This window comes from Tauraco erythrolophus, chromosome 6 (assembly GCF_009769465.1).
Source record: "Tauraco erythrolophus isolate bTauEry1 chromosome 6, bTauEry1.pri, whole genome shotgun sequence".
In the NCBI taxonomy this organism is placed as follows: Eukaryota; Metazoa; Chordata; class Aves; order Musophagiformes; family Musophagidae; genus Tauraco; species Tauraco erythrolophus.
In genome coordinates this window covers 29,187,715-29,255,460 of record NC_141470.1, presented here as the reverse complement: position 1 = coordinate 29,255,460, position 67,746 = coordinate 29,187,715, and the positions used below count along the sequence as shown (strand labels likewise).

General features: G+C 53.5%; 4 protein-coding genes across 5 annotated transcripts in view; 2 read left to right on the top strand and 2 right to left on the bottom strand.

The window, feature by feature from the left end:
* The window catches only part of CRY2 (cryptochrome circadian regulator 2), a 21,513-nt gene extending 3,862 nt beyond the window's left edge, over positions 1-17,651 (top strand). Inside the window, exons 3-12 of the mRNA XM_086612756.1 lie at positions 2,868-3,010; positions 10,125-10,309; positions 11,642-11,730; positions 12,797-12,937; positions 13,436-13,747; positions 14,816-14,967; positions 15,104-15,306; positions 15,784-15,873; positions 16,395-16,536; positions 17,023-17,651. Coding sequence (XP_086468882.1) covers positions 2,868-3,010; positions 10,125-10,309; positions 11,642-11,730; positions 12,797-12,937; positions 13,436-13,747; positions 14,816-14,967; positions 15,104-15,306; positions 15,784-15,873; positions 16,395-16,534 — 1,455 coding nt within the window. The 3' untranslated portion in view covers positions 16,535-16,536; positions 17,023-17,651. The remainder of the gene's footprint in view (positions 1-2,867; positions 3,011-10,124; positions 10,310-11,641; positions 11,731-12,796; positions 12,938-13,435; positions 13,748-14,815; positions 14,968-15,103; positions 15,307-15,783; positions 15,874-16,394; positions 16,537-17,022) is intronic.
* Positions 17,652-25,703: 8,052 nt separating this feature from the next.
* On the top strand, positions 25,704-48,863 carry MAPK8IP1 (mitogen-activated protein kinase 8 interacting protein 1). 2 transcript variants are annotated; one of them, XM_086613424.1, is made up of 13 exons: positions 25,704-25,789; positions 32,950-33,055; positions 34,238-34,246; positions 39,711-39,926; positions 43,672-43,753; positions 43,973-44,848; positions 45,512-45,587; positions 46,018-46,190; positions 46,475-46,584; positions 46,722-46,841; positions 47,814-47,884; positions 48,246-48,344; positions 48,791-48,863. In XM_086613424.1, exons 1-13 carry the CDS (start codon positions 25,704-25,706, stop codon positions 48,861-48,863), a joined length of 2,097 nt encoding a protein of 698 aa, XP_086469550.1. The 2 variants fall into 2 exon arrangements, with proteins under 2 accessions (XP_086469550.1, XP_086469549.1); XM_086613423.1 differs by lacking the exon at positions 34,238-34,246 and having other exon boundaries at positions 39,693-39,926.
* A 1,292-nt stretch (positions 48,864-50,155) lies between these two features.
* Positions 50,156-50,771, bottom strand: FREY1 (Frey regulator of sperm-oocyte fusion 1). Its single transcript, XM_086614158.1, has 3 exons — positions 50,704-50,771; positions 50,414-50,487; positions 50,156-50,292 (listed from the first exon to the last, which is right to left on the bottom strand). Exons 1-3 carry the CDS (start codon positions 50,769-50,771, stop codon positions 50,156-50,158), a joined length of 279 nt encoding a protein of 92 aa, XP_086470284.1.
* Positions 50,772-52,318: 1,547 nt separating this feature from the next.
* On the bottom strand, positions 52,319-58,528 carry PEX16 (peroxisomal biogenesis factor 16). Its single transcript, XM_086613598.1, has 11 exons — positions 58,378-58,528; positions 58,179-58,214; positions 57,815-57,891; positions 56,401-56,534; positions 55,991-56,097; positions 55,410-55,490; positions 54,811-54,963; positions 54,380-54,452; positions 53,957-54,076; positions 53,680-53,744; positions 52,319-52,534 (listed from the first exon to the last, which is right to left on the bottom strand). Exons 1-11 carry the CDS (start codon positions 58,526-58,528, stop codon positions 52,476-52,478), a joined length of 1,056 nt encoding a protein of 351 aa, XP_086469724.1. The 3' UTR covers positions 52,319-52,475.
* Between the last annotated feature and the right edge of the window lie 9,218 nt (positions 58,529-67,746).

The window sequence follows — 67,746 nt, the reverse complement described above, 5'->3', positions numbered from 1 at the left end:
GGTTGACAAGAACACCTCCTTGAATATCAAGGTTCCTCAAGCAGTATCATTCTTCTCTGTCCTGCTCTAAGATTGTGTTCCCCATTGCCTTTGAAGCTTTTTGGCGGTGTCTTTGGTAGAGTGGCAAAGCTAAAGAAAAAAAACATAGTTCACAATAGTTTTACAAGCTGGGTTTGTCATGTGGACTATACCTTGCATATGATTGACAGAACTAGTGCCCCCAAAGCCTGCTATAGACTAGACGCTGAGAAGGAGGGATGAACTTGAATCTATACCCTCCTGCTGAAAATGGTTCTGATATGTATTTTCTGGAGGAGGGCAGTACTGGGGAGGGAATCAGACTATGCAGGTCAGAAGGGGCACTGATGCTTACTTTGGCTTCTGCATCTTAACACGTGGCACAAACTATGTACCGTTTTTAGTCTTTTCAGTGTCTGGGTTGGTTTTATCTTTGATCTGCAGGTAAGTTCTGTCCAGTAGTGGTCCATGCCCTCCTTATTTTAGTTTAAGTTATTCACAGGATGATTAAACTTTGTTGGAAGAAAATGCCCACTTTGGTCAAAAACCAAAAAGTAATCGTCAGAGTCTGAGGTTTGGAGAGATGGTTGTGGAATCAGCCAGACTTGCTTTTTGCTGCAGTCTGTTTTGCCTGGGCAGGTGACTTCATGAATATCTTAGATTTGCTGTAGCAGAGCTGAAAAGAATGGGGTGGGGAGATTATGCTGTTAATCGGTAATTGTATGGCTTTCATGGGAATTTGGGCCTCTCCAGAGTTGCTGCACTGAACAGTGAATTAGCAGCAACTCATGCCTTGCTTTCGGCTGCTGTGGAGAGGGGGAGTTATGTCACATGTGGTAATGCAACCTTAGACCTAATATAATTTTCTGCTTTTGCTGCCAGTGGCTGAGCTATGTTGTCGATAACAGGCGCTGGAAAGACACTATAGTGCCTGGATATCACGAGCAGCAGTGTACTGGTTAGCTCTCTGTTAACCTTTGCAGAGGTTTTTTGTCTCCCTTCCTCTGAACAAATATCTGTAATTTTACCTCTTCTGTCACAGAAAAGTGTGTCGTTTGTTCACTGCACATTGCTTACAGTCCCTTGGTGGGTGTGTTTTTTCCCTACAGTTTTTCTTTGCTATAGGCTAGATACTAAGAGACAAGTCGGTCATGACTTTTCTTTTGTGTATCTGCAGCAATTTGTTGCAATACAGTTTACTGTTTCCTGGTTGGTTGTGCTCTGCTTCCTGTGTGCTATTGTAGCACATGGAGTGGTGGGCTTCTCAAAACTGTAAGAAGTACCTGAATTTGAAGTTTTGTATTCTTACTTAAAATCTCATGTTAGCCTTAAATGTTTTGTGGGTTTTTTTCATTCCTTTCTTTCAAGGCAGTAATGTATCTTTCTTCAAAACCAAAGGCATCTTTTCCAAGCCTTCCAGCTGATACTGTCTGTCTTATAAAAGAAAGAAAAGTTTAAAAAGAAGCTGTTTAATCACGTAGGAGCAGGGCAGGTCCTGGAACGTGTCTGTTTGACCCTTGCTCTGAATTATGGATGCTGACATGTTCTTATTTTCAAAAAGGCGTGGAGAATTTCTCCAAGATGTACATTCAGTTATACATAACTGTTTCAGTTCTCTGTCCTTGCTAATATTAATTTTAGGATTGAATCTGAAAGTTGAGAAAAGAGTGGGGCTTGTACAGTTGTTTTCTGCTTCTAAATTCCCTTCCCTGTCTTTGGCATTATTTTTTAATGGTCTTTAGTCAACTAATCACATTCATTCTTTGTGCTTTGTTTCTGTTTCTGCTTCCAAAGTGGAAAAGACCGTCCTGTGTATACAAGGGTGACTTAGACTGTCTCACTTGGATAATGTGGTTCACATCTTAGTTGTGTGAAGGGGTTTTTAAGTGTCTTTATAAATTTCTGGCTGTGTTTGACTAAAGTATTTGCTAAACAAATCTGTGGGCTGCTGCTGTGCTTGATGGATGTCTCAGGAGGGTCGCTGTGGAAACCATTAAACCTCTTCTCATAGGATTCATTTTCTGAGGAAAACTAGGCCATAGTCTTTGAGAGCAAACTGTGCTCTAGAAAAGCCTGGAAGAGGCTGAATGCTATTTCATAAGGCCTGTTCCATGTAATCAGTGAGGGATCTATTAAAGGTGTGAAGATACAGAATAGGGGCATGGCTCAGCCAGGGTAAAATAAATCCCCAAAGACAGGACTTTAATTTAAATCTGAACTGCAGTGTCATACTCTAGTGTGCTGACCAAACAGGTTCACTCAGTTGCCATCCTTTGTCTTGCATTTCCCACTACCCTGTTTTTTGCTGTTTGGGTTGGACATTGGTCATCTATTACTTGATGGCTTTAAAGAGACATTGGAAAAATTTAGAGTGTATTGTTTGTTTTTACTTAATGATAGGCTCTGCATAAAAATCTGGGTTTTTTTGAGTGGAACTTGTATTGAAAGAATCCTCCGAAATGCTTTCTCTGCAAATGCTGGAACAGGATGGTGGAGTTACTTTTAGACAGCATGTGCAACAAAGCAAGATGTTGTTAGTCTTTAGACATTGCACTGTATCTGAAGAACATTAGTAGAGGAGAACTCAAACCTCCCCTTACATGTTTTAAACTTAACATTTGGGAATTTTAAACCTAACATGTAGGAATTTGCACAGCAAATGCGGTGTTTGCTAGAACTGATAAAACTGTTGATTTTTTTGTTATCTTGACTCCAGACTGCTCTTTCTCACCAGCACCCTCTCTAAGTTTCCAGGATGTAACACTGGCCAAGAATTCCGACATCCTCATTCATAGTTGTGCTGGTTAGAGTGTTCTGTTTGACAGCTGTGTATACTCTGTTTCTTGCAGGAATGGGGAGTCACTCGTCTCACCTTTGAATATGACTCGGAGCCGTTTGGTAAGGAGAGAGATGCAGCTATCGTCAAACTGGCCAAGGAGGCTGGTGTGGAGGTGGTGATCGAGAACTCCCACACCCTCTATGACCTGGACAGGTACAGAGAGAGCAAGGGCAGAGGTGCTGCCTGGGCTAGGCTGGGATTGTCGGGTCTGGGAAGGCTTCAGTCTGCTCTGTTATGTTGATCGTTATACGTTGATCAGTCTCCTGTGTGAGCCTAGAAGGTGTTAACAGGATTACTCTGTGCACTCGCACTTTTGATTAGAGCACGTCAAAGTGCTGACAGTGACGTGAATGTACAGAAAGGTGTTGCCTCAAGCTTATTAAACCCTGTACTTGACAGTCATTTAGGTTGCTCAGCTGTGTCCTATTGATTGCTCCCCTTGAGCATGTCCTCACTGCGTGGACTGCTTTTTTTGCTTCATTGTAATAAAGATAGTTGAGCTGTTGTCTCAAACAGGTTATGAAGGCAGGACTTTTAACTGATGGATGTACCAGGACAGCTGGAAGAAGTAGAACAAGGTAGATTGGTGCAAACTTACCTTTCTAAAACCTGAATGCCTTGTCTTTGTTGTGTATTTGCTATGGGGGAGCCTTGCCTTTATGTTGAATTTTTTATATACGTAATCTCCATATATATATGATCTCCTTACACAGTCTTTCAGCTAAGACCCTAAGGTATGCCTGACTTAAACCATCTTTCAGTACTATTCTTATAGGTTGTCTTTTTTTTTTTTTTTCCGGATGACTTGTGCCAGTAATGCTGAATGTAGATTTCCTCCTATACATCTTTAGCGTCCATCATTTCCTATGGGAAGGAGCTTTACAGTTTAGCACATGTTAAATGTGTTCTAATGTGTGGAAATGTTTGTCTTTAGAGTGAGGAGGATTCTTCCTGAACCTGTCTGGTGAGCAGACACTGCTTTCTAATTTTTGCATTAGAAGACCATGAATGCTTATTACATCTTCACCCCTTCAATGTTAATGGCCCCTCACGTCCTCCTTCATGTCATCTTTGTCTTTTCCAAGATGGAGAGTCCTAGTTTACTTAAGTTTTCAAGTGGAATCTGTTCCGTATCTCTTCTAAGTTTTGTCACCTTTCTTTGTACTTCTGGGTATTTCCAGAGATGGAGAGCAGCAGTGAAAACTGTAGCTAGTGTTCAAAATGTAGGAGCGACACAGATTTGTATAGTGCTATAATGTTTCCTGTCTTCTCCTAATAGCCACTAGCATTCTTTCTGCTTTCTCTGACTGCTGCTAAACAGTCTCCGATCTTCCTTCCAGAATGGTCATAGGTATTTGAGAGGCTGCTACTGTATAAGTAAGTTTAAGATTGCATAGCCATACATATGGAGAAACAACATGACCAACACTGCATTTAATTTGATATTTTTGTCAGCTGGTCATGCGGTGTATAGGGAAATTTTTAAGTTGCTTTTCCTTTTTAGCTATCCCAGGTAGCTTATTGTGTCAGTAAACTTTATCATCATCCTCTTTTTTGCCCCTTCCCAGATATTTTATTAATAGTGTTGAGCAGCACAAGCCCTAGCTCAGCTCTGTGTAGGATTTCTCCTCCTGTTGGAAAAATGGATTCCTACTCTATCCTGTATCTCAAAGAATCTTCTGTCTGCAAGGACCTTTTCCTTTATCCCGATTTATCATGTTTTCTATAAAAAATTTCAATGAGGGATCTAGTCAGATGGCTTCTGAAAACCCAGGTAGAGTATATCAACTGAATCTCCCTTGTCCCAGGCTCAAATGTCACTAATAAATAGATTTTGAGACACAACTTCTCTTTACCAAGGCCAAATTAACCCTGCAGCATATTGCATATACCCATGCATTCACTGATTCCGTTAGTATTTTCTACCCGTCTGCCTAATGCACATCTCAGACTCTCTATTCTGTCATCCCTGTGATGCCCTTGAAATGCTTTTTAAATTTGGAGTTATATTTGCTTTTTTTTCCTCATAGTATTCAAACAGTTTTAAGGCAAGTGTTACATGCAGCACCTATTAGTTTGGGTACTTCTTGATGTCCTTTACAGCTCCTGGGAATGCTTGCTGGTCCTGGCAAGCTGCTGCTGTTCAAGCATAGCTTTGTTTTGTGGTGTCTCTTCCTGACCTTCCAGTCTGTGACATCTGATAACATATTCTTAAACAGATTCAGAGCAGCAACTTCCCTGAATACCTCCATAGTGAATACACATGCAAAAATAAATGCATGGATTTTTGCAGTGGTGTTACAGTCTCTGTTTTTTTTAATGACTTGATCACCTCTTGGCCCTATAAATATCCTGGAGTGTCTGTAAAGGGACTGTTTAAAAATTTGTTTTTACCATTTATACTTTTTTTTTTAGAAGGTTTCTCAAACTTTCATTTGGATTGGGAGGTGCAAGGAGGCTGCTTTGTGGCTTTTAATTTAACTTACCAGTTTGGTTTTTTCTATCTTTATTTGGCCTTCATTTTTATGAGGCCTTCTGTTGTCTTTGATGCTATTCTTTAATTGACTTTTGTGATCTTTCTGAAATCTTTTTTGATGGTTTGTGTGCATTTGTTGATTTTTATTTTTTTTTACCCAACATCATCTTCAAATAATCTCTGTGTTGCCTGTCAGTGTTTTACGACTCAGCTCATTGTCTTTGCTTAGCACACTTCCTTATTTTATGCAGTTCTCTTCTTGAAATAAAGCCATTATGGTATTCTTGCCCCTGGAAGGATGTTAGGTTAATGCATGCCAAAGTCACGGTTATAGCAGGCAAGCAATTACTAACATTTTGAGCTATACCTTAGCGCCGCCTAAGACACTGGTCATGAATTGCCTTTCCTTGTGGGTTCTTGATTAACTGTTCCATGGAGCAGTCATTTATGGCAGCTAGAAAATTGATTTTTGGCAGGCGGCAGGGTATGACAGCTGTGTGGAGGCAGTTGAAGTCTCCAGTTATTCTGACATTTCCTGGTTCTTGGCACCTCCAGTTATTCTGACATTTCCTGGTTCTTGGCATCTCTGAGATTTCTCAGCAGGTGGTAATACAGTTTTAATATTGTATTTCTCCTGGAAGCCTCTCTCAGAGTATATCACCCTCCAGTTGTGTTCCCCAGTCTTGTAACTCATGGTGTGTGTTGTCCCTCTGCTCAGCCTAGTGTTTTGCCTGCATAATTAGTAACCTGGCAGTAGTGTCCTACTTCTCATCTTTCTTTAATTGAGTTTCCAACAAGATTGTCAGGACTGGTTTTAAGCAATTTAGACTAACCTTTCACTTCTACACAAATAATTTCAGCAGTCCTTCTCTTGTCCCCAGTAGTGTATTCCTGGTACCACACCACCAGCTCCTTTTAAACATTTACAACGTCTGCTCAGCTAACTTGTGAATTTGACCAGTTTTACCCAGTAGGAAGATTACAGTATGCTCCTTGTTGGCTCTGCCAGCATAACTGTGTGATTATCAGAGCATCTTTCCCCTCCTCTCCCCCAAAACAAGGAGAGGGCTATAGAAAATCAACATCAGTGCTGGAAAATGCCGTTAAGAAAATCTAGGAATTCCCAGTCAAGATTAGCGATGCTCAGATTGTAGAAGTCAGGCAGAAAAGATAATCTCTTGGGTATCAGCTTAGCCTGCTCAAAGCCTTTACGTGACAATTATTCTGTCTGACAGCTTCCAGCTGACAGATTGTTTTGTCCCTTCTCTGGATCTGCCTGTTTTCTCCTCCTTAGGATTTAAATCCCCTGTAGTCTGCTTGCTTGACTGTCAGCATTGTGCTCTTTGTAATCCCGAGGAGGCCTGAATTATTCAGGGGAGTGGTTTACGTCAGAAAAGAATGCTGTGAGTTTGTACATTTGTAGCATACATCAGGAACAGCTTTTCCTCAAATATTCTAGCCTAAGGCTCAAATGGCAGTTAAATGTGCTTTAATAGGAGTATGTACTAACTTAAAGGAACCAGGCACTGGGGAAGGGTGCATTCCTTGGTGGTTCTGCAATTCATAATTACATTGTGCCAAAAAGTGGTTTGTTTCCATCTACAAAGGTTAAATCAAACTTCTGCCTGCCAGATCTCGTTATCCTCATCCACTTGCCTGGTACTCTGGTGTGAGGTGTTTTCCCCCTGACAGGGGGAATACTTCGCCTGTCATCAAGTCACTTCTTCGTATTTCATCTGGTCATGTGTGTGATTCTGCGGAAGTTGAATTGTTCATCCTTTGTCCAGCGTCTGTTGTGTGGAATATCTGTTGGTTATCTCTCCATCTCCTCTTTGAATCTGTAGAAATACCCCTTATCTTACATACACGTAGCCCTACACGAGCTCTCTGGAGCAAGGATTTAGATCAGAGCAATTGCATAAGCTGGCGAGGCTAACGAAATAGTCTGCGTGAATTGGTAGTGGGGTGTGTTGTCGAGCAGCCGGCTTGCCGAGTGCTGGCAGCCAGCTCTTCGTCTTGCGAGGAAGCAGGGGGGAGCACGCTCAGTCCCTCGCCAGAACCAGGCCGTGTGGCTTTCAAGCAAGCAGAGGTGTCAGGTTTTTGAGGCAAGCAGCTTTCCCTAGCCCGGTAGCCGTCCTGCTGGGACACTGCTGTGCAGATGTGAGTCAGAAGCTGATACCTGTGAGGGCGTGCGTCCAAAGTCTGCATACACTCTGCTGTCACAGGTGACTGACTGTAGGATACCTTATAAACCTAGCAGTGCCAGAACTATGTCTGGTCAGGTTTTGGTTGCCTGCTTTCTTGACGTAAAGCGTGACTGAGAGTCAAAAAGACCCTCATAACTTCTGGCATTAAGGTACTGCTGTCAGGTTATTGCTAGTCTGGTAGCACAGCCATTTTCAGGTGTACTTACTAACACTGGAAAGGTTAGGTTTTGTATGACAGATAGAGCGATTCTGCTTTTCTCTGTTCCACTTCAAGAAAACTAGAAGAATAACTACCACGTGTAGTCTGACAGTTGCAGATGAGACGGGAGTATTAAATCCTGGGGAGAATCCTCCCTTTTTCTGTCACTGGGGGAAGTTCTGCCCAGATTAACAGGACAGTAGGAGGAAGGAAAGGACGCCTGCTTGGGGCTCTTCCTGTGCAAATCTTTGTACAGAAGGCTGAACAGCACTACAGTACCCAGTGTGTATCGTATAATATCCAATATTGTGCAATACCCGATATTGGATATTTCTTTTCCCTGGCAGTTTTGTGAAAGGTTCAAGTTTTGTTGCATAATGTCACTGTCAGGTGCTGTGAAATGTGCAACTTGTCCTGGTCCTATCTCTGAAAGATTTGTGTCCCAGATCCAGTAACTGTCTCATTAGGAATTTAGGAGCTGTACTAGGTAACTTCACTCGTATTCCCTTTCTTGAGGATGGCAAATATAGACACTGGCATCCACCTGCAGGTCACAGCGATTTGCTCCAAGCAGCTGTCTGTTCACAAAAGTTTTAGCTGTGGATCTGGGACGTGGCATAACAGTGTGGATCTCAGAGTGAGCTGGCAGCATCAGCAGATGTGTGGCAGAGGACTGAAAGAAGAGGCAGCGTTTAAAGTGTCTTCCCCACCCCCATCCCAAGCACCTCAGGCAAACACGATGCAGCTTTGTCACGTTTTCTCTTCCAAGCTCTGAACTGCTCTGGAAACCAGCGAGGCTCACCGGAGTGCTGTTAACTGGAAGCACCGTGCTGCTCTTCCAGTGACAGTGCTCATTTTCTGGGGATCTCTGTGAACTGGCAGTCCTGTTTGGGGGCCCCAGTGCTCAGAGCAAGCCGCAGGGAAGATCGTGGTGGGTAGTATTCCTGAGAGTGCCTGATCTTTTACTACTTCTGAGGTGGTACGCACCGACGGATAGCCGAAAAGCATGTGTGTGAAAGCAGCGGAGGTGCTTTCTGTTACGAGGGTACGTGACAGAATAGGTTGCCCGTAAGGTTCCCCACAATCCGCTTGCTTGGAGGGGCGCCGGAGTGCCGTGCCCACACTAATCAAGTGTACAGCCTCGCACTGAAAACGAACAGTGTTTTGTGCTCTGTGCACATCTCCATTGCCCTCCCTCCTGTTCCGTAGTCTCTTTTCTCCCAATGTTTACAACTGCCAAGCGGAAAAACCGGCGCAAACTGCAGGAGGCTATATTTGTAACCTTCGCAGCTGTGCTGCCCGTTTTAAAAGCCCCCCTCCCCCGGCCGGCAGTGGGCAGGAGGCCCGGGCGGCGCGGCGGGGGCTGCGGGGAAGCTGGGTCAGTGCGGAGCACACGTGAGGACGGGCTGCGGGCCGCGAAGGCCCGCGCCGGCGTGTCGCTCCTCCTCGCTACACGTGCGGCTTGGGCGGGGGGAAGGGAAGGCACATGGCGTCCGCCGAAACACTCGGCTTTAAGCCCAGCCCCTTGCATAAGCTGTTGACTGTCATGGGTGGGGAAGGCTGCTCTGCTGCAGCTACTGTGCGAGCTGTGGGGTTGGCCGCCTCAACTTTATGTAATGCTGGCCATCCCTGTGCTGTGTGCCTTCCTGTTAACTCCTTCCTCTCCTTGCAGGAGAGGGAGTTAAAGTGGCATCTTTCACCTTAGGGAAGCTTACCTTGGCCCAGGAGCTTCTCAAAGCCCTCTGTCCCTGGAAAAATAAGACTGAGTGGCCCCAGCAAGCTGTGGATGCTTAGTGAGGTAGAGGAATGGGGAACTGTGGCTGCCTTTTCCATAGCATGATCTGACACAGGTGAATAGCATGAGACAGGTCCTCTTGTGACCTTATGGTGTGGAGGAGGTAGGTGAGGAAGAGAATAGTGACGCAGATTGGGATTTGTCTCATCAGAGACTTCTTGTGTCAGGGAGGAAGTAAGGTCAGAATCTAAGTATCTCTATGTGTCTGTGGAACAGATGCAGGTCTGTGACTTATCATCTCAGGGAGATGGAGTAATCAGATTGCAGTTTCATACAGGGGTCTGATAAGGAGCTCTGGGAGAGAGATATGATGCTAAGCCTGATTCAGCTGGAGTTTTTTTGTTGTTTTTTCCATGGAGATGAATTAGTATCTGGGGTTTTGTTTTCTGGTGTGTTTTGGGGTTGTTTGTTTGTTTTTTAATATCCCTTTGAGAGATGCATCAAGTGGAAGCTAGGTCTATAAGGATTTCTGTATCAAACGTGAAAGGTTATCCTGAGCAGAGATAGCAGGATGCAGTTAGGCTCTTATTTCCTTGTGTCTTCTGTGGTATCGGAGCTGTGTTGTTTCACCTTGCTTAATTTGTCTACAGAATAATTGAGCTGAATGGCCACAAGCCACCCCTCACCTACAAGCGCTTCCAGGCCATCATTAGCCGTATGGAGCTCCCAAAGAAGCCGGTGAGCACCGTAATAAGCCAGCAGATGGAGACGTGTAAAGTGGACATCCAGGAGAACCACGACGATGTGTATGGGGTGCCATCCCTGGAAGAGCTGGGTATGTGTCAAGAGTGAAGGCAAGGGTTAAGTGCTAGCTGAAAGGCGATCTAGTGAAACTTGCAGATGGCTGGCATGTGCCCAGGACAACTCCAATGTTTTCATCTGACCTGAGCTGCCTCTACCAATAGAAGCAGCCTAACCGTTTTCAGCAAGTGCTGGACCTCATGAGAACAGGCTGCTGTCCCTTGCTTTACTGTTGATGCACAGTGTCCCCTTTAGCATTGCTCTACATCTGTCCTTTTGTTCTCTGCTACACTGAGCATATAACCACTGTATCAGTGTCTCATGTCCTCGTCAGCTGCTTTCCTCCTACTGCTGTCTCTGACATGTTGTGTAACAGACCTGAAGAGGCAAACTAACTGTGTACCAGGCTCAGATCATTTCATTCAGTTATTGCCAAGCAGCACCAATTTGAGAGCTTTGCAAGACAAAAGATATTACAGAAACTTCTTTTGCTCATCCTGCTATGCCTTATGGTCCTGTATTTTTCTTGGAGAAGGAGGATGAATAGACAGCAGAGGCATGAGGAATGCAAGGCCTACATCAGGGAAGTGAATCTAAATGCAAGGGAAGAAAGGATTAATGCAGAATACTGTCTCTGCGTGTGTGACTGGAGGCTCGATATCAGCTTTATAGGAGTATCACCTTGTATCTTAATGCACAGTTTCAGCAGTAACGTAAAAGCAGTGGGCTTCACAACAGGAGTATCTTAAGGATTGCAGTCCTGGGTATATCTGCTCCCTTTATTGTCTGGCCTAGTGTGAGACTGCCTGCAACCTTACACTGCTCTGCTTGCTGCAGAGGCTCCTCTGCCAGCCTGGAGCAGTGCAGAGCAACTGCATTATTGCTTCCCCTTTTGCATTGGTTCTTCAGCACCAATTCAGGGCCTTCAGCAGCAGCAGCTTTCAGCAGAATAGGAGCCTCACCAGGAGCAGACAGGCTATTTAGTGAGCTGCTGGTATCCATGGCAAGGTATTTTGTAAGGCAGGGCTGTGGAGCAGATGTTCCTTTGCCAGCTGCTCTGGCCTTTGGAGCAGGGCCCTGTGGGAAGTGCTGACACACAAGAGAGAGTGCTTTCATATGAGCCATGGGAAGAGTCCCCAGAAGGCTGCCTGAAGCATTGAAGGGAGAAGCCCCTGTAGTGCAGTGTCATGAGCAGGCTCTCCCCATGTTCCATGTGATTTGCCTGCTGTAGAAGGAGCAGAGCAGCAAGTGAGCCATGTTAGGCAACTGCAGTGTGTATGTAGTGTCTTGCTGTTATTAATGCTTCATCCCATCTATATGCTTTGTCTCGGCATGGCTTCAAATCTTACGAAGTTCTTTCCTGCAGGCTTTCCTACAGATGGTCTTGCCCCTGCAGTTTGGCAAGGAGGGGAAACGGAAGCCTTGGCACGGCTGGATAAACACTTGGAAAGAAAGGTAACCCCTGCTATTTAAGTGGCGATTCCTGCAGGCTGTGCCTCTAAATGAGAAATGTCGAGCATTGGCCATTGCTGTGTTTCTCTGCTCTTCCTAACAATGGTCGCAGCATTCGCCTCTGGAAGAGGTGTTTGGTATTATTGGAACACTCTTGTGATCATGGGTTGTGTGTGGAGCAGAGAGCTCCTAGGCTTCCTCAGACCCAAAGCAATTGAGCTGTGTATTAACTATGCTGCTGTTTGAAGCAATAGGATTCTTATCCTTGTTTCTACCCCTCCATTTCCTTTAAAGGAGTGCAAACTTGGAAAATCTCCTGTAAGTTGCTCAGTCCCTGCTGCAGACTGCACACCATCTCTTTTTTCTTTAGCTGGGGTATTGGTGCAAGTATGTGCTCATAAAGGAATGCCTTCCCCTTGTACATTGGCCTGTTAGAATGTTGTCTCACTGACTAGCATTGCTTGAGCCTGTGGCTGAAATAGCCATTTTTTTTTCTATGGGTGCATATGTTCATTGTAGTGCATAAGGCAAACAATTTCAAAGTAATGAAAGATGACCCAGCTGCAGAGATATGACAGTTTTAAATAGTTTGTACCTGTTCAATGCTGGATGGCCGTGTGCAGTTGTAGAGCTCAAAGCATAAATTCTAGTGCTGAAGGGGGAATAAACTGTCAATGTAAAACTCCACAAAAAGGTCTGAATTTCCCCAGATTTTCTTGTTAGGTGTGTGAAATGAGATAGACATACCTGGACAAAAACGATGGCGTTAGCATATGCCCCTAGGAGCTCTCAAGGTTGTTAGCTCCTGCATGCAAAGCAAATTCAGTCCTTTTCTTGGCCCAGATGACTAAGAGGTTTAAATCCTGGAGCAAATGTTTTGCATTTCTTGAGTGGGATGTGGGTGTTGGTATTGCCTACTTGAGGTCTCTCCCAGCAGTGACTGGAAGTAAATAGAAGAGACTCTGCTGTCAGAGTCCTGAGTGGCCTCACCACCTGCACAGAGGTCTGCCCTTAATAGCGTCCCACAAATTTGTGGTGTTTTTGGCTCATTTCTCCTGAATATGTCTAGGCATGGGTTGCAAATTACGAAAGACCAAGGATGAACGCCAATTCATTGCTGGCCAGCCCTACAGGACTCAGTCCCTACCTGCGTTTTGGCTGCTTGTCCTGCCGCTTGTTTTACTATCGTCTCTGGGAGCTGTATAAGAAGGTAAGACAAAAAGCTCATCTAGAGAGCCAGCTGGTTTTGAGCATAGCATGGTGCTGGTGCCCAGACAGTGTGCCAGAACAGCTGCAAAAGTTACCATTGCCTCCCTTGTGTTCGACTGTTAAGCTAAGCTTGTTGCTACTACAGAAGAGGCTCTTGGGTGAGGAAAAGTGATTCTCCTGTATGTAGTGGAGCAGACCTTAAACCTGCTGATATGCTGTTCGTCAGCCTGGAGTCTTGTGTCCTGAGCCGTGCAGAGCTTTTTTTCTGTTAGTTTTGGCTCATTCGAGTCTCTTGTTCAAGCACTGATTGAGCTAAAAGCAGTGCTTTAACTTCACCACCTGGAGTTTGTGGTAAAGGATGATCTGGAATTGAGCTCCTTTGTGATAGTTGTCAGTAACTGACTTGGGAATTGTGTGCAATTGAATGGGTGGCCCTACAGCTCAACATAATGAGCTAGTCCACCCCTGCTTGTGGATACCCTTGTCTCCTCCTCCACAGGTGAAGCGGAACAGCACGCCCCCCCTCTCTCTGTACGGACAGCTTCTGTGGCGGGAGTTTTTCTACACAGCAGCCACAAACAACCCGAAGTTTGATCGGATGGAGGGGAACCCCATCTGCATCCAGATCCCCTGGGACAGGAACCCTGAAGCCTTGGCAAAGTGGGCAGAGGGCAAGACAGGCTTCCCTTGGATTGATGCAATCATGACCCAACTGAGACAGGAAGGGTGGATCCACCATCTGGCCAGGCATGCGGTGGCCTGCTTCCTGACCAGGGGGGACCTCTGGATCAGCTGGGAGTCAGGAGTCAGGGTGAGTCTGGCATTTCCAGAGGCTTGCAGGAAGCCATAAGGAAAGCGATCTCCCTGGCACTCGCTGCAAGGATGGGCACACAGGTATGGCTTTTGCGTCGCATGTAAAAGTTGCGTGGAAGAGAGGATTTGCTAGCGGGCTCTCGGCCTGCCAACGGCCTGACTTCTTTTTGCCTTCTACCATGAGGCTCTGACAGTATCAAGAGTCTCCAGTAAATGTTAGTGGGACCCACTGGTAAATATGGACTGGGGTTTTGGGGGCTTTTTTATTTTTTTTGTAAAAGTCCTCTCAGTCCGCCTGTTTTCTTTGCAAGTTCAGTGTCACCTTATAACCGGACCTTTTTCCTCATTGTATAATCCGTCACCGTGCCCGTCAGGGAACACTCCATGACTGTGAGATCTGAGTCTAGAGTCTCTCAAGGAAAGAGGTAAAAGACCCTCCTCTTGGGCCATCTGAAGGGACAGACAGCTTGAACCTATCCCGTGAACATACTGTCCTATGCAAGAAGTGGAGGCAGGGGCATCTTGCCCCAAAGCTGACAAAGCAGAGCGTAGCTGAAAGCGCGTCATAGGGTCAGATGCTAAAAGTGCAGCGTCTCTGCGTAGATGTGAGTGAGTTAGCGCTGAAACCTGTCTGCCTCTCCGTGGCAGTGTGCTCTGGGACTTTCAGAGGGGTTCTTCCTTCTTGCTTTGGTGCTTGTTCTTCTGTGCATCATCTGCCTGCTTCCCATAGTTGGTGCTTTGCATTTGTTATGCCTCCCAGGTTAGGATCAATACTGAAAGCTTGCTGCAATGCTAGGTAGTGATTTAGTCTGCAGCTGCATGAGAGATAAGCCAGCGCTTTATCAGTGTGAGCAGACAGTGCTTCCCTACGTGAAAGTGTCAGGTACTGAGATATATTGACCAGCCAGCTGGCTTCAACCAGCAGATCGCCTCTTTGCTGCTGCTTTGGTTCCTAGGAGCTGTTCTCACAGCTCAGTGCCTGCCCTTTGAAATAGCATCTTGGATCCTCCTGCCACGAAGTCCTGCCTGGGGAAGCTCTCACTGCCTTTTCCTCCAATTGCTGCAGGTGTTTGACGAACTGTTGCTGGACGCAGATTTCAGCGTAAATGCAGGCAGCTGGATGTGGCTTTCATGCAGTGCATTCTTCCAGCAGTTCTTCCACTGTTACTGCCCTGTGGGCTTTGGACGTCGCACAGACCCCAGTGGTGACTACGTTAAGTAAGTGATGTGACTGGAGCTTCTTTCGTGCTTGGTCTGTGAGCTGACTTTGCCTCAATAGTTCAGTAGCTGACAGGTACATGGCGCTTTCTGTGCATCGTGGATGCTGCATTGCACCTTTTTACTTCTGTTGCAGGAGGTATCTGCCCAAACTGAAGGGTTTCCCCTCACGATACATCTACGAACCATGGAATGCCCCAGAGTCTGTGCAGAAGGCAGCCAAGTGTATCATTGGGGTGGACTACCCCAGACCCATGGTGAACCACGCAGAGACCAGCCGACTGAACATCGAACGCATGAAGCAGATCTACCAGCAGCTGTCACGCTATAGGGGGCTCTGTAAGTTCCAACAATTGCAAAAGGTTTTGTCTTTAATAGGAGATAAAATGCTGGGAGGAGAGGTTATGACTTAAAATAGATAGCACTTGCCTTTCTGGCCAGTCCTTGCAAGAGGAAGCAGTCTCTGCCAAGTCTGCTCAATCGGTTTCCAGGAAAAGCTCCATAGAGCGCTTAGCTAGGAGTGGAGTTTGATTAGTTTTGAGAGCTGGTGATGGTATGGCATGGCACCATCCATATGCCATCAATGATCCGTTCTTCACTTTGGGGAAAAAATCTAGGCAGAGCATCCTAAGTAAATACGCTGCTGGATCATGGTGTCTGTCTGTGGCCAGCACTGGGTGAGCCCAGCTCTGAACTCATCCTGCTTTGCAATATGGATGTGCTGGTTGGTGATCACTAAGGCGTTTCCATGTGAAAGGCTTCTCCCACTCCAGGTGTGTTTTGTTTCTTAACTGTTATCCTCTTGCCTTTCTCTAGGTTTACTGGCATCAGTCCCTTCATGTGTGGAAGATCTAAGTGGCCCAGTCACAGACTCAGCTTCAGGGCAGGGCTGCAGCACCAGTACAGGTGAGCTGGAGCTATTTATGTGCTTCTGAGATAGTTTCATGTCGAATTACAGGCTACGGGCAGGAGAGAGATCCTTTTCTAATAAGAAGAGAGTGTGTAGCTAGGAAAACATAGATCCCATTCACCTTCCTTTAGGCTTTCTTCAGAAGTCCCCAGTGAGCCTTCATTCCTAAAAGAGCTGAAGAATAGGAGTTCATTAAAGTGAATCTTTTATTGCCTGTATGGGATCATATGCAGCCACTTAAGGGAGAAGTACAGATCACTGTAGGGCTAATAAGGTATAATTAAGCTGTCCTCCATCAAAGGAGGATACTTTCATGCTTGTTCTGGGGAACTTAATTATTCTGCTTTTGACAAATTTTTTTTTCAAAAGTTTTCAAGGAGGCTGTGACAACATATCTCTGTGCTTGTGCACTGCATATTCTTCTTTCTCCCAGCTCTGTGGCAGGTTAGGCTAGCGTGTACTTGTGAGGAGATCTAAAGGCAAGGGAACTGTTGCAATGACTCTTCTTCCTCTACAGCAATGAGGCTATCGCAAGCAGACCAGGCTTCTCCAAAACGCAAACATGAAGGAGCAGAAGAGCTGTGCACTGAAGAACTGTACAAACGAGCCAAAGTGACAGGTCTCCCCGCTCCAGAGATCCCTGGCAAGAGTTTATGATTGTGAGTAGTCCCTAGTGTGATCTGGCCTAAACCACCTTGTTCTGCCAGCTAGCAAGGCTCAATCTTATTTTCTCCTTGCATTTTAATGAACAAAATGGACTCGCTTTTGGAAGGAAGTGGCTCTTAACTGTAATTCTGTAGCCCTGTAATTTGGCAGTGATGTGCTCTCTGCTTGTTTTGCATTTTGCTTGACAAGCTGTTAACTCAGTTGTCCAGCAGAGAGCAGTACCCTGTTACCAGAGCAATCACAGAGCACAGTTGTTCTGGGTTTGCTCTAGTGAAGCTGCTTCTCCTTCTACTGAGTGGGTTTGCAGCCAGGTTTGCCCATGTGGTGAGGGTGCAGACTGGAAGACAGGAGTAAGCAGGTCCAGGCATCTGCCTGAAATGCTCCAAATCACAGGAGGGAGATGCTGGTCGCATGTTCTGACAACTTCTCAGTAAGAGGGGGAGGTCAAGGCAAATTCTCTGTTTTGCTTTTTCCTACAGCCAGCGACAAGCACCTTGCAAGTGAACGAGTGAGAGTGCTGAAGAGGTGACCAGAGGAGTAGGGACTGCTGCCACAGAGGGACTGGAACTTGTGATCCACAACAGAAAATCTGGGGTCTTGTATAAATGTGTAATTCCAATAGCTGCCACAAAACGGCACTGCGTTACTTGTTCGGCTTTCTGGTCTCCAGGGAGTCAAATCTGTTTCTTCTCAGCCATGCCCAAAATCTGCTCCCATTTAAGGGGGCAAGAGCCTTCTATCAACTTGTTCACTCCCAGGTGTATCTTTCTTTTCTGACAATGGCTCGGTGCATGTGACTTGATGCATTGATGTAGGGAGCAGCATCTGCACATCTCAGAAATAGTAAACGTCCTTTCTCATCACTAGTGTTAGGTGATGAAGTGTGCTGGTTAATTCAGATTATAGTAGGAGTTGAGAAGGAAGCTGCTACAGTGTCAAAAATAGAGTACCCATCCTACAAGAGAACGGGAAAATCTCAGTATTTCTTTTGTTAGGCTAACCTAGTGGGGATATAAATGCTTTCTGAGTAAATCAAGATGGTACTCACGTGGGATGGAGACAAAATGAAGGACAACTGTAGCACAAGAACAAAGAGATACAAACTGTCTGTATGCTTGAAAGGCAGTTAAAACTTTCCCTGCAGAAGAACCTCACTGCTGCAAGGTGAGCCATAGTACTGTTGCCTGGAACAGAACAAAGAGCAGTTTGACATCTAGGGGGAGAGGGACTCTGACAGAAAGAGGAATTCTTCAGAGAATAAGATCATGCCTTCGTACGGGTAAAGCAGTCTCCCAGAAGCTTGCTGGCCCAAATAATAAGGGAGCTACACCTGGGCCCCGCACTCTACAGCATTTCCTTCCATGAGTGAGAGCTCTCTCAAATGGAGTGACTGGTGTCTGGTGTGTAGCCTGTGGAGTGCCTCATACTGATGGGGGATGTGTTACCCGTCAGATCCTTGAAGTGAGTCTTCCTCGGGCTCAGTCCGTTGTCCATTCTGTGTGGATGTTTAACTCTTTCCTGTATTGGCATCTGTGCTTCAAGTTTTTACACAGTGTACTCCTGTACCTCATACCCTGCACATTGCTCCTTCTTGCCATTTGCATTCACACTGGTGCTTTGTAGTCTAGCAGGATAATTGTGCAGCTTTCCTGGCTCTTAACTGTACACTCCTTTGCCTGGTCCTGTTATATGTCATTTCACCATGGTGCTGGCAGAGCACCTCTGCTTGCCTTTTCACATAAGAGGGCAGAGAGGGTGGTACTGCAGAAGAGCCTCTCTTTTGGCCGTTTTCAAGAGGGATTAGATCTGGTAGCTAATCCCATGCAGTGGACTGCTGTTGGCACTGTTTTCGTTTGCTGTCCAAAACCTTTCATCCCTGCCTGGCACAGGTAGTGTGGGGCTATATGTGAGCTTATTCAACTAACAGCTTGGGGAGCACAGGTGTTGTCTCCCACTCTGACTGGGATAATCATATTCAGTTTTGGAGCCCATGTTTGAACCCAGAGCAATGGGGCTGTGAATAGAAACTGACTGAAATGTATCTGGGAAACCTGGAGCGGTTGAATTTGGTCTGTGAGTTAATTTATTGAATAGCTGAATAACCTTTCCTTCGCACTCGTCTCCCTGGGGCATGTCCCTGCATTCCTTTTCCCAAGAGAATCCATTGGGCAGACTGACCAAGTAAACAAGAGTCACTTTTCCTATCCTTAGTTTCTTCTAAACCACTGTTTGTAGAGTTTGCCTGGTGGATAAGTCAGATTTTGTGTCCTTCAGTTTGACCCAGACCTACTCCCACTGTCTTGAGGGTAGAAAGGTATAAAGAAAAAGAGACCCTTCTCCCCCATCTTCTGCTGCAGAGAGAAGAAAGGGGAAAGACATGCACTTTGTACACTTAGGTTACAGAAATTGTGACTTTCTGTCATTTGGAGAGTTTCATGCTTAGACAATGGTCTGTAAATATGACTTTTTTTATATATATAAATGTCTTTAACCCTCTCTTTGCTGTCATCCAAATTATTTCATTTGCTAAGTGACAGTTTTGGGGCTGAATCCATGGGGGCAAGGAGCCAAAGGGAGGGGAGGCAAAATCTCCTAGGTGATCTCTTAGAAGGCTTTGTCAGTGAGGGGGAAATCTCATTTGCAAGGTTTCTGTGTGCGTCCATGTTGTGGATGGTGGCATCTGGAAAAGCTGCAGTTCAGGTAGTAGAACTGGGAAGGACAGAGAAAAACACAAGGCCAGCCAAAGATAAGGGAGGCACTTCCTGCATGAAACCTGTTAAACAGGCTGGGATTAATCAACTCTGAAATCTTTTCCCAGTTGAAACGATAAAGGTGTGTGAAACTGTGTGACAAAGGAGTAGGGGATGATTATTCGCTGTTTAAGAGTGGGTGTGTTTGATCAAACTACAAGATGGCAGATTGAACAAGGCTGCACCTTCCTCACAGATGTGTTTCTGTGGCAAGCTCTTCCTAATTTGTGGGTGCTAACAGTTTGACTGAGTTCAAAAAGACTTGAATGATTCTTGAGGAAAGAAAAGCCATCAATAGCCATTAGTGAAGATGCCATCTTTGTGTCAAGCAGGAGTAGAGGACTGCTGGAGGCTGAGATAGCATCATGGAGCGGGTGCCAGTTTGGAGATTTCCATTTCCTGGAATACAACTGTTTTCTGTGGGTAGGTGACAATATCTGACCTGATACAGGAACCCCCAAAACAGGCACAGGGTGAGCTCTTTGCCTGGGAAAAGAGAGCAGTTGGGCTTTGATGCTGTGGGAGCAGTGGCTTTCAGGATGTTCCCCAGGGTGGTGTGGAGGCTCCTTTAGACTGAGACGGTGGGCATTGGGGTAGAGAAGTGCTACGGAGCTATGAACAATATGAACATTGTTCAACATAGGTCTCCTGTCAGTGATTGTGCCTTTTCTCTTGCAGTTTCTCAGCTAAGTCATAAACTGATACTAGTACACCGTGACTTAGGATTCTAGTAACTAGCTAGGAGGCAGTTAAAGTTCTGTTTGTGCGTTATACCATCCTCCTCAATGCTCCTGTGTAGACCCAGTTAGTGGAACCAATTTTTTTTTTTTTTCCTTTGGAGAATTGCATGACATACATTATTTTCTTAGTAACCAGAAAGACTTCAGAAATTGCAAGTAGCCATGACATTTCTTATCCAGGTTTGGCAATGGGACTGATTTAGAACAGAAGTTGCTCGAGCCGTAGCCTGAGTTGGGTATGTTCAGGTACCACCAGTCCAGACACCAGCTAAGTATTTATTACAAACAATCCAACAAAGCCAAGACACAATTTTGAAAGATTTTGCATATATGTCATGATTTAGTCCATCAGCAATTAAACACCACACAGCTGCTTGCTCGCCCACCCCCAGGGGATGGAGAAGAGAATTAAAGAGGAAAAGGGAAGGAGACTCGTGGGTTGAGATAAGAACAATTTAATAAAATTATATATATGTGTATATATAAAATAATATATATAAACAAATGATGCATAGTAAAATTCCTCACCACCTGGTGACCAATGTCTGTCCCATCCCGATAAACAATTCTGAAACAGATTGAATTCACGACACCGCAATCCCAGATGAGCAAGAGACCTGAAAAGAGCAAGAGAGTGATAGCACTCCCAAGGGTGAGAGCCCCTGGAAGAGCAAAGATCCTTCTTTCTGGTCAACGCTCATCTGTATACCAGACATGACACTGCATGATATGGAATACTTCATTGGCCAATTTGGCCCTCAGTCCTAAATCTGAGTTCAAATCATAAGGGGAGTTGTGGGCCCATTGTCCTGGCCATGCCCACCCCCCTGCCCCCAGCCTGTTGTGCTCCTGCACACTGGCAAAAACACAAAAAAAAAGCAAGCTGAAAAGTCCTTGAAGTCTCAGTACCAACTATAAACACCAGCGTGCTATCAACATTCTTCTGTGGTGAGTCCCAGACTAAAATTGAAACATGGAGCTCTTCTACCTGCTAAAACGACAAACGCTCTGCCCCAGCCGAAAGCAGGACAGTATATAACCATTAAAAATCTGCAGCCTGATTTGTTTGGCAAGTGTGAGGTGTAGAAGCCAGTTTTTGCAGATGCAAATTAGAGTGTTTCAAAGAGGTGCTGGAGGTAAAGGGGCTTGTCTGGTCTACAAGGAGAGCAACGTGTAGAGTGCATTTGTTAACTGAGTGAGAGTGCAGTGCAGTCATCCTGCCATTGCTGAGTTGTTCTCTTGTCTCCGGCAAGGACCTTGTGGGCTTGAGAAAGTAACGCTTCAATGCTTGAAGTGGCTCATACACAACAAAAACTTTTTGAAAATAGCAATCCATGCCTTAGAAGATGAAGAGCATGGATGACGGCAAACTCAGTCTAGCTTTCTGTACCCAGAGTGTAATAATGTAAATTAAGCCTGGAGGGGTTGGGTTTGAGGCTTCTTCTGTGTGCTGGCCAGAACATCTGTTCTCCCTGTCAAAGGAATTATGGTGATGTGGCTAAGGATGGAAACTGGTTAACCTTGGATTTCTAGCAGAGAGCGATTGCCTGCTCCATGTGCTGGTGGTTGGGGAAATTTCTTTCCCCCATGTCTCTTCTGTCTGTACAAAGAAGGAGCTGGAGCAGCTTCAGGAGGGGCTGGCTGAAAGGTTTGAAAGTAGAGAACAGACCTGGATAAGAAGAAACTGGAGCAGTGGGAGGGATGCCTGATGGAGAGAGAGCAGAGTGCTAGTTTGGTATCACAGGTGCATCTAGGGGGAGATCAGGTGGTTCAGTTAGATGAGAGGCGCAGGAAAACCTCTCTCAGCACATAACCTTTCCTCAGGTTTAACTTAAGGCTGAGAACCGTTGTTCTGAAGTGAACTTGATGGTCAGCTGGATGATTCGGAAGTCAAAGACAAGCAGATGTCTTGTGAGCAGAGGCACTGGCTAGGACAGAAGTGTAGTCTCCATTTTGCAGAAAATCTATGTGCACTCTCCCAGAGGCTGTGTGTTCCGTGCATGTGAGGAGATTGATGTGATTGACCGTAGCTCAGCCAGAAAGGCGAAAGTGGGTCTTCTGCCAGGCTGGCCTAAGCCAGGGCTGGGATGAAAGGCCTGATGACCAGACACGGTGGAGCTCTTGGTGCCCAGTGTCCCAGCAGAAGGTGAGATGTTGAAGAGGTTAGCCTATAGAGGGTGGAAGCAGAGACAGATAGCCTGGGAGGAATACAGAGAAGCTGTACGAGTGACCAGGGATCAGGTGAGGAAGGCTAAAGCCCTGAAGGAATTAAATTTGGCAAGGGATATAAAAAGCAATAAGAAAAGCTTCTATAGGTATGTAGGGGACAAAAGGAAGTCCAAGGAGAACGTAGGCCCCCTCCGGAAGGATACTGGTGCTCTGGTTACCCGGGACATAGAGAAGGCTGAGTTACTCAACGACTTTTTTGCCTCAGTTTTCACTGATAAAGCCTGTTGTCTTACCACCCAAGCTGTGGAAAGAACTAGCAGGGACTGTGAGGATGAACCACCGCCCACTGTACTTGAAGAGCAGGTTCGAGAACATCTGAGGAACTTGAAGGTGCACAAGTCCATGGGACCTGATGAGATCCATCCGCGGGTCCTGAAGGAACTGGCGGATGAAGTTGCCAAGCCACTGGCCATTGTATTTGAGAAGTCGTGGCGGTCTGGCGAGGTCCCCGATGACTGGAAGAGAGGGAACATAACCCCCATATTTAAAAAGGGGAACAAGGAGGACCCGGGCAACTACAGGCCGGTCAGCCTCACCTCTGTACCTGGCAAGGTCATGGAGCAGATTCTCCTGGGAACCATGCTAAGGCACATGGAGAGCAAGGAGGTGGTGGGTGACAGCCAACATGGCTTCACCAAAGGCAGATCGTGCCTGACCAACTTGGTGGCCTTTTATGATGGGGTGACAGCATCGGTGGACAAGGGTCGACCAATGGATTTCATCTACCTGGACTTGTGCAAAGCTTTTGACACTGTCCCGCACGATATTCTTCTCTCTAAACTAGAGAGGCATGGGTTTGACGGATGGACCACTTGGTGGATAAGGAATTGGCTCAATGGCCGCACTCAGAGAGTTGTGGTCAACGGCTCGATGTCCAAGTGGAGACCGGTCACGAGTGGCGTCCCTCAGGGGTCCGTGTTGGGCCCGGCCCTCTTCAACATCTTTGTCGGTGACGTGGACAGTGGCATGGAGTGCACCCTCAGCAAGTTCACTGATGACACCAAGCTGTGTGGTGCTGTCGACACGCTGGCAGGGAGGGATGCCATCCAGAGGGACCTCGACAGGCTGGAGAGGTGGGCCCGTGTCAGCCTCATGAAGTTCAACCAGCCAAATGCAAGGTCCTACATCTGGGTCATGGCAATCCCAGGCACAAATACAGACTGGGTGGTGAATGGATCGAGAGCAGCCCTGAGGAGAAGGACTTGGGAGTACTGGTGGATGAGAAGCTCAATATAAGCCGGCAATGTGCTCTTGCGGCCCAGAAGGCCAACCGCGTCCTGGGCTGCATCAAGAGGAGCGTGGCCAGCAGGTCGAGAGACGTGATTCTTCCCATCTACTCTGCCCTCGTGAGACCTCACCTGGAGTACTGCGTCCAGTTCTGGAGCGCCTGACATAAGAAGGACATGGACCAGTTGGAGAGGGTCCAGAGGAGGGCCACAAAGATGATAAGAGGGCTGGAGCACCTTTCCTATGAGGACAGGCTGAAAGAGTTGGGGCTGTTCAGCCTGGAGAAGAGGAGGCTCTGGGGTGACCTTATAGCGGTCTTCCAGTACCTCAAGGGGGCCTACAGGAAAGATGGGGAGAGGCTGTTCAGGAGGGCCTGTTGTGATAGGACAAGGGGTAATGGTTTTAAAATAGAGGGAGGTAGATTCAGATTGGATATTAGGAAAAAATTTTTTACCATGAGAGTTGTAGAACACTGGAACAGGTTGCCCAGAGAGGTGGTGGATGCTCCATCCCTGGAGACGTTCAAGGCCAGGTTGGACGAGGCCCTGAGCAACCTGATCTAGTTGGAGATATCCATGTTCCTTGCAGGGGGGTTGGACTAGATGACCTTTGAAGGTCCCTTCCAGCCCTAACCATTCTATGATTCTATGTTCAGGTGGTGATCTGGCTGCAGGAGGAGGAGGCAGCCCTACCTTCTGCCCCAGGTCAGAGGCCAAACGACAGCCATGCTGCAGAGGAATCACGTTTTGGTAGCTGGGCTTTAGGCTTTAAGATGGAGTTATGTCAAAGCTCCCCCGTCCCTGAATGGATGCTGGTGAGTCCCTTGGGTCCTGCACGTAAAACAGTTGTCTGTGCTTCCAAACTGTGAAGGGGACACCTAGTCCCCCTCACGAGGCTGCCCCAGGGGTATCTGTGCGTGGTGACCCTGTGGACGTGTGCTTGTTTCCACGCTGGCCCAGGAGTAACATCTCTTTCCAGTTTGTCTGGCAGGAGCCCAAGACTCCTGAGAGCAAGCAGGGCTGTGTGCCTTGGAGGGCTTTGCTTGCTTTCCTCTGGAGGAGCAGCTGATGTCCTGGGTCTTGGCCAAGAACTAATACCATTGCCTCAACGACAGTCAGCTCCGTGATTTGAGAAACACTGATGGGACCTGCTCTGTCTTTGAAGTTTGAACTGCTAAAGCGGTGCCGCGCACCCCAGCCAGGGCTGTCACAGATGGTAAACAGGAGCATGGTGGGCATGCAGGGAATACAAAAAGTTTCCTGGGCAAGTACAGAGGTGGCCATGGGACCTAAAAATACTGGTGGTGTCCACTTCTGTGCATGGCACAACCTCTACGGTTTTCTGAGATAGCCTGCAAAGCATGGGGAGGAGAGGCAGGAGAAAGAAATCTGCTACTCGGGCTGGTGGGGAAAGGTAGCAGCGAAGAGCATTCTTTCAAGATAAGGTGCTGCCTGGGACACAGGTGGGTGCAAGAGTGGGTCTGCCTGTTCTAGGGAGAGACCTGCAACCCCAATATGTGTTTTTCCCCACCTTATGCCTGTGGAACGTGTGTAGAAGCTGCTTTTTCTAATCCCCTTTGCTGTACTTGCAGCCCTGGAAAGCTCCAAGAGGGACAGGGTCTGTGCTGGGGCTGCCAGACCTGTTGCCAGCCGAGCGCTGCAAACCTGCGGGGAGTGGGGGAGCACAGCCTGGTTTTAGGAGATGCTCCTGCTGCCTCCAGGCGCGCCCCCGCTGCGGAGGAGACCCTTGCGAATGGCCCTGTGCGCCCAGCCCCTCGCCCTGGGCTGCTCTCTGCCCGCTCTGCCAGGCGGCCCCGGGCCTGGGAGAGACCCCGGCCACCCCCTGCACCGGAGGATTTGGAGCCGCTGCCGCCGCTTGCGGCACATCTGCCCGGGGAGGCGCTGCCTCCAGCTGCGGGCACAGCTCGGGGGGAGCGATCCAGATGTGGGCACATCTGCCCCGCTGGCGTCTCCCAGGGCCCGGGCGGTGCGGCTGGGGAGGGGGTGCGGGGTGTCGCCTTCGGCTGTTGCTGCCGGGGCTCGCGGGAAGGAGCCCCCCGCCGCGCCCCCCGATCCCCTCCCCTCCCCGGCGGCAGGTATGTCCCTCCCCGCTGGCCCTGCCAGCATCCCCCTCCCTCCATCCCTCCTTCCCTGCCTCCTTCCCTGCCTCCACTCCCTCCCGCCCGCCCTCCGCCTGCATGGAGAGAGCCACAGAATGGCGGAGCGAGAGAAAGGAGCCGCATCCCCGCCCGCCTCCTCCCCTTTCCTGGGACTGCACCTCGCCTCGCCTCCCAATTTCAGGTACCGGCCGCCTCCTCACCCCGGGACCCCCGCGGGGCTGCCCCTGCCCCCCGCCCCGGGCAGCGCTCCGCAACCGCTGCAGCCCCCCGCCCGCACCGCCGCCGCACCGGGCCCCCGCCTCGTCCAGCGCTTCTGCCTCCTCCCCGCGCATCCCTTCGGCCTCACCCCAACCATTGCTTCGCGACCCCCCCGCCACTGCTGGACCCCCACCGCATGCATCAATGCATCACTTCAGTCTCCCATCACTGCTTCAGCCCACCCACCCCATATGTTGCTTCAGCCCCCCCACTCCCAAACCATATTGGCCCTCACCCCATATACCATTGCAGCTCACACCAGCCTCCTGCTTGGCCCCATGCGCCCCTCCAAACCTCCTGGTCTCCTCTTCAAACACCTCTTCCTCACCAAAAAAAAAATGCTTCATCTCTTTCCTCACCCCTAGGAAAGCCTTTTTCTAGCCCTTTCCTCGAAATCTCAGGTGCTCCCTCTTCCTCCCCACCCCAGTGAAACAGGAACCCCAAGTGATACGGTGAGAGAGGGCCAGGATTGATCCTCTTGGCAATACCAAGTGCTCCCATCGATTTGGGATGCAGGGGGCTGCCTCTCCTCCAAAACCCAGCAATGCTGCTCACGGGGATTTCCAATGGTATGGGCCAGGCCAGGCATGGCCGGAGGTGCCGACCTGTGGAGGCCAAGGGCTTCAGAGCCTCAAATGCCTCCTGATGGCAGCCCGGGAGTGGGAATGTGCTGAGTGGGTAAGGGACCTGTGGGTGCGGTGCCTGGCAGTGCCCAGTGTTGCTTGCTTGCCATCTGGGAGAGGCTTTCTGATTCTCGTGGCTGTGCCAGCATCAGCCATTGCTCCTTGCTCACCTCTAGCACCTAGGGGTGCTGTGGTGGAGCTGGCTGAGAAGGGAGGATTGGTACCGGCTGCTTTGCTTGGTGAGATTTTGGGAAGAGAGAGGAGGGGCTGGTCTCTGCCTGGGGCCACAGTTGAGCTCATGTGTGCCTCTGGCAGGCCCCGGCCTCTGAGGCTTGGGGACTAGCGGGTCCCTGCGAGGTTGCAGGCAGGTGTAGATGAACTATGGTGGTGTTCAGGCAATTTCCCCTGAAGGGCTCCTCTGCTCCCAAATCCCCTTTGCCGAGTGGCTCCAGGGCTTCAGCAACTGCTTCCTATTGCAGCGCTGCATGCGAGAGCTGCTGGGAACTGTTGCAACATGGCTGGGTAAACCCTGCAAATTGAGCCATTAAATGCTGTCTCTGGAAATGGCCACCATGGAGAAGGGGCTTGACCACTGAGCCAGGGGCCTGAGGCTGAGCTGCAAAGCAGCTCGGGGCCTGTGAGATGATCGAGATGCAGCAGCTGTCCCCTGTGCACCCTTCTGCTCCTCAGCAAACAGTGGTGCTCTGTAAGGGAGAACGAAGTGCTGCTTCTTGCTGTTCCTCAGACCTTCGGAAGGAGAGCCCAGAGCGCTGGCAACCTGCCCCAGGGAAGAACCAACCTCCATGGGGGAGGCTGTGCAGCCAGGCAGAAAGCTGCAGAGTTGAGGCAGGGGTGCAAGATCTTCCCTGGGCACCGAGCTTGTGGTGTGAGCCATGAAGTGGAAGGAGATGCCGGTGATGTCGCTGAGCCTGAGGCAGTCTGGCAGATGAGAGGTGACGTTGTGGTGGGGAGCGGCATGCGAGGAGGGAGGTTCACTTGTGAAATGTTTGTGAGCTGGGTTATGGGACACAGCTTGGGTTGTGTCTGTCCCAGCTCCTGTGTCCCCTCCGCTTGCTGCTTGCAGGACGAGATGTTGCAGCTTTTCTGCTCTCTGGTACGTGTGCCCGCTCTTCCAGCTCCCTGAGTGGCATCATGATGGCCCCAGTGTGAGGTGATAGGTTGGCTTGAATCGAGACAGGACTTGGTCCTGGCCAGCGAGCATCCCGATGGGATGGGATGTGAAGTTCTGAAGAGGCCAGTGATGGTGGTCTGGCAGATTCTTATTGCTAGCGATAGTTTGGTGTTGTCTGAGAAGAGGTGGGAGGAGAAGGATGGCGAGGTGAGCCCTCCTTTGGCCAGGAGGACCTCCAGAGGTGGCTGCTCATCATGACAAGAACAGCATTTTAGGAGACAGCAATAAAAAACTTCTTCTCACCCAGCATCACCATTGTCCTTAAGCCTCCCAAAGCCTCGTGATCGGGGCTGAGCCCCACGGGGGCTCCTCAATGTCCTTCCCTGGGACACCATATTGCTGCTCCTCACTCTGCCAAGCAGCTTTGCCAGTGCTTTGGGCCAGGCTTTCCTGTGAGGGGCTCTCTGCGGGTGGGTGTCCCTCTGCCCAGTGTAAGAGGGGCAGAGAGAGCTGGCACAACTGGGGTGCAGCTGTGTGCAGGGCCCTGCAGCGCTCGCTGTGCTGCCTGCCCTACTGCCCCCAGGAGCCTGGCTCTGATGGAGCTGGGACCTAGGGGAGTCAGTGACTGATCTCCTCTATCTCTTCATTGTTTCCCCAATCCACTGAGCTGCTGGGGCAGGAGGGCTCCTAGGGAAGGAAACCCTAAGGGAGTTATTGGCATGGGTCAGGAGAGGGGAAAACTACCCCACTCCTTGAGGAGCCCTGTGGGAAATCACAGCCCTTTCCAGTGCCATCACGGGGGCCTCGGGAGGAGAGGAGGTGGACATCTCCTCAGGAAGTTCAAGGAAGCACCTTCAGGCTGAGGCAAAAGTCAATCCCAGCACTAAGGGTTGTTTTATGCGTCCTACCGTGCTCATCCAGAGCCATTGGAAGAGCCTGTTAGGAGGCGGTGAGCTGGGCGTCAAGAGTAGGGCTACCTGTTGTCTTGTGAGGGGAGAGGAAAGGGCTGTCTTCTTCTGATGAGAGAGACGTTTCTTCTCCTCGGTTTAAATGAATCAGTCTCTGTGGCTGGTAGGACAGTCCTGTTTTTCCCACTGGTGCTGGTTGCAGGACTTCCACACGGCTCTGCCTGGGAGCAGCGTATCAGAGTATGGCCCAGGGAGCTGGGCTTGTTGGAGCCCCCAGCTCCATCGTGGCATGTTGCCCTGGCCAAGTCCCCGTGAGGAAAGTCCAGTGTGGCAGCAGTGGGCTGGGGAGGCCATGCTGGAAATCCCCTTTTCCCTGGCAGGAGATGGAGTCAAGGGAGGCGCAGCGGTCAGGCTGGATTATAAGGCTGTTATTAGGGCTGTGACCCAGGTGCTCCTGCTTCTGGCTGGTAACAGCTGCCTCTGCTCGCACACCCACATGTGCTCCCTCGCTCGCAGTTCCCAGGTGTCCCAAGTTTATCAGTTCTCATGCATTCAGCAGGGCTGCCAGCCCCAGGAGCCTCTCAGCACGTCCTTCAGGAGAGCACCCGTAACCTCTGCAGATGCAGGACTCACCCACCCTCGTGGCTGGGGGTCAACCCCCCACATGCCTGCAACGCCATGATGCCCACCTGTAGGGACACGCAGGTGGCACTTCTGCCTGCACTGCTGCTGCTGGGATGGGAAGTTGGCTAAAACACCCATGTAGGTCCCACTCAGACTTCAGCTGCCAATGATGGAGCTGAGGGGAGTCAGAGCTGTTTCATTTTGCTGGTATTTTTAGCCTCTTTGAGAAGCAGGAGAGAAAGGCAGGGGTGTTTACAGCACCAGGAGCGGCGGGGGATAATGGAGAGCCTTCTGTGGATCCCCTAGGAAGTCCCGGAGCATCCATGTGAGAAGAGAAAAAGGCGGGAGTAATACAGAGATAGAGATTTCTCTATTCATCGCATTAAGCAGGGAGGTTTTTGAGCAGACGAGGTGCCTCCAGGCAGAGCTGATAGGGAAGATGGAGCCCTGGATACAGTTATCGGCGATCTGAGAGACAATGAACACAGTATCACGGATGACATTGGCCAGTGGCATGGCACTGGTGGGGCAAGAGCCAGCGGCAGGTTAGCTCAGCAGAGTGGTCCAGGCCACCCAGTGAGCTGGACTCCTGCAAACATCACCCACCTTAATCCAGACAGGAGGAAGCCGAGTCCAGAGCAGCTAGCAGTGCCGGTCAGGCTAGTGGGAGATGCGCCCATCAGCCACAGCCCCTGGGCTGGAGTCTCAAGGAGAACCCCTGGGGTGGGTGCCAGGGGGGCAGTGCTGCGATGGGCAGCAGTGGGGCACGACCCCACTGGATGCCAGAGGGGTGTTATGTGCAGCTGGTGGGGAGGGGAATGCCCTGTCCCCATCTTGAAATCAGAGTGGGCACCTCTTTCCCAGAGCTACTTTTGTCTCCATCCTGATGGGGCGAGGGGCAAACGGCTCCACGGAGGCTCAGGGCTTGCAGCACACTGGTGGGCTGCCGGTGGGTCCCAGAGGCATGGGGGTGACAGAGGGTTCTCTGAGGCCACTACACCAACAGTTTTTTGGCAACACCTGTCAGCCTCTCCTGGGAAAGGCCCCTATTTCCTTCGGCAGAAGAAGAGGGATGGGAGCTGGCAAAGCAGCTCACCAGATATTTCTCCAGCCCTTTGCAGGGATTAGAGGTTGGGGAAGCTCAGGGACGGCCCTGCCTGTGGCGGGAGCGGGGCTGCAGGTTAGGTGGGGACAAATGGGGAAGGGGCAGTGCCCCCGGCTCTGCTGTGCACCAACTGGGCTTGCACCTCTGCTCCTCTTGCTTCCCTTGGCTCTGGGAATGCAGTGCTGGTCCCGCTGTGCTGGAAGTGCTCCAGCCTTTGCGTAGGTGAGCGGATGCGCTCTGCCTGGGTGCCCCTGTACCCCGCAGTGGATTAGAGGGGCAGAGCCCCTCACGCTTGCCTTGGCTAGCTATGCTGCAAGGGCAGGAGGAGGAAGCCGGGTACTTCAAGCATCCGTGCTGGAGTAACCAGATCCCTGTGCCTGCTGCGGGTGCCAGGGTGCGGGTGCTGGAACAGGAGCAGGAGCCGGGCTGGCTGGCTGGCTGGCAGGCAGCAGCAGGCAGCATCCCCGGCAGAGTGCAGGGACTTGGCACTGGCTCAGCTGGGGAGGTTATTTTTTTTCTATTTTTTTTTTTTTTCCCCTCCAGGACAGCTGATTTCATCTATTTTTAATGAGCTTCCCCCAGGTTGCGCAGTGAGGAGACAGAGCAGCGCCGGCAGCTACGGACTGCGTTGGGGCAGGCGGAGGGGCAGCAGGCGCCCAGGGCTCAGCCGGCACCTCCCTTACGCCTCCTCACCCCAGGCTCGGGGGTCTTTTTTGGGGTGGGAGCGTGTCCCCCAGGGAAGGGGGGTCCTCCTCAATGCAGCTGCCCTTGAAAATGGAGCCAAGCACGGAGGAGGAGCGCTGGCTGGAAGATCAGTGGGAGAAATGGTAGGGGACCGGCCGGGCCTTGGGGAGGGGGGGCTGTCCCCATGGGCGTGCAGGGGGACGAGGGGCAGCCCCTCACCCCTAAGCACATCACCCTCCTCCGCAAGCGATGGCCACGGGGCGGGAGCAAACTTGGCACCCACTTGAGCTCAAAGTTTTTCCGGCTGCGCAGGGAGCTGCGTGGCAGCTGGGCACCGGAGCGGCAAAGGTGACTGGCTGCATCCTGCCATGCACCAGCATCTGCAGGCAGGGCTGGTGCTGGTCAACTGCGCGTCGTCTCCCCGTCCCCAAGAGCATGGACAGGGCTGGCTGTCCCCTTCATGGAGTGGGGGATACTTCCACCCACCCCAGCAGCTCCACAGAGCTGGGGAGCCTCTGCTAGCCCCTCAGCAACGTTGTGCCTCTTGCCGGGACCCCACAGCACCCACTGTGCTCCCAAGCCATGGGGGATGGAGGGGCTCTGAGCATTAGCAGATGATGGTGTCCCACCCTGGTGACCCACGTAACCAGAGAAGAAATCGATTTGTGCTTTGAAGGCTCGTCATGAGCCTCCTGCTCCGTGTTCCCTCCCTTCTATGGGCAGCAGCAGGAGATGGGCAGGGGGGGTCTGGACACCCCACCTTGCGCTGAAGGCTGCATCCGTTTTCCCCCTGAAGTTCCCATGCGCACAGCTGTTCCCGGCCACCCTCACCCTAGGAGCCCACCACTGGCAGGGTCCTCAGAAACATGGAGGGGAGATGCCACTTCCCCCATGGGCTTCTCCTACTCCATCCTCCCGCCAGGGCCAGGACAAGGGAGGTGCCGCCCCTCGACAGCACTGGCTTGGTGCCACTGCAAGGGGGGAGCTCCCCAAGGTGTGCGAGTGATGCTTAAAGCGAGGGTGGGAGTTCTGCAGGTCCCAAAATACCTTTCTCCTTCCTACCCCACTGGTGACCCTGCCAGACTCAGCATGGTGCTTGCACCTGAGCATTTCCCAGCCCAAGGAGCTGGAAGCAAATGGACAGAGCAGCAGACGAAGCTACACCCACAGCCACTCCAGACAAAACTCAGGGGGGCTGAGTTAGTTAGCAGAGTTGTTTTGACCTGGGATCTTTTATTTATCCCCGTGGTAATGAATAACCGAGAGGAGCATTGCGGTACCACCACGGAAAAATGTTTTAAGGCACAGGAGCCAGGAGCATCTTGCTGACCCCCAGGGATGCAAGGAAGCATGCAAGAAGTCCGCTCATCAGCACATTTCCAGCCACTAAAACGATGTCTCTGTAAACTTTTTAAAGGGGTATAATAAGCCCGAGGCCGCACAGACTTCACAGCACTGACGGCCATGGGGGTGCCCGCAGTCACCCCAGGGAGCGCATTCGGCACAGAGGGAAATCGCTGCCCTCTCTTACTGCAGAAGCTTGGGCTAGGACATCGCTCCCAGCTGTGGCTCCAGGGCTGGTCGTGCCACAGCCAGCGGGTTTGTGGTGCTTGCGAGATCTGTGGATCTTCATTTGGTCACCTGTCCCAGCGGGTCCATCCTCCCTCCTGCTGTGCCCTGCCAGGACCCTTCAGCCCTTCCCCTCCTTGTAACCCCAATCTTTGCCCCATTGGGCGTCTGTGCCCAGCTGGGACAACCCCAGAGCCTCTCTGGGATGGTGGGAGCTAAACGTCCTAGGAACACCTGGCTGTGCTGCCTGTCCTGTCCTCTCCCAACCTGCATGTCCCTGCTGACTTTGGTCAGGCAGGGGCTGTTTTGGGGCATGCTCCTTCTGCCTCCTCACAGATGCAGACCATGCCAAGCCCAGCTGTTCAGAGGCAACGACCCATCCCCTCCAGAATGAACCCCCTTCCCAGTGGGTGACCACCCCATCTCTGCTCCCTCCAGGCTCACCCATGATATCAGCCTTGAAGAATTTGAGGATGAAGACCTCTCTGAGATCACCGATGAGTGTGGAATCAGCCTGCACTGCAAGGAGAGCCTGGCCACCCGGGTAAGCGGGATGGGGATGGGGACAGGGATGGGAACAGGGACAGGCAGAATGTCCCAGTGGGACTGGTGGGACTGATAGTGCTTATGCAGGACCGCCAGATCCATTGGTCACCAATGCTTCCTCAACCTGCCCATTGCCATGACCTCAATCTCCTCCAATGAGCAGTGCCCTCTCCTCACCATGGTATAGCACAGACCCTTTCTGAGCCAGCCAAACCCGGGACACAAAAAAGCATCTCAAAAGCTGGTGCCTTTTGGTCCCCACTGTGCTGGAGGGATTTGAGTGTCTTCACCCAAACCTAAGGGTTTGAATGCAACTGTGGGCTTGCCCCCCATTGGAGCAGCATAGCCAGCGAGCCTCTGGCACCTGATGGGCATCCTTAGGAAGCAAGGACGTGTGCGAGGTGGCACCAAGGGTCCTGCACAGGCAGTGCCTCCTGCCCCCACGTGCATTTCTGGACCTGGAAATGCGGCTGGGCTGTCATGGTGAGAGCTCTCCTCCGCTCACTCCAGGTGTTACTTCTGGCTTCTTTGCTGCCTTTAGCGAGAGCTGTCCTTGGGCATTTCAGAGGTGGAGCAAGCATGAGACCTGGTGCGCCAGTGAAATGGGGATGGCGGAAGCAGCTCCAACCCCAGCAGGCAGCAGGTGAAATAAAAAAGGGAGCCGTGAAGCCCATGCAGATTCTGCAGATGGGTCTCCCATCCACCTTTATCACCCCAGGGCACACTGTGGAGACCTCAACAGAATTTGCACCACTATTTGAACTGCCTGAGAAGGCCACAGGGGCAGAAACATGGAAATAAACTGAGAATTACACTGGGTTTGGAAATACACAGGGATTCTGCAGTTTGCCATGTGTTTCATGCTATAGGGATGCAAATGCTGGAGTAGCAACCAAATGGTTTGAGAATTGTTTCTCAGGAGAAATATTTCCTTTGCAAAACTGATAAAGACCCAACAAGGAGAGGAAAGGCAGAGGGATTTGTCACAGATTTAAAATTAGAAAGTAAATTTGTGGCATTGGGAATGCCTTGCTGCAGACAGGAGGGCACAGACAGACCTCATCCCTCAGAGATGAAGGTGTCCTGCCATGCTCGCTGGTCTAATTCAGGACCTTCCCAGCAGAAATTTGGCTGCTCCTGGAGACGGGGCTGCCGCTCCACGTCTCTGCTCCAGCTGCAGCCTCCTCCTGCACTGGGATGTTATTGCCAGAGCAGGACGAGGAAAGCCTCAGGCTCGTGGGCTGTGTACTCCAAAGGAAAAAGGTGCAATGCTGGATGCAGAAGCAAAGGCCAACCCAGTGCTGGGTGTTCATGAGGGAACAGCCGCAGTAAGGGCAGGGCGTTGGGAAGATCCTCCTGCCTGCAAGAGGTGAGGCAGACAGGGGCTGTGGTGCGTTGCTGGACACTTCCCATTAGCCATCCCAGTTCTCTTCTGCTTATAGCACCACTGGGTTCTCAGGACAGGAGTTCTTTGTTCTTCACGGAGTGCCTGCCCTCAGCTGAGGTTTGGCAGGGGGAGAATAAGAAGGTGAGGGGACCTGCAGCTCAACTGCTGCAGCCCTTCCTTGAAAGTAAGGAAAAACAGATTGTTTCACCCATTTAAAACAGTTTCCCGAGAGGTTCCTGCATCCCTGTGCTGTGAATCAGAGACCTGACCCTCAGCAGAGGGTTTGCTCGGGCTCCAGCAGCGAGCCTCACGCCTTCCCCGGGGACAGCTTGGAGCTGCTCTACACCAACGCCCGAATGCACAGAGGGTCTGATGGGGTGGAAGGGGGATGCAAGCCTGCGCCCGCGCAAGCAATGAGCTCTTCATAAACACAGCGAAGGAAGAAGCCCACCACACTCAGGAAAATGCCTGCTAAAAATAGGTCCAAATGGTTGATATGGGACACGGAGGATTCCTGAGGAGCAGAACTGAAAGCAGCGACAGCAACGGCTTCGAGGGAGCTTTTCAATCCCAAATGTCGAAGGCGAGAGCCAGGGACCTTTCCAACCCGATCGCCATCTGGAGCGAGCTCAGGGCAATGGGGTAGCAGGATCTGCCTGATGAAAGCTGCCAGGCCCAGAGGGAGCGGCTTGGCCGGGTCTGCGCTCAGCGCAGGGGCCAGCAAACCGGCAGTGACCCACCACCAGTGTCAGCGAGATAATTGCATCACGTGGGGATAGCTGGCTTGGAGAGTGAGCCTGATGCCGGGGCCGGGGGTCCCGCTCTGACACCCTGCTCATGGCAAGCTCCCGGTGCCGACGCTGCAGAGCACCTGTGGTACGTAGGATGGAGGGTTGGCCCCAGTAGAGGAGGGTCTATAAATAGCATCCAGCCGCTCTGAGCTTCCTGACCCAGAGGCAAGTTTCCTGACAGATGGGCAGACACAGCGCCTGTCCCAGCAACAAGCAGGAAAGCACCAGGAAGGAGTGAGGAGACAAACCCCGCTGGAGGGCTGGAGACAGCGGCTGCTGGATGGGGACAGCTGGTGATCTGGGTGAGGCCGAGGCTGTGGCAAAACCTCATGGCAGGAATGGGCAGCCGGTGTGGAGGTGAACACCGAAACAGAGGTGGGGTTTGGTGGTTTTTTTTGGTCCTGGAAAAATGAAGATGACTTCATTGTGGGCTATTTTAGCAGCTTTCCAGAAATAGTGGCTTAGACACACAGAAACTGCACGGAGGCGTAGATCGATGTTTATGCGAGAGGGAACTCTATACGATGATGAGGACTGCACCTCGCAGATGGGAGACCACGCACCAAGAACAAGGAATATTCTCAAACAGCTGAAACACCCCTTAATTTCAACAAGAAGACCTGGGTGAATGAAACCTGGGAGCGAAGCGAGGGGTGGGCTGAGGGGAGCCCTGAGCAGAGGGGCAGAGCTGCCTTTAGGGGTGCTGAACAGCAGGGCAGGGGGCTGGCTGGGGAGGAGTGGGGGCTGCCGGCGCAAGAGGTGCCACCCCTGCCTTGCAAACGGCAGCCCCAGCTCCAGCAAGGCCCTCGGGTGCATGGAGAGGAACAGTTGCAATGGAAGCGCCGAGCCTTTGGGTTTGACCTCGGTTTGGTGGCTTGGAAACCTGGGGTGGCTGTCCCTGGTTTCAGCAAGATGGATCCCAGCAAACAATGAGGCCGCAGTTAATAGAAGCTTGGTGCCTCATCTTGATTCCAGGAGCTACAGAAAATGGTTAATGCAGAAATGAAAAAAAAAAAAAGGAAAAAATAAGAAATATCCTTCTTGGAAATACCTGCAAGCATGAGAACAAGTGCCCAAAGGAAAAGAGACGATTCAGAGCTATGCTGAGCCTTCGTGGTCTGCATGAAAAGGTCTGAACCAGCTGTGAAGATACAGACATGTGAAGGAAAAAACCAAAACGCTTTGGTTTTCCAGCATAACAAAACTGCTGGAAATGCCGGGCTTCCTCTTGATGTTTGCCATCGCTGATCCAGTGTGCTGCTGGCAGCAGCCACCTTGGAAAGGCCAGCGGGACCCACTGCAAAGGGGGAAGCAGCTGCCATGAGCCGGCCAACCTGCAGATCCGGGGGCTGGCGGGGAGCCGGCTGCATGAGCTGGGAGCAGACGATGGAACAGCAAGGCAGCTGCATGCTCCCTGCGGCTTTTCAAAGGCTGGCCTGTGAAACCGCCACTGTGATCCATCGCCAGCTGTGGCTGCGCTGGGCTGGGGGCAGAGAGGCTTCTCATGGCCCTTTGAAGCTGGGAACAAGGCAGTCACAGCCAAGTGGTAGGGGAGAAGGGATGCAGTTGTCCCCACTGTTCAGCAAGTCCCACTTGCTTCCCTGTGCTCATAAAATGCTTTTCCCAGGTGAAGGTTTTCTTCTTCCTCCTCCAAGAGGGAAGGCTACAGGGGTGGAGGAGCAGGGAAGAGCCTTTCACCTGCTCAACCATAGCGGGTAGGGACCAGGGACAGTCAAGCAACATTTTGCATATCGCCCCACTCCCCTTGCAAGAGCCTTTCATTCCTAGCGAAATGAGCAGCATCCACCCCTTCCTGGGGTCAGCAGCAGCTTCCCTGCAGGCGGTTCCCCTGGCTAGACCAGTGCTCCCAGGGGTGCTCCCAGCACCTCGCAATTGCAGCAGGACTGGAGCTGCTCCAGCCCCCTGGGGCCCATGGACCATCAGAGACCGGTTGCTGGATACTGGGACTCCTTGCCATTGGGATGGCACCATGCGAGTGGGAGGTGGCAGCAGCAGGAGTGCCAGCATCGTGGCCATTTCAGGGACAGATCTGTAATAGAGATGTGAACCTCCCTATGACGGCATCAGGGTCCAGGTGTGCATCTTGTGTACATCCCACACCAGGATTCAGGCACTGATACTGCTCTCCCACACTCCCTAATCTTTCCCGCAGGCTGAAGGGACTTTGAGGAGTGACCTCACTGTCGCATCTGTACTGAGTCATGAGCATGCTTGGGCTGGCCTTAGCTCACATGAACTTGTTCCTAGAGGGGTCCCAAGGCAGCCTGTTCTGGTGGGGCAGTGTCCTTCCAGTTAGAAAGGCATCTTGACATCTAGTCCCTGCCTTCGCTTTGCAAGTCCCACTCGGATGGTAAGGTGATCTGTTGCTGTGTCGTTTCAAAATCTCGTTGTTGTGCTACAGTCCATTACTAAGTACCTACGGTGATTGTAGCTTCCTCCTGGCTATTGAACCTGGAATGGTACATCCCTCCTAGGGCACACTTTTTTTCAAAACAGGTACTGGTTTGCTTTTCTGCATCCTCCTGGGACTTTCCCTCCTCTGTGAGTTTTCTGGGTGATTGCTACAGCTACAGGATTACTGAGGCAGCATCGTTAGCAGTCTAGGTTGAACATCACCAGCTGACTCAAACACTCCTACCTCACCTAGGTACAACCTATTTAGGCAGCATTTCCTCCTAGTTCTTTTCCTTTGCTTCTGCTTCCTTTGTTAAAATCCATGTGATTTGCCACAAGCAACTGGCAGGATCTGCCACGGAAATGTAGAACTTGTTGTATGAAGGCTAACATTAAAAACAAGGGAGTTAAGTGTTTTAAAGCCTTGAGAGGATGGGTTTTGGTGGCAGTGCTCCTCCAGGTGCTCACCCAGTGCCTGCCAGGACTGCAGCAGGGACCCTGGGGTGAAATGGCCCCCATGAGAGGGGTCATACTGTGCCTGCAGCAGGCAGAGCCCTGCCTGTGCCAGCTTTAGTCCGACAGTTTAGGAGCTGGTGGTAGCAAGAGCTCTTGGAGGGGCTGCCAGAGCTGCTGGGGCTGTTTCTTCTTCCACAGCTCAAGGGGCATCCTCCATGCAGCTGGAGACATGGAGAGCATCAGCTGCAAAGAAACCACCCTTCTCCACCTCTGCCCGCTGACGAGCTTTCCAGTCACCACAAACAGCTGATAATACAGGGAATTCGAGTGGCTAATGCCAAGTCACAGCCTTTATTGCTGGCTGCAGCAACCTGTGAGCGTGCAAGCTCTGGTTACCACAATAAAGGCAGCTTGGGAAGGAAACCGTTGGCCTTTAAACCTGCAGCTGTGGGAGGACATCGGTGTCTCTTTGGCCAGCGACACAGCCACGAGGGCATCCCTCCTCGCAGCCCTCACAGGCCATGGCGGCCACCTTGCTCCAAGGGTGCAAGGGGTAAGAGTGGGGCTGTCCCCTGGCCAGAGCAGAGCCACTGCCAGTGGGTGACTGGAAAGCTAATGCCAGGTTGCTGGCTCATCGGGCATCCTGTCTGCGTGGCTTTGTGTCCCAATATGTACCAATGCAGGGGGTGTGAGAAAAGGTTTGTTCAAGATGATGTTGCCACAGGGAAAGCAGCTGCTGTCCCCAGATGCCTAATGGGCGTTACAGGGAAGAAGGAACCTGATTCCTCTCAGAGGTGTGCAGTGAAAATGTCAACCCCGTAGAGAGAAAAAGTAGTAGTTGTGCGGCACTGGCACCAGTGCCTGATGTGGCAGTGGGTTCTCTGTCCATGAGGATATTCAGGGAAAGCCCCAAGTGACCTGCTCCGGGCAGGGGCTGGTCCAAACCTGCAACCCAAATGATTGCCTGCTTGTTTGGAGTCCCAGGTGCCAGAACAGGAACCAAGAAAGGGCATAGTCTGCCTTGGGAGAAAGAATCATAGGACAGCCCAGGCTGGATGGGACCTCTAAAGGTCACCTGGTCCAAACATTTTCGGGAAAGAGAGCCTAGATGAGATCATCAAGCACCCTGCCCAGTGACACCTTGAAAACCTCCAGAGATGGGGACTCTACCATGTCCCTGTGGAGGCTGTTTCAGTGATGATTGTTCTCACTGTAAAAAACACGTCCTTGTTATGTCGAGATGAAACCCGTCTGCGCACATTCGTGCGCTTGGTGGGGAATGTGACAGTTACGTGTACCTACCGGCACCTGCCGGGAATGCGGTGATGGGGGGATCCCGTCACCCGGGGACAGCGAGGGAGGACGGATGCTGCCCCGCGCCTGCCTGGGGCGCCGGGGAGGGGGCGCGGGGCTTTCCGGCCGCGGGAATAACATCCCTGCCCCTTTAAAAGGAAGAGGCCGCCGGGTGTCGATGCTGCCGCACCGGCGCCGGCCCCCCCTTCCCCGGCCCCGGCGGGAGGCGCGGCGGCTGCCGGCCCGCCCTCCCTCCCTCCCGGTGGCCTGATCGCGGCCGCTAATCCCGGCAGGGCCATGTGAGCCGGCAGGGCGGCGGGGCCCGGGCGGCGGGCGGCGGGGAGGCCAGCCGGCTGCAGGCGGAGATGCTCCAGCTCGACCTCATCGACGCGGCGGGGGACGCGGCGGCCGAGGAGCAGACGGCGCCCGAACCGCTGCAGAAAGAACCCCCGGCCGGGACCACGGATGTCTACAGGCCGAAGCGACCCACAACTCTCAACCTCTTCCCGCAGGTGCCTCGCAGCCAGGTGAGGCCGGGGCGGGGAGGCGAGCAGGCCGCGGGGATCCCGGGAGGAAGAGGAGGATGCTCCCGTCGCGGGGGCTTTTGTCTCGGAGGGATGTAGGAATGGGTGGATGCGAGGATGGATGGATGGATGGTGAGGCTCGGCTGCAGAGATGGCTGGGAGAGGCTCCGCTGCCCCAGGCCACTGGGGCGGGGGGATGCCATGCCTGGCGGGGCAACCGCCTCCCCGGGGGTCCCTGCCCGCCGCCACCCGCATCCCCGGGCCGACCGTGACGCGGGCTCGGTCCCTACTGCAGAAGCGGAGGGAGCGGTCTGCAGGCCCGGGAGACACGGGAGGGGACACGGGGACGTGCTTGCTCGCTGCCGTGTCGCCCCCGAGCACTGCCGAGCACCATGCTGGGCAGGAGTTGGTGAGGGGGCTTAGGGGCTGGGTGGGTCCTTCTTCCATCCCTGCTGCTGGAGTGTGGAGGGAACAGGCGAAGACAGGGCAGGGCTGAGCTGTGCCCCCAACAGAGGCCAGGGGGCAGAGTCAAGGTGAGAGCCGGGAAGGGACCCCGTAGGGATGGAGAGCAAGTGAGGCATGGTGTACAGAATGCATGAATGATCCATCACGGGACAGGGCACCAGGCCATGGGGCTGGCGAGCCCGGGGCAGCACCACTGGCCAACAGCTGGCTGGGCTCCAGCCCCAGGCCGGGAGAGCGCCAGCCCCAGGGCAGGACGGGGACAGCAGGTGCCCCGTGCCCAGCAGTGGGGAGTCGGCAGCCTCCGCTCCTGAGCAGCAGCAGCACCCGGCAAAAGAAGCATTAGTGTCAGTGCCCCGTGCAAAATTTGAGAGACAGAACGGCAACGCCCAAAATGGTGGCTGGGAGGATGAGGGGGTTCCGTTGTTTCACTCGCTCTCAGATTTTGCATGAGGTTTTTGGATGGTTTTCCCCAAGACTGCCTGCCCCATGCAGCCTTGGGTTTGCTGTTGTCCCCAGGGTGGGTGGCATTTCAGTGTCCCACATGGTGACCCTCTGAGTGGCAGCCAGAGTCCATTTGCCCCATCTCTCCTGCAAACTTCACAAACCCATGCAAGATGCGCGATGCATAGGGCTATTTTTGCCACCCTCCTGCATTCAGCCGTGCCTCCTGCCAAGTAAGAGGATTTTTGTCACGGTGACGTTCAGCTGAGGAGCATGGAGCGAGAGGCAGGTGTCCCTGTGGGTGACAGATGGGTAGTAGTCGGAGCTGGGTGTCACCAGCCCAGCACTGGCAGCTGATGCCAGCTCTCTGCCTGAGGCCACGAGTGGGAGGAGGAAGAGGAGGAGGAAGGCACAGAGCCAAGATGGGAGCCCTCGGGGCAGCTGGCACCGGAAACAAAGGCAGCAGGGCTGGGGAGGCAGGGGGGGGCAGGGAGTCACACTGAGCATAATACACAAGGGGACAGCAGCAGCCTTGTCCCACCCTGCACAGGGACCCCGAGGAGCAAGTGGTACGTGGAAGCCACATCCAGCTGGGCGGACAGGGGACAGTAGAGCTCCCCACCCCCAGGCAGGAGGCCTGCAGAGAGAGATTTTGGTGTGACGGGGTTGCATAGATGGTGAGCTGGGGAGGGGGAGCTGATGGTCCACCTCGAAGGGAGATGCTGGAGGCTGTGAGGCCACAGGCATAGGCGGAGCTGAGGACATGGGGAACGGGAGATGGGGGCTTTGCTGCAGCTGGCAGTGGGAGCTCAGAGCCAGCGAGGATGAGGGCACAGGGCTGGGGCATGGCTTGCCGGGGAGGGCAGCACTGTCGGTGGCATCTAGCAAGAAGCAGAAGTGCTGGGGTAGGCTGGCTGTAAGGTGCTTGGAGCACCTGTCCTGGATGCCTACCTGTGGCCAAAGGTAGGCAGGTACCTCTGCCCACATGTGGTGCTCCAAGGAGAGGACAGGGTGCAGGGCATCCCTTGGGGATCAGCCTGAGCTCTGTCTCCACCTGTGCCAGACCCTCCTGCACCCTCCTGGCCTGCCCACCTCCCTCCTCCTGCAGGTGGTCAGAAGAGGGACCATTGCCATGTGTCCTCTCTTAAATGTCCAGCCAGGGCACCAGGCTGCCCTCCTGTGCCTCCAGCCTCCTGGTGCTGGGCAGAGTGTGCTTGGGCAGAGCACCATCCCACCGTCTGCTCCAGCTTCTCCTTGCAGGGCCGGAGAAGCAAGGCTTGCTGATGTCTTGGTTGCTGCTGGGCTCTCTGTGAGAGTCATCCCAGGTGGGTGGCCTGGGATGAAAGGAGCATCTCCAATTTCCCAGGAGCTGCTGGGACTGGCTAGGTTCATCCTCTAAGACCTTGTGAGTGCCTCTCCACCTTGGCTGGGCGTTACAGACCCCAGACCACCCTGGCCCTGTGGGATGAGTGGGCTTGGTGGGCTCTGCCAGCTGCATTGCTGCCTGCTGTCGTGGTCCGGGCAGCCAGGCTGGCTCATGTGCTGGCCCCGTGGTACACGGCACGCAGAGGCCGTTGCTGCAGCAGCTAGCCTGGCCCGGATCCCAGCCCGTCGTGTCCCTGGGAAAGGCAAGCGAGGACGCACCGTTATTTGCCTTGGCACAGGACGGGCTTGTGGAGGCCACGCTGGGAGGTTGCCGAAGCCCTGTGGTGGGGAGTCTCTCCGCTCCCCATGCGGAGGCAGGGATCTGGCAGCCATGGTTCAGCAGCCTGCAACTCAGTGGAGTTTCAAGGCGAAGGCTTGCTTTGTGTTGGTGGGGAGGCAAAGCAAGGACGGGACAGCTCCTGCGCTGTGGGTAATAGCTGCAGGCTGGTATAAAGCCGTGAGAAAATCTGGGGAGTCCCAGCAGGGCTTAGTACTTGAGCAAAAACTAACGGCGTGGAAAATGCTGCTGCTGCAGCTGGGGCACAAACAGCCTTGCGGAGATGGGCAGGGAGGACTTGTCCCCTGTCTGCAGGAGGGCCCTTGTTAGAGGGGGACCAGTGGCCTTTGGGACCAGGGAGGGCTCCTCTCCCAGCCCTGCAGATGTGAGGCTGCTGTGGTTCCCTGTCCTCAGGTCTCACAGGAAGGCTGAGCATGTGTTCCCCTGTGCACACACGTGTGTGCACACGCATGGCCGGCCACCCAGGGCAAGGCACAGCACCCACAGAAACTCACCTGAGCATTGGCAGCACGGGTGGTCTGATCTTGCCTCGCCTCTCCGGCTGATCAGGATCAACATCTGCTAGTGGGCTGTATATATATAAGTGTGTGTGCATGTATAGATATGTACCCGTACATATGTTTGTGTGCATATGTATACACCCTATATACACCCAATATGGATGACCAGTAGCAGTAGCTGGCTCCCAGCTGGGCAGCAGCACGTCCCCTGGCCCTTGGGGCTTCCCCCCCATTTCGTAACGTTGAGTGGTCTGCAGGTAGACAGGGCATGAAGGACAGGCGCAAAGCGTGCCTGCCCGCCCAGGTGGGCTCCAGGCAGCCTCAGGTCTTGAATTTTTGACTTGGGGCTGTCCCGCCATGGGCTCCTACGTCTGAGTCTCCCCCAGGGTGGACAAATACATCTATACAGGCCGGGCGTCTGCCTCCTGGCTGGCTTCTGGCCCACCCTGCTCCCACAGCAGCAGCGTGGTGAGATTGGGGCTGGCAAGGGGGTCCCCCTGAGCACCACATGCCCAGGCGAGGGAGTAGCTGTGGACCTGGGGAGGGATGGGTGCTGCCGCCACTGTGCCACACTCTGTTTACTGTTTGCGCTACAAGACGGCTTTGTTCTTCTCCTCAGGACACTCTGAACAACAACTCTCTGGGGAAAAAGCACAGTTGGCAGGAGCGGGTGTCCCGGTCATCGTCCCCCCTGAAAACGGGTGAGCTCTTGGGCTGTTGGCCAGAGGCAGCTTCTTCCACCCTTTTGTGGCTCTCAGGAGCCTGGGACAAGAGTTTCAGAGCAGGAGGTTGGGGAAAACATCCCACATGGATGCAGGGTGCATGTCCATCTTGAGCCTGGGTGGCATCCCTGGCCACCTTGCCTGGCAGGGAGTGTGACCCTCTGCACGGCTGTCAATGCTGCTCTCCTCCCCCTCCAGGTGAGCAGACCCCTCCCCACGACCACGTTTGCCTGAGTGATGAGGTCAATCACCAAAACAGCACAACCTCCACCAAAGACCGGGGCACATCCACGGAGAGCCCGTGCCGGCGCACAGCGGCCACCCAGATGGCACCTGCCTGTGTCGCCTCGTCCCGGCCACCCGAGAAGCACCAGGCCACCAGCCGGGCCCCACCGCACGGTGCCAGCGTGGTGGTGGTGACGACGAGGGGCCCCGAGGCCCACCGGGACCGCATCCGCTACCAGACGGACGTGAGGCTGGAGGCCACAGAGGAGATCTACCTGACACCTGTGCAGAAGAACTCGGACCCCCTGGAGACTGACAAGCCGTTCCTGTCTCAGTCCAGTGAGAACCGCATGTCCATCAGCTCCGACATTGACACCTCCGGCTATTCGGCCCTGGCAGGGAAAACCAACCCCTCCATCAGTGAGGAGGATGAGGTGCTGGACTACATGTCCTCCCCTGACAAGACAAACCTGCCCAGGGCCTCCTGCGGTGGTGGGAGCGGTGGCTCCCGGGCAGGGCACAACCTTCAGAGAGCCTCAGTGAGTTCAGACACCAGCGCCCTCTCCTACGACTCCGTCAAGTACACGCTGGTGGTGGACGAGAACGTGCAGCTGGAGCTGGTCAGCCTCAAACAGTGCTACTCGGGCTACAGCGACGAGAGCGACTCGGCCACTGTCTACGACAACTGTGTCTCCTCGCCCTACGAGTCGGCCATTGGTGAGGAGTATGAGGAGGATGCACTGAAGCGTGACTCGGTCTGCATCTCCGAGGACTCCACCCCTGAGGCGGACATCCACTTCTCCAAGAAGTTCCTCAATGTCTTCATGAGTGGCCGGGCGCGCTCCTCCAGTGAGTGGTGGGCGCCGGGGGGAGAGGGGCTGGTGGCTGCCTGCCTAGGCAGCCCTGCCTGTCCATGGTACGAGGCTGAGAGCACACTCAGGGCCCTGCAGCGAGGTGGAGAACCACCAGCAGGCACCAGCCCCAGTTCTGCTTGCTGCAGTCTCTGGCTTTGTCCCTGGTGGCCAGGGAGGTGAGGGGTGCTTGGAAAAGCCTTGCGACCTGCGGGTGGGGGTGGCCAGGGGTATTTCAGGCTGTTTTTTTTGGCTAGCCCAAGGTATGGCCATGCTGAGTGGATGGCTGGATGATCTTGTGGGTGAACAGCATCCCTCGTGGAGTGTCCCCCCCCTTCTCCCTGAGCCTGGAGGAGCACTGGTGCTGGTGGCTTGCCCTGGCAGGCAAGGCTTCCTGCGGCGCAGCTGGTCCCACAGTGCTGGTGACACTGGCTGTCACAGCTGTGCAGGGTGGCATAGGGAAGTCATGGTCCCAGCAGGGACCACTGGGCACCAGTGCGGTGGCTCTAGCCATGGCTTTCTCTTTTGCGGCACTGCATGGCTTCATCTCCGCCGAGCCACCCCTCAGGAGCATCAGCAGCCTCTTTGGCTTGATGTTCATCCCTTAGTTGTGGTGCTGACCTCTCAACACTGAGATGTCCCCCTCTGCCTTTGTGCTCAGGTGCCGAGTCCTTCGGGTTGTTCTCCTGCATGATCAACGGGGAGGAGCAGGAGCAGACCCACCGCGCTGTCTTTAGGTGAGCTTGCAGGTGTGAGCTTTGTCTCCAGGCTCTCATGGGGCAAAGCCAGTGCTGCCCTCCCACCATGGTGGGGTCAGCCCAAACCCCCGTGTTTCCAGCTTTTGGGAAGCCCCAGGGACCAAACCAGTGCCTATAGCTCGTGTTCTGCCCAGGAGTGACACCTGCCCAGGCTGCTGCAGAGGCAAGACCTCTGAGGGCAGCCGGGACCTCTAGGGGAGCAGCATTGGTGGTGCCATCGGGACACCTTGCCTTAGGTGTCAGGGTACTGCCGCCTTTTGAGTCTCAACCTGCTCAGAAGCTTTATTCAGCATCTCAGGTCTCCATGGCTAATTACACCCTCCAGGGTGCTGCCTGCCTGGGCCGGTGGTGGGTTTTGTGTTGCTCCCCTGCCCCAGCAACATGCCGGTTCTAATGCCTCCCTGCCCAGGTTTGTGCCTCGCCATGCAGATGAGCTGGAGCTGGAGGTGGATGATCCTTTGCTGGTGGAGGTGCAAGCAGAAGATTATTGGTACGAGGCCTACAACATGCGGACGGGTGACCGGGGCATTTTTCCTGCCTACTATGCTATTGAAGTCACCAAGGACCCAGACCACATAACAGGTACCGAGCCTCTGTACGCAACCTGCTGATGTCTCCCGTCTTGTGTCCACCTCCTCTCTGCTAAGCAGAGCCTGGTCCTGAGCAAGGGGATGGAAGGAAGAGCAAGCTGGGCACCTGGCAGGGAGCGATGGGCAGCTTCTGGTGCCATGCTGGGAGCTGGTGCTGTGGGAAGCCTTGTCTGGGCAGGGAAACATGGAGGGGTGAGAATATGGAGAGGGGAGGTGGATCTCAGCCCATGTTCCCAGTCACCAGAGACGATCCTTGCCACGTGCTCTCTCTTCCAGCTCTGGCCAAGAGCAGTGACTGGGTGGATCAGTTTCGAGTGAAGTTCCTCGGCTCAGTGCAGGTTCCCTATCACAAGGGCAACGACGTGCTGTGCGCGGCCATGCAGAAGGTAGTGTCTCACCCCATCCCTGAGAGCAGGAGTGCCTGCTTCTGGCAGCACGGCAGAGCCTCAGTGGGGAAGGGAAAGGGTGAGCCATCATCACTGCTCAGAGTGCCAGGGCTTTCACCTCTCTGTCTTCCCCCTAGATTGCCACTACACGCCGCCTCACTGTGCACTTTAACCCACCCTCCAGCTGCGTCCTGGAAATCAGCGTGCGTGGGGTCAAGATTGCCGTGAAAGCCGATGACTCCAAGGAGCACAGCAAGGTAGTGCCCTGCTCCCCACTCATCTTATCCCTTCCCCGGACACTGGCTTATGGCCCCTGTGCTACAGGTCATGTTTGCATATGAAAATGGAGGATCTCCACCCATCTAAGGGTGTGAGAAACACCATCTGCAGGGTTGTAAGCCCACCTCAGGGTCCCTCACACCCCACGGGCTCCCAGCCCTGGTGCGTACCACCAGCTGATGATGCCTTTGCAGCTGCCAAGCCCATCGCTGTGCTGGGATGCTGCGAGCTGAGCCGCGCTGGTAATCTGTCAGCTGCTCCTGAACCTTTCCGCTACTATTTTGAGCGGTGTCCTCCAGATCTGCCCTGTAATCTCTTTAGCTGGCTAAGGCAGGCTGCCGATTAACGTTCTGCATAAGTAGCCGAGCAAAGCCCAGCGAGATGGTGGGCAGAGGCAAGCGAGGGCTTTGCAGCAAGCCTTTGGGGAACCTCCCCTACGGCTGGGGGTAGGAGCAGGTCACGGCTGCAGATGATGTGGCAGGGAGCTGGGCTGGAGTTTCTACAAGCCCTGCCTTTATCTACAGGATGCCATCAAATTGGTTGCTCTTTAAAACTGTATAAATAATTTCAACACCCAGGCTCGACTGACGTATTTAGTTCTCAGTTATGCATTCATCTTCTAGCTGCTGGTATGTCTGAGAGCCTTTTTAGCGAGGGAGAAGGGCTGTGTGGCCTGGGCAAACACCAGCACTGACCCTGGCCCAAGTACAGCCTAACCCAGGGCCTCCAGGAAACCCCATTGGAGGTAGAGGCGGCCAGGGTGGGAGCCAGCAGGGCTGCCTGCAAGAGCACCCTATGTGCAGGTACTTGGGACTGCAAGGCCCAGGATCAGGCTCAGGTTCATTTCACTGCTCAGTCCAAGTGCATATTTCCAGGAGCCAGAGACTGGCTGCCTGCAGAGTGGTGGAGAGGAAAGCTTTGACAGTAGGTCTCTCTTTCCCTCCTCCCAGGTAAACAAGTGTAGCCATTTTTTCCAGCTGAAGAACATTTCCTTTTGTGGGTACCATCCAAAGAACAACAAGTGAGTAGTGAGGAGATGTGGTGTGACTCCCAACAGCAGCAGCTCAGCTCGGAGGCTTTGCTGCCTTCCTGCTCCCTGGGGCAGCATGACTGGGGCTGGGAAGGGAAGGGGAGGGGAGAGGAGGCTTCCTGGTGCCCTGGTCCCAAGGGCTTCCCTTCCCCGGTGAGCCCAGCACCACAGCTTCATGCAAAAGCAGCCTTTGGATGGGAATTGCATCCCAGCTCTGGGCATGGGTCCGTAGGCTCTAGGAGGATGCAGGTCCCAAAACCCTATGTTCAAGGGTGGGTACACGTTGGGTATGCTGGGGTATCTATGCCTGCTTGTCTGCTGGTCCAGTCACACCCACTCTCTCTGTGCTCAGATATTTCGGGTTCATTACCAAGCACCCTGCTGACCACAGATTTGCCTGTCATGTCTTCGTCTCGGAGGAGTCCACAAAGCCACTGGCAGAGTCTGTAGGGTGAGTCCTGGCTGGGTGGGCAGGGAGGCACTTGTTCCCAAAGGGCAGGAGGAACAAGGCAGCCGGGCTGAATCCTGCCATCTCCCCATACATGTGGGGCTTGGATCTGGCCCTGGGCTGGCATCTCTTTCCTCAAGTAAGAGGTTTGGGGCAGGAGCCAGGGCTGACAGGGCTATGGGCAGTGTATTCCTGACAGCACTGGAACAAGTCCCAGTGCAAGGCTTTACAGGCAGATGGCTGAAAGTCCTGCACTGTGCAGGGGATCAGAGCAAGGATGGAGACCCTGCAGCTCTGATGGCAGCTCTAGGGGCTGACGCAGGAGGGGCCAGGGGCTGGAGGGTCAAAGTGGCCACAGGGTAGGGAGGGAGGGAGGGTGAGAAGGGAAGCAGGGCTCTGTAAATGCCTCATGGGGACGCGGCTCAGCTTTGCCCGGTGCTGTGTTGCAGGAGGGCTTTTCAGCAATTCTACAAGGAGTATGTGGAGTACACGTGCCCCACAGAGGACATCTACCTGGAGTAGGGGCTGGCACAGGCACCTCCTGCACAGCCAGGGCTGCAGTCTCACCCCTTCCCCGTGTCATGCATGGACAAGAGCTGCTTTGAGCCTGGAGGAAGAGCGGGCCCAGGGCAGGGCTCCCCAGGGCACGGAGCGCCACCTCTTTTCGTGACTCCCCTTCGTTGGGCTGGGGGGGACGGGAGGGGGGAGGGCTGGACAAATTGTGTTTATTGTATAAAATATTCTTAGTTTATTCTATTGGAGAAGCACCCGCTGGGTGCCCTGCCTGTCAGCAGTGGAGGGGTGGGCAGCAGCACGCTCGGGCCCTTTCCTGTGGCAGGCTGGGGTGACAGCATCTCCTCCTCGTGACTGTGGCCCAGCTTCCCCGTCACATCCCTCTGGGGTGACTTTTAATGCAGTGGCAGAGTCGGACTCTCGCAGTATGAAGACACAGCAGCTACAGCAAACAAGAGCTACATGCTGGCTCCTGCCTGGGAGATGGGCTTGCCCTGGGCAGGCATTGCCTCTCTGCCAGGCCCTGGAGACAAGGCTGCTGGGTAGGAGTGACAGGGGAAGCCCCAGTATCTCCTCTGTCAGAGCCAGCACCAGGATGAGCTGAAACAGCTTACCCCTGCCTCTGCTCCTGTCTCTGTCCCTCCCCTCTTGTATCTGTGCCCTGGGGAGAGAGAAAAATCCCCCTCCATACCTCCCTGCAGTAACTACACCCTTGGGAGGGGAGCCTTTCTCCACCCTTTTACCCCTCTCCCTCCAGCTGCGGGTGGCAGAGGCAGTGGCAGGGCTGGGCCACCCCAGGGCGGTGGGGCTCAGTGCCCATGCAGAGCTGGGGGCCTGCCAGAAGCAGTGCAGGGAAGGGCTAAAGCCTGCAGGGAGCCGTGTGAAGCACCGGGGAGGAAGAAGAGCTCTCCCGGTCCCTGCAGCCAGCGGTCTCTGTGCTTCAGCTGGATATGCTGTGATGGCAGCAACTATTAAATATGATGGTTCATGGAGCAGGACTGCTGTGCTGTTTGTGTCCCATCACAGTGGGACACAAGGTCTCCCTTGAGACCCCCAAGAAGAGCCGGAGCTTCTCTGGCTTGGTCTGAGAGCCCCAGTTGCAATCCTGGAGGCCAGAGGTCATCGCGTGATGATCAGAAGTGGACCTCTGGAAGTCATCTGCTCCAGTCTCCACCCAAAGCAGAGCTGACCATTACCCTTCCCTGATTCCTACACCCCACACCTACCCTGTCCTGCAGCAGCGGAGGGCAGGCAGGGAGGTCCTGGAGGCTGGGCTGCGATGGGCACAGGGGAACACTGGCTCACAGCCAGGCATCGTCGTAGTACTCCAGCAAGTCAAGCTCGTCACGCTTGCTTTTGCCAGCTCTGTGCAGTGCTGCCAGCCGCTCCCGGGCCACCTGGGTCCTGATGCGAGGCTGCTTGGGTTTGATGCCGTAATCTGTGGGTAGAGTGGAGAGGCTGGGCTCAGCCCTGGGGCTGCTCACGGGGCTGGAGACAACTGCCCACCTGGAGGGCTGTGTATGGAAAGGGGGTTCGGAGGGGCAAGGAAAGCACTATACCATCCACCAGGCCAAAGTGCTGCTGTGGAAGCTCCAGGGGAGCAGAGAAGTCCTCAGGGACTGAGTAACTGTCCCTGTGGAGGAAAACCAGGGGCAGGAGTGAGCTGAGACCCTATGGTGCTTGCCCGTGCTGGCACACGAGCTCCTACACACAGCTTGTCTTCACCCAGCCTGGCCAGCTCCAAAGGCTTGGTGCCACTAGTGCCAGCTGACACCAGGGCCAGGAGCCACGGAGTACCTCTGCAGGGCAGGAAGGAGAAGGAGGGGGAGGAGCTGGGAAGCACCATCACCTCTGGGGCAGGGGCCTCGGGAGGGCAGTCCCCAGGAGCAGAGAGAGCAGCAGGAGCCAGAGCCACATGGCGCAACCCGACACCAGCTGCAGAGTGAGGTCACAGAGGAGCCACCTCGGTGGCCCTGGGACACCGGCTGGGTTGGGCAGGAGGCAGGCCTCCACCTGGGCACTGCTGCCTAGCCCCTCAGTATATAAGCTTCTGGTACTGGGCTGCCCAGCCCTACCCAGGCCATGCCAGCTGCTCCCACCGCTCCCCACACTGGTGCACGTTCCTCCACGCAGCCACAGCTCCAGGGCTGTACCCCTGTCCCTCACCACCACCCTTTGCCTCCCTCTCAATCCCTCCAAAAACAAACGTCGTCATCTCAGTACCTCCCTGTCCCTAGGACTGAACCCGCTCAACACCTTTCAGTCTTCAGCATCTTGCTCTGCTAAAGCCAAAACGACAGGATCGCAGTCCCTCGCTCATGGCTTTTCCATTTCCTGTATTACAGGGCATCGCTGCCAGCTGAGGTGGCAACACAGACCTCACGCGCTGCCAAAGCCCTGGGGACCTTCACTTCAGTGGCCCAATAGGGGTCTATGTGGGGGGTATATCCCCTATTTCAGCTGCTGAGGCAGGAAGGCTGAGACCTCTGCAGCCCCAGAGTCCCTCAAGGATGTCTCAGGCAGGAACACTCCTGTCACCCACTTCAGGCCAACACACCTGGCAGCTTCCAGCTCCCAAGCTCTGCACAGGGCTGGCAGCTGCCCGTGAGGCAACCCAGTGCCACCAGCTGGCTACCCCTTCGTCCTGGCCAAGGCAGCCTCCACAGCAGTTCACTGAGCAGACTCATGCCTCAACTGTCCACCAGTTAGCAGAGCAGACACAAAAAGATGGCCATGGCCATCCAGGCCTCTCCTGGCCTCTTTATGGAGTGTGGCACAGCAGTATTTGCTGAATTAATCTCTTCATTCCTCCTCTTCTCTGTCCTTAGCCAAGCTCCTGAGCACTGGCTGGCAGCCATTCTGCAAACCCTTCTAGCACGCAGTAGGTATCAGGAAAGCAGCCTGCAAACTGCAGCTCTCCGTATGCCCAAGGGAACCCCAGAAAACTGGGGACTGAAACAGGCACCTGGAGTTACAGACACTACAGTCATCACCTGAGCAACGTGTGGGGCCCTGCCCAACACAGACCTGAGCAGAAGGCTTCTAAAGGACAGTGCACTCCAGGGTAGACAACTGTAAAAGCTGCTCTTTCTGACAGAGACCTGCTGGCAACCAGATACAAGGGAACCCCATGCAAACAGGAAAGAGAAGTCCTTCAGCTCCGTCCTTTCCATTCAGTCAGTTTATTTGACAGACAAGCCCGCTCCAAGCAGATCGGCCAGGCACGGCCAACACAAGCAGGCTGCAGGTCAATCTCGGTGCCAAGAGGTGGGAGACAACACTCTCCAAAAAACACTATGCTGCCCCGCTTCATTATAGTGCAGCCATACAAAAGGGGAAAAAAATCAAATGCTTGAAAAAAAGAGGTTGTCCCATCACCATTGCTGCAGCTGCGGAGAAAGAGGCAGCCAGGGTCCCTCCACGCATGTAGTGTCCATCATTCACAGCTAGATCTGTTAAAAAAAATTACATACGGCCTCCCTCCCCACCCTGCAGGACGGGAACTTCTCATTGAGGATTTAACTGAAAATCAGACATTATCAACATCCCTCCCCTGGACTGCTTGCCCTCCTTAGAAGTGTCCAGCCATGATCTTAGCAGAGAATAATCATCTTCTTCTCATCAGCCCCAGTTATAGAAATAGATTTTCTGCCAAGCAGGCAAGTAATCCATCAGTGGCCCTGAAATAAGAGAACAGAGGGATCACACACATAGCAAGGCAAGAACTTGAAGCTGTATGTATATGGGGCAGATTCCCCCCTTCTCATTATGATAGCCAACAATCCCAAATCTCCAGTTATACAACTCGGATGAACCCAAGAATGGAGCAGTTACTTTTGCAAAGATGAGAGGCAACTTTGGGATGTGGTGTCAGAGATAGAGCAAGACCAAGTGGTGTGTGAAACGTGGTCAGCACAGCCACAGTGTGGGACACCCCTCCCTCAGAGCTGACATATCCAAGCTCCAGTGGGAAGGGAGGGGGTCTACAACATAAAAGGGGAAAACCTGCACGCAGCAAGTCAGAAGGACACTGCTGTGACACAGAAAAGAGGAAGACAACTCGGCAATAACAAGCAGGTGCAGACAGAGAAAAAACTGCAGTAGACTAAAATGCTTACGTAGCACATGGCTTAATGCAGGCTCCAAAGCCTTTCCAGAAATCACAAATGGAGGAATAAAAGTGGCTCCTGAGCTAACCAGCTTTGTGATCTCCCCAAAGAAAGGACAGTCCCACAATGTCAGGCTAATCTAATGCCATATCACTGCCATGAACCACTCCAGGGAAGGCTTCACATCAGCAGGGAAGAGGAGGTGAAATTCTGGCCCATAATAAAGGGACCCTCTGGTGAAGGACTAGGAGACACCTGGTTCAGTTCATTGGTTTACAGTTGGCTCCTGGCTGGGTCAGTATCTCTAGGCAACTGTTTACCTCTCACGTCTGCACTGCAGACTGGAGATCAAGGAAAAGAGTTCAGAAACAGGGCTGCAAAGCAGGGCTTTGGTGCACCAGCTGAGGTGCAGAAAGAGAGCCCAGGAGAATAGGCTTAGGTGGCAGAGATCGAGCTCCGCTGCCTAGCAGGGCACAGAGAGATCTACCACTGTGGTCGAGCACAGGTCCCTAATAGCCAGGAAGCAAGCAATTCATCATTTCCTGTTCCAGTTTAAAACAACACAAGCATCAGTACAGGGTGCACCAGTGCTAACCATTCTAGGGACTTCCCAATTCCTTCCTCATATTGGAAACTGATTGACAAACCTTCTGCCCAACTCCCCTGATTTTTCTCCACCCAACAGAAATGGGGATATAAGAGTGAGGCCCACTTACGTGTGACAAAGCCAACTCCAGGCACGTAATCAGCCAACAAGCGCAGAAGGAGGAGGATCCTGCCCCTAAGAAGGGAGAGAGAGTATGAACAAGTCCAGTGGGACACCTTCCTGCCCCAACTGTTGAATGCACAAACAGCAATGGCAGCTGTTACGAAAAGGCTCAGATTAACCTGGTCACAGGCACCCAGACCTCTTCAGATCTACTCACCCAGTCCCCTGAGGCTATTTCTGTTAAAAGGGAAAGTTCCAGCAAAAGCCCAGCAGGGGCCCCTTACTCTGAATATCGGTCATAGAAAGGAGATCTCAGCAGGTAGTAGAGCAGTAGGATGGTCCGTCGCCTCAGCTCCGCTCGCTCTCGCCTGTTCAGGTCTTTCAGATCACTCAGCAAGCTCAGACTGGAAGGCGAAAGGCAGAGAGGTAACTGACAGCAACAGCAGCCAGCAAGGAAAAGAAAGTGGGTTTCTAAACGCCCTCCGTTCTTAGCTTCATGCACAGCAGGCTGCATGGGCTCAGAGCAGAGAGCACCGTAAGTGTTGCAGAAGATACCCTTAATGTGTCAATCTTCCAGCTTAAGACCAGGCCCAGCCCCTGTGAGTATTTCTCTCAGTAGGGTGTGCCCTGGATTGGGGAGCACAGGGAACATGATGCTCAGCCACCAACAACCTCAAGGACCCACAAAGACTCTTCCTCAGACTGACCTTGAGATGTCCAGCACTGCTGAGAGGAGCCAGGGTTTCCATGACCTTTGGCCCCAAACTCCTAAACTCAATACTAGGAACACACAGTCAAGGAATGAAAAGAACCAGAGATGCCTGACTAGAGGCAGGCAGACAAGCAATCCCCTGGGTACCAGCAAAGCTCTGCTGAGCACAGGAGAACACACTCTAAGGCAGTGCTGCAGGGGGCCTAGGGAAGGGTCCAGAGGACTTGTGTCCACAACCCCAGCGACTGAGGCTAGCTGCCAAGGTGTAAGAGAAGGGAGGAGTCCCGAGGGCCCTGCCTAAGCAGAGCAGCAGCAGGGACGGCTGCAGCCTGGGCTGGCACTGCCCTGCACCAGGGCCGAGCCCGCAGCACCCTCTGCCGGCACCCGGGGCACGGCATGAGCCCGCAGGCAGCCAGAGCAGGATACGGTGGAGCAGAGGGCGGGTAATGTAGATGGATTCTGCGATGGTTTCTTGGAGACCCAGAGGGGTGGGAGGCTGGTTCACCTCCTCTGCTCTTCGGCTCTGCGACTCCTCCCTCTGCTGGGGGGAACCCCAGTGCCGGGACTGCAGGGACGGGGCTGAAACAAGCAGACCAGGTCACTAACACAAATAAAACCTTCCTGCCATGCTTCCTTGCGCCACCCCCTCACTGCTTTCCGCACCGTGAAGATGTGAAACAGGAAAGCTTGAAGAGGTGCACACACAGCAACTGCTGTGGCTGACTGGCACCTTCAGAGCTTTCCTCCAGAGGGAACAGAGCAGGGAGAGGTACTCTTAAGGTTCGTGCTCCAGGATTGTCTCCATCCCACAGCTCCCTTGGGAAAATACAATTTAATTGCTAACCTTGCAGCACATGCCTGAATCCCCGTTGCTTTGATATCCCCCTACCCACAGGGACCAGTGACTGGCAGGATAAGCCCCAATACAAGGTTCTGCTCTTTATTGCCCACGCCCAGGTGATACATAAAAGGGCACAGAGCAGAAACAGCTCAGGCAAGGACAGAAAACAGGCTCAGCTACTTACTGCTCTGGAGAGAGCGCACAACACGGCTGGAACGCTTGCCAACATAGGTCTGATCCTTCCCTGAGGAGTTGTCTTCTGTGTCTGCAGAAGAAAACAGCCACAGGGGTCAGGCTCTGAAGGAACACGCCTCACCTCAGAGCTGGCAGCACCCTTCCCTACATTGCCATTGAGAAGACCAGACTGAAAGTTTAACCTTGTGCAAACCAGACCATCCCAAAAGGGGCTAATGCTACATAGAGCTGTCAGAAGGTGAAAAAGTAAATCTGCCTGACATTGTCCAGACATAGGATCTCTTTCCTCACTGTCAGACCAGGGGACACACAGCTTGACTTATAGTTTAGCCAGTGGTTCCAGGCTTAGACTCCTCCACCCATTCCTTCCAAACTGTAGGACAATCCTGCCACTAAGCTAACTTGTGCTCTGTAGAGGGCAGAAAGTGCAGCACAGCTCGGCTTTGCGTACAGAGGCATTAGAGCTCCCTGTGCTGCCCAAGCCACTGCTTTGATGGAGTAATTCCTATCAGGACAAGACATGTGGCCCAGCAAGGCACCAAGCCAATGATGACAGCACCGTGGGCTCACCTTGCGGGTGGAGAGGCTGCTGCTGCTCCCTGTTTAGTGGCACGATGGGAGGAGATGTCTGGATGCCAGCTTTGTACCACAGCAGGAGCAAGAGACGAAGGATGGCTCTGCAGGCAGACACATGGAAGCCTTCAATACCAGGCTAGAGCTGGATTCCTGTTGCACTGGAAAGGTGGCTTCCGCAGAAGAGAGAAACACTCAGGTCTGCTCAGGGCAACTGGCAAGGCGAGAGGGGTAAGTGTCCCCTTCTGTGGCACAGTATCCAGCACACTGCAGGGCTCCTAATTCCCCCAGCCCCAGAGACTGGCAGCTCAGTCCTGCTTGGGCTTTTTCTTGGGGTACTACCAAGGCCCCTCCAGATGCCCTTTCTGAGTGCAGGCAGCCCCTTCCCCTCCGCTCGCGGCACTTACTTAGCCAGCTGGATGAGGACAATGATGGTCCATCGGCCCATCTCCCCCCACACCCTGGCTGTCCCCATCTCTGCAAAGACCTCCACGCATTCTAGCACGCTCAGCCAGGTCAGCAGCTTCTGCTGGGGCAGCGACTGCAAAATATAGAGGGGAGGAGGGGAACAGGATGCAGATTCTACTTGGGAGTTAAAGTGGGCGGAAGCACAGCCCAGTCTGGTGGGACTCTCAGAAATAAGCACCAGATGGCCTTGGAAATCACAGCCCCAGAAACAAAAAGTGGTGCTGCCACTGCAGCCAAACTCTACACACAAGCCCACTTCTCTACCTTCAAGCAGAGGCAGACCAAGACATCACAGTATCACACAGAGCTGCTACTCCAGAAACAAACAGGGAGAACATCACAGCTGTATCTCGGACTGCCTTCTACCCCAACTGACATAGCAGGACAGTCTCCTGGGTTGTGGCACTGTGCCTGAACTCCACGGCAAAACTCTCACCTCCTCCTTGTCCCAGAGCTGGGTTACATGACAAACCTCTGCTCTAGTCAGAGTTGATGAAGGAGCAGACCTGGAGTAGAGGGAAAGGGACTCAGGGTCCACAGATACATGAGAGCAAACGTCTGCTGAATACAGCATTGGTCTAGATCCCAGGCATGAGCCTCAAAACAGAAGGTGCTCTTCCAGCCTAGGTCCCTGCTCCCCACACGGGAGCTTGCTGGTCCTGTCAACCACATGATTTAATCCATTGAAAAGCATCAATAAAGACAACACAGCTGAAATTCACGTCAGACTTTAAAAACCAGAGAAGCAAGTTTTCTGCATTTCTGTTTGCTACACACCTGACGCTCCAGTCAGAGAGCTGCCAACACCCAAACCCATACAGTGGGCAGGCTTGCAACAACAGAGACCTGTCTGGAAATGAACACCCTCCTCCTCATTCCCCAAAGGGTCTAACAAGTGCTCGGAGCCAGCCTGGGGCTCTTGCAAGACAGACATAGAAGCAGCAAGGTGCTTAAGCTTGTTTTGCACAATACCACATGCAAAAGAAGAGTCTGAGGGACGGAATCAGAACTTCAGTGCTCCAGAGCCACTGCTCTGGAAACAGCGATGGTTATTGAGCAACCCCTTTGCCTATCTCAAGTTCTAAGCTTCTCAAAAAACCAGTGGAGCTCCTGGTGCAAGTCAGGGCCTGATTTCTGCAGTTCAGGGAGTGCTCTGGCCACTCCTCCAAGGCAAGAGCTACAGAGCAGGGCTGCTGTTTGCCTGCGTTCAGAGGTTGCCTCTGGCCTCTCTACATATCTGACAGCAAAGAGAGGCCACAGCAAAGACCTGTTAGTTTCTACAGACACTCCTTGAGTTTCTGCAAGGAAAAAAGCATGTGTCCCAAATCCTTCTCCCACACACTCCAGCCTTACCACAGGCAGGCTCTGCTGCAGCTCCTTTCGCAGAATCCAGTCATTTAATAGCACTAGAAGGTTGGACGCAGAGTACACTAGAAAAGGAAGAGAACAAGAACACTGCAGTTACAGATGCACGGAAAGCAAACCAAACCGGGATTGCTGCCTCTTCCCCCAGGAGGGGATGAGGGACGAAGGGCAGCAAGACGCGCAGAGTCCTCCCACGGGGTGCTAAGATGACACAGCCAGGAGTTGAGAAAACAAGGGGCCCGGGGAATGACCCGCACGCCCCCGCACAACGGCACACCACCAGCCCTGCAGCCAGCGGGTGCCGGGCTGCCGCGGCGCCCCGCGCCCCCGCCGTTCCCCGCTGCCCACCTACCCAGCTCCGACAGCGCGTGGGAGTCCGAGAAGCGACCTGCGAAGGGAGGAGAGTGGCTACCAGCCAGCGCCCAGCGCGGGAGGAGGCCCCCGCTCCCTGCCGGGCCCCAGCCCCCCGCAACCCCCCAGGCGGGTGCCGGAGCGGGGCCCGGCCCAGGCCCCGGCCGCGGCGGGAGGGACGAGGGCCCGGCCGCCCGCACCTGGCAGCAGGTAGGAGAGGCCCCGGACGGTGCCCTCCAGCTGGGCCGTGGCAGCCGGGTGCCGCCTCACGTACTCCTGGTAGCGCTGGCACAGCAGCCGCAACCGCGCCGCCGGGCCGCCGCTGCCGGCAAGGACCGGGACCGGCGCCATGGCTCCAGCGGCGGCGCGCTTCCGGGGGTCGCCGTCGCGCACGCGCGTTCCGCCCAGCCCAGCCCAGCCCAACCGAGCCGAGCGGAGGGGAGCGGGCCAGGCGCGGCGGCCGAGCGCCGAGCGGCCGATGGGCGGCGGGGCGGGGGTTCAAAGGACCGGGAGCGGCGGCAGTGGTGGCTGGGCAGGTACGGGGTAGGCGGGGGGGGGTGTCACTGGCTTCTGTGAGGGCCGAGGGGAGCCTGGGCGGGGCGAGGTCTGCGTGGGGCTGTGAAGGGTCGGGGTTGTCCCGAGGGGAGACGTTGTTGCTGCAGGGTGCGGAGCCGGGGTACTTGTCAGTTTTGGGGGTCCCCGGGAGGGAGGCGTTCCTCGGGCGCTGCAGCGGGGTGGAGGTCGGTTCACGCGTGGATCTGGCGCTCCGTGGGTCTGGGAGCTGGGGAGCGCCGTGCCCGGGGCGGCTGCGGCCGCTGGCGGTGGTGTTGGCGGGTGCCGGCCGCCCCCCGGATTGCTGGTGTGGGGTTGCTCGGGGGAGCTGCTGGATCTGATGGCGGCACCGGCGAAAAGTTCCTGGTGGCGCTGGGGAGCGAGCGTGGGGGTGTGGAGCGGCGTTGGCCACATCTTCACCGGCGGGGACCGACGTGGAGCAGCTCCTGTCCCGGCCGGGTGGCCTGTGCCCCGCGCGGCGGTGCGGTTGTTCTGACGGGCGCCCGGGGAACGTGTTTGGATCGCTCCTCGGCAGGCACCGGGAGCCATCTCCTTGCACCTGACCGAGGGCTTTATTTCGGAAGCGGGCAGGGGCAGCCCCCGCTCTTTTCAAAGGCTGAACGGTCCGTGCCCGCTTGCTGGGTGTGGGGCAGGAGGAGGTGCTGCCCCGAGGGGCTGCGAACTGCGGGCAGGGACTGGAAGAGGTTGGGGAAGGCTTCGGGGCCGGGGACCTGCCAGCATCGTGGTATTCTTTTGTCGAGCGTGGTGGTGTCTCTCCCTGCCTGGGATCGGAGGAGGGGAGGGAAGGAGGGAGCACTGAGAGAGGTGCGGAAGGGCTGTTGCTGAAGGTCAGGGCTGTGCTGCCAGCGCTTCCCAGCTGTCTCCCGGAGCCCGTGTGGGACTTGCACAGCCACAGTCATGCTCTAGTCTGTACTGTGCTTAAGCTCTAACTCCCCTTTTACAGGCGGGAGGCAGAGGCACGGGTTCCACCTGGCTGCAGCCTGTTGCAGAAGAGGGCTCAAACCTGCGTTCAGTCCTGCAGACCCTCCCCGCCGCGCCGAGTGGTGCCGGCCTGCACAGCCTGTCTGTCCTCCGGCTCTGCCTCCTCCTCAGCCCTGGAGAATTACCTGGCACCGAGGCTGCCTGGCCACCCGCTCCCGGCTGCGCACTGCTGCCCTGAGCTGGGCCAGGCCCTTGGCACAGCTTGCGGCGCAAAGATCAGGAGCGGTGCACATGGGTACAGCTGCATGACTCCCTGCTGAACCTTTGAGGGTGCGCAGGGTGGGTGAGGAGGGCGTTTCATGGCCTCTCGCAGGTCTCCCGAGTGCAAACAGAGCTCTGCCAAGGTGCCCCTCCTTCCTCTTGTCCAGTTACCTCCACACAATGGATGCAGTGTGTGCCTGCAGCTTCCTCTGCAAGAATTACAGTTGCATGGGCAGGGACTTTATCCTTTTTGATCTCTCCTCTTCTCCCCCCTTCCCCTGAGGGTTTGTTTTCCAGCAGGCTGAGTTCAAAAAGGGCATGAGATACTGCTGGCAAACAGTCTGGCGCTAAACAAACCTTTTTAGTCAGAATCACATGGATTAGACCCTACTTCCCATTCACATGCAGTGCTACCTGTGAGCTCCTCTGAATTTCATGGTGGCCGAACTGCTAGTGTAGGTACCAAGGCGGGTGAGATTGCACCTGAAGCCCGTGACAGAGGTCTGGAGAACAGCTCATTGAGAGTAGGTGTGTGCTGCCAATGACTCTAGGGGCATATCCAGTGCAGACTGCTGGAGCTGCTCTCCTTCAAGGAGAAGCTCTGGCTCTGCCAGGCAGCAATCTGAGAGCTGGCTGCCTAGGAGACTGTCAAAGACACCTTGTCTTCAGCCAGAGGTGAAGCTTGATGTACAAAATCCTTGGACTACTTTGAACAGCATAGCTAGATAGTGCAGTTCTGTCCCTGAGTGAGAAGCTTTTTGGCAGACACTTCCTCTTCATCCTTTGCCCCTGGCCTCTCCCCACCTGCTGTCTGTCCAGTCCCCCTTTCTGTTCGTCTCCCTCCTGCAGTGAGTGAGTTTGGAGGACAGTATGAGTAGTATCACACTGCCTTTTTATGGTAAATATGCTGCAAGGGAGTGCTGTAGGAGGGGTGGCTTCTCAGAGCAGCAGAGAGCCCATGAGACTGGGCAAGACTTAAAGTGCCATGACTTATCGTGCCCACAGTGGCAGGGGGAAGTGAGTAGGAGGTGAAAGGCTGGATTGAGGGGCTAGTTTCTCTCTCTTGACTGTACCCAGAAAGCTCTCTGAGCAGCTCCTTTTTTAGCACTTACTGTCAGTCGGTGCTGAGGGCTCGTGCTTACTGGAAATCCACTGGCTGTAACTGAGGCCAAATAATTCCTATGCTCTGATGATGAGGGGTGCAGGCTCAGCACTAATGGCAGGAAAAGAAGCAAACTAAAAAAAGCAAACACTCTGCCAGCCCATCAGTGGGTACAATGCTGAAGTCCAGCTTGCTTGGCTGCCAGCATCTCGCTCTTTGCTCACTTCTGGGAGCCTGACCCCAGGCAGAGCACTGCCATGGGTCTGAGGCAGCTCATCCTAAGTAAACCTTGCTCAAAACATACCTTGCAGGATGCTGGGGCAGGTGAGGATGTGTTCTTACAGGGCTTGCCAGCGTTAGAGCTGGGGAGCAGGATGTGGGAAAACAGGCATAATATATCGAAGAGTAGCTGTGTCTTGAGAGGTTGGTAGTCGTGAAGGAAGTGGATATTCTTCCTGTGTTTTCCTGATATCCTTCCACTGCAAGGAGGGAAGGAGCTTGGCAGTGTGAGGTCTGGGATGTGTATCTTTCTGGCTGTAGCTGGAAGGAAGCAGTGCTGGTGTGGGATGAGATGGTCTTTTTGGCCTTGTCTCCTTGGGGCATCCCTTCCTGCCCACACCGTGGTGTGGCTGTGTATTTTCTTTGCTTCTGGATGAGCTCAGCCAATCCTTTGGGATAGCTAGGGATAAATTGTGACTTGCTCCAAATAACCTGTAGACAGAGGCATGTTCAGGGAGTATTTTAGTCCCTGACACATGAGCCCTGCCTAGAATGGAAGACCTGGTTCACACATGGTATCTCACTGGAGGCCAGCACCTTTCAGGAGAGCTTCAAATCTCAGTCCAAATGAGGAGACAAGCACACCAAGCTCTGAGTATGGCATTGCTGGTGTTGGTAGCTTGCACCTCTGACAGCCCTTCTGGGACCTGGAAAGGCAGCAGCTGGCAGGGAAAGTCAGTGGTGTAGTCCTTGAGTTCCTGAAGTGTTGCTGACAGGTCCATTGCTTGAAGCAGTAGTCTGAGGGGAAGGGAAACTCAGGTCAAACAAGGTTAAGGGGACTTTTAATGAGTGTTTTGACTTGAAGGCATTTTGTTGCTGTTCCCTGTAAGGGTGTCCCTGCCCTTCCCAGCTTAGCTGAGACTTGGCACCTCAGGAGGGAGACTCTTTTCGGCTTCCCAGGAGGAACAAGATGTCTGGCAATGTGTGCAGAGCCCTGCTGTGAGATAGTGACTGCCTCCTGCCTCCAGATGCCTTTTCCAGAAAGCCATATAGAGCCCCAGGCTGTTACCTGGAAAACTCCCCTGATTCATTAGCAACATGCAATCTCTCCTGTAATATCCTAAATCTGCCTGTGCTAAGGGCTGAGAGGGAGAGGCAATATCTTTTAATAACTGTGTGGTGCAGCTGGAAAAAACTTCTGGACATGCAGTTCTCCAGTGGCCCGAGTTAATGGAAACACTCCAAAGGAGAGATGCAGCTGGGTCCTGAGGGAGAGGATGCTGCAACTGCTTTTGGGGGAGCAGGGCAACTGCTTGTGGTTTCTGATCTGCCTTTCTCCCAGCCTCACCCAAGCTCCCCTGGCGCCACCTGGAGAAGGCAGCAGACCTGGAGATCGGACCTGCCATGCTGCAGGTCTTGCAGGCCCCATGCGCAGTGCTGTGTAAGTAGCTGCTGGTGGCTGGGTTGTAGCCGTTGGATGTGGGCTTCACCCTGGAGAGCAGGCTCTTGCCATGTGCACATGGCAAGTTTGCTTTGCCGGTGACACTGTTGGCTGTGCTTGGTGGATCCCGCTGGGCAGCGCTGCCATGTGTGGCAGGCATGTGCCTGGCTCTCCTCACTCAGAATTAGCCCTGCCGAAGGTGCCTTTGGTTTTCCAGCTCTTTGCTATTGAAAGTACTTGGTCTTCTGCTTCCTCTTCCAGGTGGGTATCAGGGACTTGATCCTTACTTGTTGAACTGTTCCCTGTAAATGCCAGGCTCTGGTAGCACCAGAGGGAGAGTTGTGACTGCAAAGATGATGTGTGCCAGGAGGATTTGGCACCCTGGTTCGTATCCTGTTCCCTCTGCTCCAGAAGTATCCATCTTTGAGGTTCCCCCTTAAACCCCTCCACTCTGAGGTGGGAGCTGACAGATCAGGATGAGCAGAGTGGGGATGATGGAGGGGACAGACATCTGTTTACTGATGTGTGCCATAGTGTTCCCTCCTGTCCATAGGTGTCCTCTGTCACTGGCTGCTGCCTTGTAGCCAGATACTGTGGGAGACCCACAAAGCAGAAGTAGTGTCAGGCTTTGTTGCTGGAGGAAGGTTTTACTGAGCAGTCGTCCTTCTTCGCTGGAGTTGGTGGGTTTCACTGTTCAGGTGAACCACTGTTGTGAAATATTTATCTCTAGCCCTTGTTGGGATTGATGTTGCGCCCTTCTTTCATATTGTGCCGTGCCAGGCTGACCTGGGATTTGCTGTGGCTAGAGGGTTGCAAGGGTTGCTGTGGCAGGACTGATGCCCAGCACACCGCACACTTAACTTCTTTCTCTGTTTGGAGTTTTGAAACAGATGGGAGAGACCAGCAAGATGGTTTTGGTGAGTTTTACCTGCTTTGAAGATCCTGTTCCTCCTGCATCTTGGAGCAATGATGTGTTAATAGAGGGGCTTTAAATCAAAACTCCCAGTCCCTCTCTGATTCCTTTGCCTCAAGTTATTTGTGTGGTTCTGCGCTTCTGGTTTGGGCTTTCTCCTGACAAGGAGGTGATAATCCCTGTAGCCTCCTGGGAGAAGGGCTCATCCATTCCAGCCTGCAGTTGTGAGGTATGGGTGCCCAACTCCATGCAAGCTGAAGGAAAGGGGTGCACTGGCAAGATCCCAGGAGAGGAGGAGGATCTTCTCTTTCTCTGAGGAGGCGTGACACGTGCAGGCTGCTGTGCTCTCTGCAGCGTCAGTTACGTGGTGTTTTTTGCCTGCCTTCTCTCTCCTCTGTCTTTATCCCTTCTCTCTCCCTGCTGTGCATCTATCTAGATAGACTCTCTTGACTCCCCTCCTGGGACTGCCCGGGGTATGTCACAGGACTCAGGTTACTGGACATGATAGTTAATCCCTTCATTGCCTCACAAGCTAAACACTTGCTGCTTCTGTCATGTTTGGGAGGGGGCCAGGGAACTTGCATCCCTCCCCCAGCTCCTCGTGCTGCTGAGGAGTCAGTGTGAGGACTCACGCGTGTTGCAACGGAGCACGGTGGCCGTGGCTTTGCCAGCACTTCTGGGGACATGTGTACAGTTCTCCTTGCATGGGTGGGGAACGTACTACAGGACAGTGCAGTGATCTGGGACTAGGAACATGCACTGTGCGGATCTTCTCTCATGAGCTGTCTGGGTAGCCTTGAGTGACACTGAGCTATGCTTTGTAACAGGCTGAAGGAAAGAGACAGGACCAAGGTGTTGGGTGCTGCTGATCTATGACACTTTTGGCTGTGCAGGGACACGTCCCCAGAGCTCTCTTATGCAGTAGCTCTTCACGTGACTGTTCGTCTTTTGGGTTTCAGGTGACAGCAAGCTCCAAAACCCCCAAGGACAGCTGAGATGTGTTATCTGCCCTTCAAGTTGAGAATCCCTGGTTAAAGAGTGGTCCTCACAGCCACCACCAGGCCCTGCCAGCTTCTCCAGCTGTTCTCAGCTACCCCTGCAACATTGGCAGCCTTCAAAGGTGAGTTATCTTCCTTGTTAAGTAGATGGTTTACGCGTGCCTACTCTCTCCCTATAACCAAATTGGTAAACTGGGGATAGTTGCATGGCAGAAGGCCTTGGCTCTGCGGGTTTCCTCTCTACTGGGCATGAGGGTATTTGGGACCTGTGAGCAGGCTCTGGAGACAACGCTGGTGCTTGTAAACCCCTGCAGCTCAGTTCTATGAAGGGAAAGACCAGATTCCCCTCATGAATCCTTGGAACAAAGCATGGTCCCATGTCCATGTCTGTTTCAGTTGGACTTCCCTCGAACATGCACGTCTGGATCCCTCTCCCCAAACACTACAGTGGTTTATTGCTTGTTTCTGGTGTGATGGGCAGTAGGTGACTGGTACCTGGGCTGAGGAGCTGGAACAAGCTCCCTGGGCCAGGGAAAATGGGAAGACCACCTTCCGAAGGCTGGGGGCTGGTGCTGGTGTCGTTCTGCCCTAGCAGCTTCTTTTCCCTCTGTCTTTTACACCGTGACGTTTCTGTGGGGCCACTGTTCTCAGCAGCCGCCTCTCCCTCCTCTGCCCCTCATTAGTGCAGGGCTTGGCATGCCAGCAGGAGGGAGCCTCAGCGCGTCTGCGCCTTGATCGGATTTGTCAAGGCTCCTTCCCTTTTCTTCCTGTTCATTGAGGGCTGAAACAAAGCAAACAGAAGAGAGGAATTCCAAAGAATAGGAGAGAGGGATGCCGGAGTGACAGGCTGTCCCTGCACACACGCACCCACCCCACCACCTCGTTTTGGGAGGCGAGGCCCTTCCCCAGCACTCCTGTTCCCAGCTCTGCCACCAGCTGCCTTGCTCCCCACACCACTCCTCGCCCCCTCCTCTGCTGTCCCCAGACCATTGTGCTGGTCCCTCTTCATCCTGCCCTCAGCCCTGCTGTGGTTTGGGTCAGAGGACGCAACAGGATGCTCAGCAGCCCCGGCATACAGCACTCGAGGTGAGATGCATCCCTACCAATGGCACCCCTTGCGTTTAAGCCACAAGGAACAGCCTTCAAGCCACAGCCTCTGTTTCCTTTCCTTTCCTCCTTCCTCCTCGTTCTTCCCCTTCTGGCAATCTCTGCGCTCTGTGGTTTAATTAGAGAGCGCAGTAAAGTGCTTAGACTCCAAAATGTGCGGATTAGGGGGTTACTAATCCTCCTCCTCAATGGGTGCTCACATCCTGCCCAGACTGTTATCCAGCTTCTGTCCCCAGAGTGGAAACTTGGCCAAACTCAAGACCTCTACCTCTCCTCTTGCTTGCTGTGCAGAGGAGGAAGGCGAGGAGTGACAGGAGAGCCACGGGGAGGAGGGCAGGGAGCTGTGAGCTTCAGAAATTCTCAAGGTGGGTTTGTAGTCAGCACTGGCTGCCTTTGCTTCTTTTGTCCTGGCTAGTTTTGGTGCTCCAGGAGCAATATAGCAAGGGTTTGGTGTTCTGATTTTGGATTTTTAAGTGTTGTCTTCCTGTTTACACAAAAACCCCTTTCTGTCAGAGGAAGAAACTGCTTCCCTATATGTGTGTGTGCATGAGTGTTTATATGCTGAGTGATTCCATTCAGGTCTTGTGCCTTCCCTGTGCATACACACCTCTCCCCGTGGTCCCAACTGTCTGTCCTGTGCTCTGGTTCCCAGCGTACACCCAAGTGAGCCGTGCTGCAGCATTGCTGAAAGCGTGGGGCTCCCTGCTGAGAGCAAGAGGCTGATGCCTGGCAATGCTGCGTGAAGCCGGTCATATCCTCATCTGTGGAGGCTGAGATCCCTTTATAGGACATATGCTGTCAGTGTGAAAGGGAAGGCAGAGTATTTGCTGTTCCAGATGGAGGCACCAGCAGGGAAGAGGGAGTAGGGAGGATGGGTGTGGTGGAAAGGATAAGGCTCTTCCTGGAGGTGGAAGGAGAACTTGACCCTGATGGTCACAGGTTGGTCTGAGCTCTTATGCCTCTGTCCCACTCCTGGTGCAGGCTGGGTGCTGCACAGAGGTTGCTGTGGATTGCAGAAGAGATGAGTGTTTTTCCTGAACCCCTCATCTGCTGCTTGGCTGAGTTGAGGTATGCTATTTCTTCCCTGCCTTTGCCCTTTGGTGTGTGAGTTCAGGGTTTAGCTCAGCAGTGTGAGAAGCCCCAGGGATGGGAACACAAGGAACAGCAGGACGGGAGGAGTGCTGGGAACGGTCAGCAAGGAGTTTGGGTGTTGGGAGTGTTCTCCTTTCCACTGCCTGGCATTGGGAACCGCCTCCTCTCTGGGATCCACTTCCCCTCCTGTTTTGCTGCCATCAGTCACTACCTCATTTCCAGTTTGCAAAATGCCCCATATGGTTTTTGCAGATAAATTTGCAGTCTCAGCCCAGCCAGCAGCTCTTCCTCCAGAGTGTTGTCAAAGCCTGTATGCAATGCGTAAGCCTCTCTGTAGCTCAGGTATTGCTTCAGGTCTTACAAAATGCCCAGGGCACCCTGGGTGGACGGCACTATTGCTGCTTGGGTTTTTTAGAGCCTGCCTTGAGCCATCCTGGTTTGCTATTTATAGCGCGGTTGTTCCATTCCTCTGTGGATGAGCTCTGCTTTCAGCCTTGCTTGGGCACTGAGGGCACCAGTGCCAGGAATAGCTCTGGGCAAGAAGACATGGGAGCGGCTGCATGAGCACAGCTCCCAGTTTGGGCCAGACCCTGGTGGAGGAGGCACCAGACTGCGTCCAGAGCTCTGGCTCTCAGTGAGCGTTGGCAGCCACCTCTGCGGCACAGCTGCTTTTCATGCAGGGGAAGCGAAGGGATCGCCTTTCCTTGTCAGGTGCCCTGTGTGTGTGCCTGACTCCCCTGCGCTGCCGAGGCTGCCAGAGTAGAGTTCGGCACTGTGAGAGATGGCATCTGGAAGAATTTTTTCCGGTGCCAGGTACCAGCAGGACTAGTGATGGGACCTCAGTGTGATGTGCTTGTGCTGCGGAGGGCACTTTGCATGGGAAGCCCTGCCCCGTGCATGTCCTTCAAGCAGTGGCTGTGACCTCTTGGTTGTGTATCCTGA

What these genes read in the sequence shown, in the direction of transcription:
- MAPK8IP1 (XM_086613423.1), top strand. Translation starts at nt 25,704, where the DNA reads ATGGCGGAGCGAGAGAAAGGAGCCGCATCCCCGCCCGCCTCCTCCCCT. An exon ending in ACTCCAAGGAGCACAGCAAG is followed by an intron (nt 46,842 to 47,813) that starts GTAGTGCCCTGC and finishes CCCTCCTCCCAG; the next exon opens with GTAAACAAGTGTAGCCATTT. An exon ending in CCACTGGCAGAGTCTGTAGG is followed by an intron (nt 48,345 to 48,790) that starts GTGAGTCCTGGC and finishes GCTGTGTTGCAG; the next exon opens with GAGGGCTTTTCAGCAATTCT.
- FREY1 (XM_086614158.1), bottom strand. Translation starts at nt 50,771, where the DNA reads ATGTGGCTCTGGCTCCTGCTGCTCTCTCTGCTCCTGGGGACTGCCCTC. An exon ending in CCGAGGCCCCTGCCCCAGAG is followed by an intron (nt 50,488 to 50,703) that starts GTGATGGTGCTT and finishes TTTCCTCCACAG; the next exon opens with GGACAGTTACTCAGTCCCTG. An exon ending in GCACTTTGGCCTGGTGGATG is followed by an intron (nt 50,293 to 50,413) that starts GTATAGTGCTTT and finishes CTCTACCCACAG; the next exon opens with ATTACGGCATCAAACCCAAG.
- PEX16 (XM_086613598.1), bottom strand. Translation starts at nt 58,528, where the DNA reads ATGGCGCCGGTCCCGGTCCTTGCCGGCAGCGGCGGCCCGGCGGCGCGG. An exon ending in GCAGCCTCTCCACCCGCAAG is followed by an intron (nt 55,491 to 55,990) that starts GTGAGCCCACGG and finishes TTTCTTCTGCAG; the next exon opens with ACACAGAAGACAACTCCTCA. An exon ending in TGTGCGCTCTCTCCAGAGCA is followed by an intron (nt 54,964 to 55,409) that starts GTAAGTAGCTGA and finishes TGCTTGTTTCAG; the next exon opens with CCCCGTCCCTGCAGTCCCGG.